This window comes from Gymnoscopelus braueri (genome assembly GCF_963280865.1).
Source record: "Gymnoscopelus braueri genome assembly, chromosome: 8".
Classification (NCBI taxonomy): Eukaryota; Metazoa; Chordata; class Actinopteri; order Myctophiformes; family Myctophidae; genus Gymnoscopelus; species Gymnoscopelus braueri.
The window spans coordinates 45,016,208-45,088,296 of record NC_137609.1 but is presented as its reverse complement, the minus strand read 5'-3'; the positions used below and the strand labels follow the sequence as shown (position 1 = coordinate 45,088,296).

At 41.7% G+C, this 72,089-nt stretch overlaps 3 protein-coding genes across 5 annotated transcripts in view; all 3 read left to right on the top strand.

The window, feature by feature from the left end:
- Positions 1 to 13,826: 13,826 nt before the first annotated feature.
- Positions 13,827 to 53,060, top strand: ppp3ca (protein phosphatase 3, catalytic subunit, alpha isozyme; the record flags this gene model as incomplete). 3 transcript variants are annotated; one of them, XM_080434709.1, is made up of 14 exons in its annotated part: positions 13,827 to 13,881; positions 24,169 to 24,369; positions 31,127 to 31,251; positions 32,919 to 33,030; positions 33,550 to 33,695; positions 34,256 to 34,395; positions 40,663 to 40,740; positions 41,967 to 42,061; positions 45,988 to 46,113; positions 47,643 to 47,723; positions 48,065 to 48,149; positions 49,357 to 49,454; positions 51,294 to 51,344; positions 52,882 to 53,060. In XM_080434709.1, the coding sequence occupies 14 exons, from the start codon at positions 13,827 to 13,829 to the stop codon at positions 53,058 to 53,060; spliced, it is 1,572 nt and encodes a 523-aa protein (XP_080290835.1). The 3 variants fall into 3 exon arrangements, with proteins under 3 accessions (XP_080290835.1, XP_080290837.1, XP_080290836.1); XM_080434711.1 differs by lacking the exons at positions 13,827 to 13,881; positions 51,294 to 51,344 and having other exon boundaries at positions 24,174 to 24,369; positions 48,074 to 48,149; XM_080434710.1 differs by lacking the exons at positions 13,827 to 13,881; positions 51,294 to 51,344 and having other exon boundaries at positions 24,174 to 24,369; positions 48,074 to 48,149; positions 49,357 to 49,484.
- A 7,725-nt stretch (positions 53,061 to 60,785) lies between these two features.
- Positions 60,786 to 69,822, top strand: dnajc18 (DnaJ (Hsp40) homolog, subfamily C, member 18). The gene is made up of 8 exons (XM_080436395.1): positions 60,786 to 61,178; positions 62,793 to 62,961; positions 63,078 to 63,223; positions 63,422 to 63,628; positions 64,069 to 64,181; positions 64,761 to 64,870; positions 66,317 to 66,489; positions 66,972 to 69,822. The coding sequence occupies exons 1-8, from the start codon at positions 61,043 to 61,045 to the stop codon at positions 67,094 to 67,096; spliced, it is 1,179 nt and encodes a 392-aa protein (XP_080292521.1). The 5' UTR covers positions 60,786 to 61,042; the 3' UTR covers positions 67,097 to 69,822.
- A 1,032-nt stretch (positions 69,823 to 70,854) lies between these two features.
- The window catches only part of LOC308090874 (cornifelin homolog B-like), a 4,588-nt gene continuing 3,353 nt past the window's right edge, over positions 70,855 to 72,089 (top strand). The window contains exon 1 of the mRNA XM_080436147.1: positions 70,855 to 70,976. The gene's annotated coding sequence lies outside the window, so the exon portion shown is untranslated. The remainder of the gene's footprint in view (positions 70,977 to 72,089) is intronic.

The window sequence follows — 72,089 nt, the reverse complement described above, 5'->3', positions numbered from 1 at the left end:
GAGTTAAATTAGCAACATTTTACATGGTAGATTACGATCCAGAGATCAAATGGCGTTCCATGGACTCATACATATCAAACTGGGGGTCATTGAAATTAAAAAGTGGAAAACATGAAGACATGGCTCGCTCACGCAACACTCAAACCCATGCTGCAAGCATTGTACACAGAATTGTTACCTAGGAAACTGCTCTCTCAACCATCACAGTACTATCCTCATCCAACCATATTGTTATCCTGGTGTGACATCATTCCACTGATGAAAGATTTGGGTAGAGATTTTTTGTGGGACTGATAAACATACCTGCTCATTTTATATAAAGGCCACGTTTGAACATGCATTCTATGTAATCAAGATTACTTGTAGAAGTACATTTCCATATTTATTTTAACTGTGTTCATACAGTATAATGATTTGGTAGGTGTGGTAATGAATCATTATCAACCTGATTCCTCCTCATTTGGTCATTGATCATAAAACTGGTCTGAATAAAGTAATGATAGGCTATCATGGTTTTAGAGGCAGATTTAGACCTGTAGAGGTATTCTTTCCTTCAGATTTCTAGTTGTATATAATAGCCTAATTGTGGGATGATTTTGGCCCTACAATGCCACGCCAACCACATTTTTGCTCCCTGCTCTGAGGACACGTAAACATTCCTTCTCTTTGACCTTCTGAAGTCCCCGAAGGTCTGAAGAGACCCCATCGTTCTCCTAAGCCACAACCACTAGGGGGTGACAGATTACATCATAATCTCCAACCGGACAGTCTCTCTGAAGGTTGAGGAAGGAGACATTGGGGTCAGATATTCACAAAGGAAGAAAAGTGAGAGACAGCGTGAGGAATTAAAAGAACGGGTGTGAGCAAAAGACAGACGTGCGTGGGAAAATAGGCAGGGCGGGGAACAGCTATAACGCTATGACTCAGGACACGTTGAGATGGGCTGGCCCTGGGGCTGCAGCCACACTCAGCCCTTTGTTATTCTCACTCTCACTAAGTGAGGGGCGAGTACTTTTCCCGAGCCGGGGCAGCAGGATTAGTGTTACATGACTCTCCAGCTGCACACATGACCGGTACTATTGGGGAGCCCCTGAAGACGGCCCAGAAGAAGTGGTGTTAGTGTTAGTGCTGGGATGAGAGAAAGTAAGGAGAGAGATGAGCATCCGGTTTCCCTCAGATACTGAGGAATGTTGCAAGGCCTGTAAATTCCCCAAAGGAACACCACAGGTCATTTTTTGCCAATATCTCTGTTACCCTAACAACCCTTAAGTAGAAAATGGAGACGGTGTAAGAAAGCTTTTGGGCCAGCAGCAGTATATTCTCTAGTAGTCTCTACTACAAACTAACCTTAACCCTCCCTAACTGTCTCTGTCACTAACCGTGCCCTGATTCCAACATTAACCTTAGCAAGACTAAGAGGCATCGTTGCTCCTTACGTGTCTTACATCCAACCTCAACAATGTAGTCTTGCTTAGTGCCTTATTCCTTTCTTTAATGAAAAGAAAAATGCGTAATAGTGGCACCATAGTGCCAGAATTGGGAGGGGAGGGTGAAAAATGAATAAAATAGGGTGGCACTATACTGTACATGAAATGACATGGGATCAACTAAATGTATAGGGTTCATCCTGTAATCTGCATATTATATATATATATATATATATATATATATATATAGGCCTATATATATACCGTGATATTAAAGGAAAAGGAAAAGGAAATTGACAATTCTCCAGAGTCAACCATCACAAAGCTCCCAGGCCAGATGGGCTCAAAGGAAGGGTCTTGAAAGAATGTGCCACCCAACTGGGACCCATCTTTACCCAATTATTCCAGATGCTCCTTAACACCAGTTCTGTCCTCCAGGCCTGGAAAATGGCAACCGTTGTCCCAGTGCTTTAAAACAGCACGCACACAATCGCTTAATGAATTTAGACCCATCGCCCTCACACCTCTATTAAGCAAATGCGTGGAGCATTTAATGAGCAAGGAACTCGCATCGCAAACAGCTAAGCTCATGGATCCCAAGCAGTTTGCCTACAGAGACAACCGAGGTGTGACACCACTCCCACTCTCACTCTTTTGGATAAAGTACAGTATATAGTCATCTGGAGTGACCATTGGTTCTCAAAGTGGGGTCCGGGGACCCCCAGGGTACCAGGGGGTTTCCAGCGAAATTAGTTGATATAGCAATACAATCATTTTAACCACTTTACCCACATTTTATACTTTGGCTATTCAAAAATAGCAGATCTGGAAAAATCCCTGGCACAAAATATCTTTGAGATACTTTACTTTATTTGTTTATTTAGACAGGACAGAGCATATTAATGAACGTCACATGAACGTAAATACACCGGATTTAGCAAAGATGCTAATTTTCATCCGCAGTCCTCACACAAAACAGAAAAACTGAAAAACAATAACATCAGAAAACAGACAAACGGTGAAATACAATTACATTACATCACATAGCCTAAAAAAAAAAAAATGAAGATGGGGGTTCCGCGGCCAAATACATTTCATTTTGGGGGTCCTTGACATGAAAAGGTTTGAGAACCACTGATCTAGACAAGCCCAACACATAATGTGTGCATACTTTTTATGGATTTATGGGGCAGGCGTCATAGCCTGCTATCATGATGGGTCAGGAGGACACATATAGCAGGTCACTCAGTTGAACATCTGGGAACAGCCATTGACAATAAACTCAACATTCGGACCAATGCAGACTACAATATAAAAAGGCACGGCAGCAGCTCTCTCCTCAGGAAACTAAGGAGATTTAATGCCAGTAAACACACCCTGACCATGGTATATATACTCTCACTGAGAGTGCTGTCACCTTTAACATTCTCTCCTGGAATGGGAACCTCTCAGTTATAGTTTTAGTCCAACCAGGCCAGCAAAATGACTGGAGACAAACACTCCAGAACCTACAGGTCCATAACCAAGAAGGCAACCCGCGTCTTAGATCGGTGGTTCTCAACCTGATTCTGGGAAAATGACCATTACTGCTTCAAAAGTAATCAACAAACTATACTATAAAAACTGGTCAAACATTATATTATTTGACACATTGTCAAATAATATAAGAAAGAGACAATTTTTTTTGAATCTACAAGCTCACAACACCTCACAACGCAAGGCGAGGCGTTGTGAGCTTGTAGATCTGCTATTTTCACAATATTTATCTGTGGAACCGAGTCAAACTAAATGTAATGCCTCCTACATTCCAAGTGCTTGTTAGGGTGAGGGGAGGGGGGGTCCCCAGTTCAAATATGATTATTTTGGGGGGTCGAGGCCTGAAAAGGTTGAGAACCACTGTCTTAGATGACCCCATGAACTCCCTTCATTCATAACCAGCTGTTGCTTGTCAACATATCACTAACCAGGAAAATGGGAACAAGATATTGTTTGTGCTCTCTGCTGTTGCCATTCTGAACAGGGACATCATAAAACATCCCCCAAGCCCATGAGCACTGCTGCTGCTGAACATTTATTTTATGTATCTTGTATTTAATCCATTTGAGCTGTTCTTTAACGTCTGTAGTGTTTTACACTGTGTTTGCAGTGAGATGAAGGCAAATGTCCATTGTATGCACTTTTTGGATGAGACAGACTGCACCTGCTGCTACAGTGGGCCTAAAATAGCCTACAATATACAGGTATATATTTGTATTCTTAAGTTACAACATTTTGTTAATTGCATTTGAATTTGTCAAACGAGGTGGGTGTGGCAGTTTGATCATAATAGGTTAATGCTGCTATGAAACATTGTGTTGAGTAAACTAGTCACCTCAACTTGTTATTTTATGAGATGATTGGAGACCAACTATCAATAGTAGATTCATTCTAATATGAAAACTGGATTAACTGGAGGAGCACTAAGGGTAAAAGTAGTGCGAGTTTAGTTTTAAAAGCTTTTTCAATGTGTTGGTAGTATTATCCTTCCACTTCCACTCCACACCTGCCTCATTTGTGTGATTAGAGCGCCACTTGCTGGTATTACTGTGAACCTTCCCCATGATGTTGCATTAGGGGAAGAGAATAACAATTTTATTTCAAAACAAGGCATGGCTGCTTTGATGAATGAAAATCCCTTACAAAATTAATTATTTAAAGGTCAATGTATAGTGAGGTCAGGGTTATGGAATAAACACTACCCATGCAAGGCAAGTTTATTTGCAAAGCTCATTTGCAGCTGACTGACTGAAAAATTACTTGAAATAAAACATGAAACCTGCGTTTAAAAATAAAGTATATAAGGAATAGGGAATAGGTAATAGGAAAGGAATAAAATAGCTACATTTAAAAAATGATTATTTTCCAATAATGACCACCTCACTACATTATCTTGCTTATTACATTACTTGTGAAAGAAATCAATACTTTGACTCAAATTAGATTATTTGTTTCTTGCCAGCTGAATGTGCTATTCACAAATAACAGACCAAAGAATGTCTAGCTTTACCAATCACAATTAAGTATTCAACTAAGCAAATCTATCATATAAATAAAATATAATTCATTTTGAAATATTTAGTAAATGTCAGTATAGGCCAAACCCTTTTTTTCTGTCAATATATATTTTTCAATATAATATATTGAAAAATGTTAGCTTTCAATTTGAGTCAAAATATTATTTTGAATCAATTTCATAAAAAGCTCCCCCGGCGAACTAAATGTTATAGTCCCTTAAGTAGCGAGGACGCTTTAGCACTTTAGCAGCACTAATTGGTCAGCTGCTGTATGAATCGATCCCTAGGGAAGTTACAGTTTTAGCTTGAACTGATAGGTCACATGCTATATACAGCAGCTGAGAATCAATCACAACATACAGTACAGCCCTATATCACTATCATTATGTGAGAACGCTCTTCATGGATTACAGCTCTGCATTCAACACCATACTACCATCTAGGCTAGTCAGTCAACTGCAGGACTTGGGTCTGCATGCAGCTCTTTGGGACTGGATCCTGGACTTCCTGAGAGTGGGTATTGACTATTGACTCTCAACACAGGAGCGCCACAGGGCTGTGTTAGTCCACCCCTCACCCCTGCACTCCCTCTCTATACCCACGACTGTGTGGCTTCACATCCTTCCACTATTGGGAAGTTTGCAGATGACACAGTGGTGGGGGGGGGGGGGGGCTGATCACCGTATATGATGAGGCAGCGTACAGAGAGGAAGTGACCAACCTGGAGCAGTGGTATGAAGGGAACCACCTCCTGCTGAATGTCTCCAAGACCAAGGAGGTCATTGTGGACTATTAGGCTGGGGAGGGACCCATGACCTCCTGTCACTATCAACGGCACGTACTTGGGGGGTGAACATACTGTAGCATGAGAAGCTGAAATGGGAGGAACACACACCTCTGGTGGTTGCAAAGGCACAACAGCGCCTATATGGACTCAGATATCCTCAAACCATCAGGGCCTTTTACCGAGGGACAATCAAGAGGCTGTTGACAAGCAGCTACACCAGTTGGTACGGGAGCTGCACTGAAAGGGACCATAAGGCTCTGAGAAGGGTGGTACGCACAGCTGCCCCTGAGGGTCATCAAAGACCCCACACACACCCCCATAACAGTCTGTTCAAACTGTTGCCATCAGGGAAGAGGTATCGGAGCCTCAAAGCCAGCACAAGCAGACTGAAGGAACAGTTTCCTCCCCCAGGCTATAAGACTGCTAAATAAGAAAAAACGATGAACATTTTCTGCAGGTATTAAGGCCTTATAGGCTATGCTGATCTGGGTTTTTAAAAAAAAGGTTTTAGAAATGGCTTTAGGGCTGTTAATAAGTTTAGTATTGTTATTTATATATTGTTTTTATTTTATTGTGTATTATGGAGCACTCCAACCTAAGTTTTTTCACAGTGCACATTCCTGCATCCCTTTCCGAACCCAGGGGAAATAAAGGCTGGGTATTTGATAAATGCACACATGCTTATAAAGGTAGGCCTAATGGGTATTCTGATATCAAATTAAAGCTGGGGAAGACACGTGGAATTCTTGACCATATGAATGGTCCCCCACATTTATTTAACAAGAAACTCTACAAACCATTGCTTCTTTGAAAGCCCCTGTTGGCCCATGATCCTTGGTCCTTAGTACTTTCAACCTTAAAAACTATTTAGTGCCAGTAATTGTGCCGTTTTCTTAATCCACAGAGTCAAGCCTCATTTTTACTGTCTGTACTATGATGGCGTTGCTCGCCAAAAATAGCCAGAGATTGAGTGTGAGCCTAGCAACTAGAGGCCCTGGTAGTAAATACCTGACAGCCGTCACTAGCTCAATTACGCAAATGTTAGGTTACAATTGGCAACTAATCACATAGGCCTACTCACTCTTGAAGGAGGAACATTGGCTGTAAACAAACATCCAATCACAATATGAGTAGGACATGTGGAAAGAGTGGTGTGTCATTCCTTCTCAAAATACCATATCCCTTGAACTACTTAGCACCAGCAAATTAATTATTTCTGATGTTCCACTTGAAAATCAATATAGGACTACCATATAGTGCATACTTGGGCAACTGGCGGCCCGGGGGCCACATGCGGCCCTCACCTTCACTTAAAGCGGCCCGCAGGTTAATACCAGAATACTGATATTGATTTCAGCTGTCACAATTCCAAACATGCGATCATGACCTGCTTTAATTACTTCAGTCTATATTATTAGTTTAATGGCTTTTTGTCCAATGTATTTGTATTTCAGTTCATAAAGTTAAGTATAACTAAATGCATTTGAAATTAAATAAAAAAAGGTTACTTTTCAAGATTCCAATTCCAAAATGCCAACAAAGAATTCAGGATTCAAATTCCAAAATAGCATTAATTTACAAAAAAAGTTAAACTATGGAGATAAGAGGTTTCTGCCCGACAGAAACAATATGCAATGTGGCCCCCTGGAGTGAGTGTGGAAATACAGTGGCCCTCTCCAATATCAAAGTTGCATCACCCCTGATCTAGTGGCAAGTCTTTACAGTATATTGAATTCTTTCAATATTTTTTACTTATCGTAAATAAACTGCCTCTCCAGAATCATTAGATCAAATAATTGAGGTTAATGAATGTTAACAGTACCCCTACATTCAAAAGGGATAGATGTAACTATAAAATAAACATAGGCCTACTAGAGAGATTTACTCACACTGTATGGTGAATAGTCACTGTCTGAGTCAAACTAATTATACTCAGAGCTAGGTGTGTCGAAACACCTGTTGTGCTGTGCACTGAGCTAATCGATGCACAGGATCCCCACCCGCATATTCAGAGAGAGACAAAGCCGCTGTCACCACAAGACTTGCATCTTTTTATTTCCATGTGGCTAACAGTACGGTTACAACTAAGGCATATGGCAAGTAGCGTTACTTGGAAATAAACAACTTCCAAGAACCTCGGCTGTTGTCTGTCATACCATTGAGCTTGTCACACATTGGTACATATGTAATGTAATGGTCTGCATTGCTCATAAATTACATTACATAGATAATATATAAAAAATGATCACCAGGTTGGCTCTTGTAGGATACGCTACCACCAGTATTTTATTTTCACAATTTTGGCTCCTTCGATGTAATGTATCACTGTAAAAATAAAATAAAAGGCTAAATACCAATACATTTTGGTGTTTTATCACTTAACACATTGGAAACATGTTGGGATTGCCCACAAAATATTGCAGCTGGTGCAGCTGGATGAGATCGGAAAACTCCTACGCTATGGGTGAAGAGTGAGGCAACTCCGGCCGCCAAGAGGACATTCCAGGTGACCACAGAGCTCTGCACAGAGTGGTGTGGACTGCTCAGCCCATCGTAGGAGGTGAGCTTCCCTCGTTCCAGGAAATACGATGAGAAACAAACTGTGTTACCAAGGCTGAGAGTATAACCAGGGACAGACATCATCCCAGTCACAGACTGTTCATACCACTGCTGCGCCCTCGACCTGGCAAGCGATACCGGATTATATCAAGAGCCGTAACAAGAGACTGTGGCAGAGTTTCTATCTAGCAACTATCAAGCTGTTGAACAAAGCCTAAAGCCTTGTACACACCAAGATGAAGCTACAAATAAAACGAAGCTAAAAGCACAGAGTAGAAGCAGCTTCTTGTCAATAATTGGGCGTGGCCAAGGTTATGAGGGCCACCTGTCACACAAGTCTCAGCTGTTGTGCCTGTTCTGGCTGTGACAAAACAGGCCGTTTGAACAGGAGTGCATTTTGAAATCTAAAATGTAAAATAGCAGCTGTAGATGAGAAATAAGTCTATATTTAGTTACTACTTGACCTATTTATGGATACAAATTAATAGAACGTTTATAACCTGAACGAGCCGTATGCAAGCCACTCCTTATTTTTAACTCTATGAAGCCACTACCATCGCTACCACTGCCTGCTTTCTGGGGAGACAGTCTGAGGAGATCTGTCTCACCGGTGACCACTGTGCTTCCCTGAGCCAGAAATGACAAAAGCTAACTTAATAATCTTAATAAAAAAGCAAAAACTAACTGCTTCACAAGAACAATGTTGATGTAATTAGGAGATTCTATAGGGAAAGATATTTTATATACACAAATTAACAAGTTAAAAGAAAAATGTTGCAGTATTTCCTGGTTTTTGAAAACGGTCTACCACCTCGACGTCTCCCCGCTCATCAGCTGCTGTCTCGGGGCAGAGGAGGAGTGTCGTTCCCTCCACGGAGCCGGTAGACAGACAGACAGATTGTTTATTTCATAGTTTGATGCTTCGCTACTGGAGCGACATTATTCTATATACACTGATTATTCAGTCAAAACAAAAAGTCAAGTCAGGTAGACACAGGACTTTTTTGCCCAGTTATTATTAAGTTCGCTATTGTCATTTCTGGCCTCGGGAAGCACAGTGGTCACCGGTGAGACAGTCTCCTCAGACGGTCTCACCAGACAGCAGGCAGTGGTAGCGATGGTAGTGGCTGCAGTGTGGATGCTAATCTATCAGGAGACTTCACAACAGCTGAGCTCCATGCGGCCATCAGCAAACCCAAGCAAGGCATGCCACCAGGCCATGATAATATCCATCCTGGGTTTGTGGCAACAAAGAACTGGCGTTGTGCTTGTCCTGTAACCTTCACACGCCTTGCGTGAACCGACAGGCAGATAAACTCCATCCCCAATTACCACACAGACAAAGACGTTCCAGTTGAGGATCTTTACTGTAGCAACTGGCAGTAGGGTAAAACTGACAAAGAAACATACACACAATCACAATGTGTACATATCACAAAATTGCAAGGTAAGCATAGCATGAGTATATCACAACACAAAACAATACAAAGGTTACACAAAGCTTCCAAATGTTCCATAAACATAAGCTAAGGTAATTACAATGTTGCAAAATACAATGTATCAGCACACATTCTTAATCAGCAGGTACAAACATTTGACCTATAAATGAATACAGTGTCTGTATTAAATCCACATGAACTTGTACAAATGTTAATTGTAAGAACATGCATAAAACATAAAGTCTTTTTAGCCCTTACCAACGATGCTTTCAAAGAACTGAACGTAAAAAGAAGAGAGAAGAAAGGACACATCCTTCTCTGGGCTAGGTACAGGCAAAACTGATCAGCTCTGCACTCTGTTAGACTAATCAGCAGTCTCTAATCAAACTTATTAGACGCACCTGTTGGACTGCTCTGATAATGATTACCATGTCATGGTGACATCATCAATTAGAACCTTACATGGCAGCCTGACTTTTACAAAACTTCAATGCATTTACACACACCAACACACAGGGGGTGCTAAACAACAAAAATGAAATACTGACTGACAAGGCAGCACAGTGCTGTTGTCATAGCCCTGCCAAAACCAAGAAAACCTGCGGAAGACTGTAAATCCTACAGACCCATCTCTCTGCTATGTGTCCCATTCAATATACTGTATATATGATCCATACCCGCATTGAGCCAATGGTGGACCCACAACTTCCACAGGAACAAGGCTGGTTTCCGTCGGGGCAGGTCAGCGGTGGGCCAGGTAACACTGCTCACACAAAACATCGAAGACACTGGACCTGACAGTCACTTATGACACCGTCTGGCACTGCGGACTCCACCTGAAGCTACTGAGGCAATCGGCATATGGTGAACTTTATAATGGAGATGCTGTCAAAACGCAGCTTCACCCTGCAGACCAGCGATGGCCAGTTCAACAGTCTCAGAAGACTGAGGAACGGTGTTCCGCAGGGTCTGTCCTCTCACCAATGCTGTTCAACATCTACATCTTCAACTTACTGGAGACAACATCCAGAAGATACGGTTACGCGGATGACCTGGCCATTATGATGCGACGACCAACATGGAAGGCGACGGAAGATGGCCTCAACCAGGACATGGGCACCTTCGCAGGTGGCGCTTGCAGCTCAGCATTGGTAACAACAGCCAAGTAAAAACGGAACCGGACGTGTTTGTCAACAAGCACCTGGAGTTCTAGCAAGCCCCAAAGTACCAGTGCACGCCTGGATAGGACACTGTCCTTCAAACAACACCTGGAAGAAGTGAAGGCCAAAGTGTCATCAAGGGTCCCACTTATGACTTATCCGACGTCTCACTGGTGTGTCCTGGGGTGCCTCCGTCAAGGTAAAATAAATCTCCACGCAGCCGTCTTTGTTGCAGGCTGCAGCCGAATACTTTGCCCCAGCCTGTTGTAGAAGCCCACATGCCGAAAAGGATGGTGCTGTCATTAACAACACTCACCAGCTCACCGGATCATAAGTGGTTGCCTGAAGTCCTCCTCTGTGTTCTACCTGCCAGTCCTAGTGAGAATTGCCCCGGCCAGCCTCCGACAAGAGACTGCTATCGTTGCTCTGGCAAGAAATGCTCCGCAATATGACTGGCATTTCCCTTCATGACAACACTAAAACAGCGCTGCCTCTAAACAGACTCAAGTCTTGCCGCCCATACAACAAGCCGGCACAAGAGGTGTTCGGTTGGTTCCCTATAAGGACCTGTCTACAAACACATGGCTGGCAGCATTCTGGAATCGGGAGTGGGAGGCTGGGCCCACACGTTGCCACCAGTACAAAGATCTGCCACGCTGGCAATGGACCCTGCTGAACTGCCTGCATACTGGGGCCGTCTGCTTCAAAACATCTACAGTGTGAAGAAGTGGGACCTGGCAGACAGCGCAGTATGCGAGTTTAGGGAGCTTGAGCAGGCTGCCGACCACATAATCACCACCTGTCCCCTTGTAGACCACCATCTGAGGACGTCCTGTTTCACTTGGGACCTGAGACGAGGGAGTGGCTGCACGACACTAAGCTGGACATCTGGTGATGATGATACACAAAAGAAAAATATAGGCTGTACACTGCAATGTAAAGCACTGCAGGATCAATAAAGGTATGTCTGTCTCTATCTCATTGTCTCTCTGTCTATTTGTCTCTGTCTCTATCTATCTTCTCGTCTGTCACAAGCGTCATGGAACCACTTGTTCCTGGTTTGAGGATGTTTTACATTTACAACCAGTACATCTACAAAATGTTTAAATTTCAAATATAAAGTGCTGACCCCACGGCCACGGATGTAACAAGTTAAAGCGCCCGAGTCTTTCGTATTTTCCATATTGTTCAATAAAAAGCATTTTAATCCTATCGGCAGCCATTTTCATTTATTTTATTTTTTTGTATAATGTATCAAAGTGCAATACACCTCCCAACCGATAGGGGCGCGTAGTTGAAAGCATAGAAAGTGAACAATACAGAAGATATGGGTACTTAGACTCGGGCGCTTTAACTTGCTACATCCGTGGCCGTGGGGTCAGCACTTAGTATTTGAAATCTGAACGTTTATTTAGATGTACCGGTTGTAAATGTAAAACATTCTCAAACCAGGAACAAGTGGTTCCATGACTTCCATGTTCTCTCTCTCTGGTGGTTCAAACCAGGAACAACCAGGAACAAGTGGTTCCATGACTTCCATGTTCTCTCTCTCTGTCATGATATGACAGTCATGTTTCAGGGCTATATCTACTACTGTATCTATCTATCTATCTATCTATCTATCTGTCTGTCTGTCTGTCTGTCTGTCTGTCTGTCTGTCTGTCTGTCTGTCTGTCTGTCTGTCTGTCTGTCTGTCTGTATATCTATCTATCTATCTATCTATCTATCTATCTATCTATCTATCTATCTATCTATCTATCTATCTATCTATCTATAGGCCTATCTATCTATAGATAGCTATAGATTGCTAGATAGATAGATATAGACTATATCTATCTATCTAGCCATCTATATCTATCTACCTTGTCACCACCAACTGACTTTGCAGGAACTGGCACTGGTAAGCTAGGCTACTATCATTCATAGCTACAACCAACTACAAGAGACGTTTGGGTGTGTAACCAAATCGTGTGTGTGTGTGTGTGTGTGTGTGTGTGTGTGTGTGTGTGTGTGTGTGTGTGTGTGTGTGTGTGTGTGTGTGTGTGTGTGTGTGTGTGTGTGTGTGCGCGCGCGCGCGCCTCCGAGCACACCTTGTGAAATGCAAGTAGCCTTCTCTCTCTCTCTCTCTCTCTCTCTCTCTCTCTCTCTCTCTCTCTCTCTCTCTCTCTCTCACTCACTCACTCACTCACTCGCACGCACACGTGCAGCGGACATGCACGCGCGTGTGTCGGATGATGAAAATGAAATGGATGAAATCACATTTGCATGATGCGTCTCTCTGGGCAGCAGCTATGCTGCATAATTCATGATTCGTCAGAATAGGCGAGGCCTATAGGACGTGTTTAACGATCTATTCTACATGCATCTCTGCTGGCATGGCAAAAAAAATGCCAAAACATGCCGTGTGTGTGCGTGCGCGCGCGTCCCGTGCATGCGTGGGGCAACCCCGTCTCAGCCTCCATCTGATGGTGGCATCAGGCAGTCCCGTGGAACATTTGCGTGGGAGTTCCCCTCATCGCCATGTCGGAATGGTACAGTCTCTCTATCTCTCTCTCCCCCCCCCCCCCTCTCTCTCTCTCTCCTCTCTCTCTCTCTCTCTCTCCCTCTGTCTCCCTCTCTCTCTCTCTCTCTCTCTCTCTCTCTCTCTCTCTCTCTCTCTCTCTCTCTCTCTCTCTCTCTCTCTCTCTCCCTCTGTCTCCCTCTCCCTCTCTCTCTCCCCCCTCTCTCTCCCTCCTCTCTTTCTCTCTCTCTCTCCCTCCCTCCCTCCCCTCCCTCACTATCTCTCTCTCCCTCCCATCGCTCTCCTCTCCCTCCTCTCTCTCTCTCTCTCCCTCCCCCTCTCTCTCCCTCCCCCTCTCTCTGCCCTCCCTCCGCCCTCTTTCTCTCTCTCTCTCCCTCCCTCCCCTCCCTCTCTATCTATCTCTCTCCCTCTCTCCCCCCCCCTCTCTCTCTCTCTCTCTCTCTCTCTCTCTCTCTCTCTCTCTCTCTCTCTCTCTCTCTCTCTCTCTCTCTCTCTCTCTCTCTCTCTCCCTCCCTCCATCTCTCTCACTCCATCTCTCTCTCTCTCCCTCCCTCAGTTCGTGCACCCTCCCCCACATAGCGGTCCAGAGCATCACGGTAGCAGCAGAGAGCAGCAGCATCCATCCTCTCTGATGACTGTGGGCAGCAGCGCCACACAAATCATCCTCCTCAGCAGCAGCAGCAGCAGCAGCACTAGGCAGCAGCAGATCATACACTTAAGGACGCATCATCCTGGTGATGCCACATCACCAACCTGATCGTCCTCTCGTAACCGAAGCGAAGACTCACCATCGACGATAACAAATTAAAAAATAAAATAAAAACAGCGTTTCTAGCAGAAAGAAACGCGTTGTTTCCCCTCGACGCGGCAACAACAGCCCATGAAGATGTCTAACACTGACATCGATTTAAACGCCACCGATCGGATGGTGAAATGTAAGTTAAACTGTACGTTTTCGCCTTCGTTATGGGTTTTTTGGGGGTGGGGGTGGGGGGGGGGCATGCGTAACAACATCGGCGTTAACTGTGTCAGCTTCGTTGTTTTTTTTTGTTGCTTTAATCTGGCCTTTATTTTGCACACCGCGGATTATAAGATGTGGGCCATCATCATCATCAAGTTGTTGGTCATCTTGTCTGTTATAGCTGGGCTTTTTTACTGGCTCGCTTTGATGTTGACAAACAGTGAAGGCTAGTGTTTTCCTCTGCTGCGCAGTCTGCGTGGACGACAGGAATTGGGGCTTCATTGTGTTCCGTGTATTTTCGGGAAATAAGACTAGTATTCCATCCTGATCCTATAGCGTTTTTGCCATCTCGATGTGTGTGTCAGGCGCCGGGCAGCATAACGGCATATATAGGCTACTGACGTTGAGGCAGTGATGCAGCAGGATTTCACAGGCTCTTGACAGGGCCATGGGGAGAGGAAGGGGCATGAAATTGACATTTGATGAGGTGCATTTTTAGTAGTCCAATGGTTTGGGGTGAGCCATCTTTTCGAGTTCTAAATATGCACGATTTATAAAGCTGCATATTGAAAAAGTAGAGCAGTTCATGCTGTCACAGCTAAGGGAGAAGATGGTAACTTGCATCAATGCAGGATGCAGGAGGTTGAGTTGCTCCACAAATCATGCCTAAACCTAGCCTATACTGTAATAGCCCTGCTGAGTTTTCCCATATGCACTGTATAGGCTCGGCCTACACACACCATTTTCTTAGTTGTGCGATCAAGGACAGTTGAAGAGAATAATACTTAGCGTGAACAATGTGGTCTTTAAGCCAGGACATAATGCTATAACAGAGTAAGCTCCTTGGGTTTTCTGGGCACCATGACAACATCACAGTGGAACCCCGATATTCATTAAACTATGCAATCTATCATCGTGGAGGGCCCCTGTCAACCAAGGGCCCTCGGAATTTCCCTTGCTTTTCATTCCCATTTGGCACCCCTGCTTACTGTAGGGTGATGAAATGCTTGCATGAGCTTTTAGCTTACATTTTAATGAGCTCAGGTTTAGAAAATTCATACCATAGCCTACAGGTAGCCTGCAGCAGGAAGGGCTTCACAATAATAATAATAATAATAAAAGAGCGAAGCAGACATTGATGCTGATCACTGCAGGGGCCAATAATGGAGCTCTGTGGGACATATCATGGCCACTGTCTATCCTGGTCCAACTTATGATTTTGTATTTTATTCTATTTTATTGAGAATGTAGTCGACTTTTAGAGAAATTAATTATTAAGAGAGCCAAATTCTCCTGATAAAAGTTAATATTTTCCAAAGAACATAATTGTATTATTTGCTGTGGGAACAATTTGTATAGTCAATATTGTATTGAGAGTATATTCATTGAATTCACAAGCAACATTATAAGGATCAGAATAACTTTTTAATTGTTTTTATTTATTTTGTAACATAGGGAGGTAAACTGCTTCCTTAAGTGCCACTGGTTGTGGTTGTGGTGTAGCTGTCAACATGTTAACCTCACCGGGGTGGGGGCTTCAAGTAATTCATACTGTGTCACATGGCACTTGAGGAAAATAACTCTCCAACTGTAAAGCGTGTCATCATGAGACCCATCATGAGATATTATTGAGTGACTCGATTGTGTGAGTATAGTCTCTCCCATAGTCTCTTCTGCAGCCATATTGGAAAGAAATTGGACCCCTCTTCCTTATACTTCCTTCACAGGTGTTACCAATGATACTAATGAAGGCTCCGTTGCATTTAGCGTAGCACAGTGGTTCTCAAACTCCTTCATTTCAAGGACCCCCATAACTCTGAGAGTGTACAAATGGAACCAAATGGAAGGGTCCATTTGGTTCCATTTATACACTCTCAGAGTTACACACCCAAGGAACCATGAGGGTCCCTGGACCACACTTTGAGACCCACTGGTGTAGCAGAGTGTTTCCAGTTAGTCAACATGCACAATATCAGCACCCTGACTCTGTTTGACCAGAATGGAACAGAGCCTTCATTAGTATCATTGGTAACACATGTGAAGGAAGAGGCACACTTTCTTTCCTATAGGCTGCTGTGCATAGAGCCCATTGTCTTCTTGGACACGTGTGTAAGAGGCTTGTCTGTGAGATTGAGGGGTTCTTAAGCTTAATTTTCTGCCCATTGGCCACGTTTTTATTTTATTTTTTATCAGTAGTTCATTTTCTCACTCTTTTCCCCTTGAATTACCATAAACTTCCTCACCTGTTAGGGTGGTTATTCCACCATGCACATACTAGAATATTTTGCTGATGCAGTTTTTTCCAGAGGGACTGAGCAGGTTCTTCTTGCTCAAGGGCACTTCAACACGATTGGCTGTTGCCTTGTGCAAAGACTGTCTGAAACTGTGATTCATCTCTGATCTCTTGGTCACAAGACGTTCTCTCTATAATCTGTAGTCCATGCCACCCACCCACAGTTCCTTCTCAGGAACATTAAGGTAACATGTAGTGTGACTACATGTTGTCGTGGCAGCTGTGATGCTTGCATGTTGTGCTGACGCTGTCATTTTTCTAGAAATCTTGCTTCAAATAAAGTGTGAAAATGCAAGACTTTGGAAATACTTTATAAATGCTTGGCTGGTTCTTTTCAAATTAAACATTTCTTTGCACTTTCTAATTAATGCATTGTTTTTTTCTATTATAATTAGCAGCCGAGATGACTAAAGGTCAGTGTCATTAGAAAGGAAGATGTTTCTTACTTGCATTTGGGAGATGGGGGTGACCGGGATTTTATTAACTAGTATTTAACTGTTAGGTGCTAATAAAACAACGTAATTGAGACCACAACAACACTATATCCAGCCTGTCTTTCTAATTCCTTTAAATTTGTTTTACATTTGAGTAATTCTCGTTCAATTCACAATTCAGTTTAGTTTCAGCTAGTTTCCAGAATGGGTTTGCTCATTTCAATTTAGTTTTTATTGTTTAAAAATGTTTACCTTTAGTTTAGTTTGTATTAGTTTTGAGTATTAGTTTAAGTTTTTATTATAATACGGGGATGTTTGTCAAGATGTAAGAAGTTCAGAATAGGTATAACAATATGAAGGAAATTGACCAATTGTCTTGTAGACATTGCAGTCTCAATAATATTGTATTATGCACCAATGCCTCCTTCTAATTTCTCCTAATGTCTAGTTTTTATTTTTAATTCATTTTATTTTTTCTCACACCTAGTTCTAGGTGTTAGTTTAGTTTTAGTTAACTATATTAAACGCTTGAACCCTAGCGTCCCTATTCCGGGACAAACATTCCGATCCACAAGCTCACAACGCATCATGTTGCGAGAACTTGCGACGTGTTTGGCGAGCATGTGGATTGGCTATTTTCAGCAGCATTTTAAAGGGAAAAGGGATGGGGCCAAGTATAGACTCCTTGGGGACTCCATTCAATGAAGTATATAGGGTTTAAGTGGTTAAGCTCATTTCAAGTGTTAGACCATGTGTGTACAATGCATTGGCAGTGTGAATTTAAATATAGATAGCAAGTGGCTCTTCAGATACGAGGGCTACTAGTTGAATGACCACGAATACACCAGTTTATCAAAACTCTCCGCCCACTAGTACTGCTTGTTTTCGTCCTTGCAGTCTACCTAGTGACTTGTATAGAGTCGTGGTTCTCAAACGTTTTAATTTCAAGTACCCCCTAGTTTGGTATGCATTAGGCCCTGGGCCTGGATCCCCATAACTCTCTCTGAGTTACAAACTTGTAAAGATCCATTTTGGTTGGACGTCAGGGTCCAGTAGAACCAGTTGTGTAAGTCCTTACTGTAAGTCTAGCTGCCACCTAAGTAAAACACAATTTAAATGTACACATCACTACATTAAAATGGGTTGCACTAGTTCTTCTGTATATAGTAGAGTTCTTATGCCGTCTGTTGAAACAATTATTTCTATTACAGTTCTGTTAAAGCCTGTAATGCTGCAGCAATTGCTTGGTGGTGATTGGACACAGCTATACAGCATTTTGTTAATAACCATTTACACATTAATAAAGCTTTACTTGTCGAAACATTCCGTAAGATTGAGTGGTGCAACCCGATTTAGTATATCTTAAGTTTGAAACTTACTAGTAGTATTTACTAAGATCTTTAGTATGGCCTGTACACACAAACATAGTAATTTATATTACATTTATTTATGAATAGCTGGTGCAACCCCTGATGAAAATAATGAACTACTACTTCTACCATCTACTAGGTGAATGCAATTAACTGCTATTATTCTGGGTCCTCAATTATGTGTTTAGAACAAAGGTGCTAAAACATAATGTTCTAACAATATCACTATAGAATATAGAATATTCTAATTTAACCAATTTAAACGTTTAGAAATAGGATTCTTTTTTGAGGGCTATGTGTTTGTGCCACCATAGATAAATCGTAACAAAAACCCAATATCTCTTCTTTGTTTCCAAGGGCCTTTTATGGACCACAATGTCTCTCGCTGCCAGCATGCCTAACCATCCATTTTTAGAAAGAGATGAATGTGAGAATATCACAATCCATCGTAAAAAAAAATATACAATATAATCTGACTAATATAAACTGTTTAAAAAAGACCTGCATAACGCAATACTTTCTTCAGCATGGAGTAGGAGGGCTTTTGAAAGCTTCATTCAGTCAATGACAGTCAACGGAGGGCAGAATTGATTACACCCCACCAGCAGGTTGGGGTTTCCCACCCCTGCATGAGTATGATGTACAGTAAGAGCAAAATGTCTGCCATGTGAATATGATTATGTGTGCACCATTACTGCTAAAGAAAGGGAGTGATGGAAGTGGTAGATTATGTGGCTTCTGGATCTGCATCTGTCTACACTTCTGCATCAGTATCTGCATGTGCGTGTGCGTGTGCGTGTGCATGTGCGTGTGCGTGTGCGTGTGCGTGTGCGTGTGCGTGTGCATGTGCATGTGCATGTGCATCTACATCTACATCTGCACCTGCATTTGCGTCTACATCTGCATCAGCAGCACCTACAACTACATACATCTGCAGATTCTAATCTGCACGTGCACGTGCACCTAGATCTGCACATGCACTTGCACCTGCACCTACACTACATCTGCACCTGCACTTACGTCTGCATCTGCACTTACACTTGCATTTTGCATCCATCTATTCTGCATTCTGCATCTGCTGAGCCTTCCATGTAAATTGCAGCATTCCATGCTGGCTGCACTACAGTATTCAGCTGCCTCTGCTGTTGCCCGGCAACATACAGCATACAGTAGTTCCACTTTGCTCGGGTGCCCAGTAGAAGTGAGCTGTCAATTTGTACTACTACTCTCTCTCTCTCTCTCTCTCTCTCTCTCTCTCTCTCTCTCTCACGCACACGAACACGCACGCACGCACGCGCTCATACACACACACACACACACACACACACACACACACACACACCCACCCACACACACACACACACACACACACACACACACACACACACACACACACACACACACACACGCACACACGCACACACGCTTACATCATACTCAGGGGTGGGGAAACCCCAACCTGATGGGGTGGAATCAATTCTGCATTGAAGAATGAAGCAGAGATATTAAAGCATTTGTCCAATATATCGTGCTATTTGTAATTGTAGGTAAATCTATTGTAAAAGCATCTTCCCTAATGAAAAGGTCTTATGTACAGTAGGCTCCCACTGTGTAGCTAGGAGGATATGTACTGTATCTAAAGCAGCAAGCGTGCTACGTCCATCTATTTTACAATGCAATGATCACAGAATGATACCACAGAAAGACACACACACACACACACCTTATTATGTTGCTGTTCATGGCATTAACCCATTTAGACCAGGAAAGAATCCGTGTCATCTTTAGATTTCTTTGGCTATTCAAAACAATAGCAGATCTACAAGCTCATGAGCTTGTAGATCTGCAATTTCTTTTAGAAAAGTCGTGAAAATGTGTATAAAAAAAGTATATATTTTTAAAGCGAACATTTGTAAAATATTTTGTTCCAGGGACCTCCAGAAGCAAAGATTTGAGTTACAAATGTTCGCTTTAAAAAATAAATATAGGTACATTCAAAGATTTGCGCACATTTTCACGATTTTTTTTTTTTTTGCAGATCTGCAAGCTCATAGCGCGGCACTCGGTGCCGCGCTATGAGCTTGTAGATCTGCTAATTTTTTAATAGCCCAAAGAAATCTTAAAATGACACGAGATGCCTCCCCAGATTGAACGTGTTAAAGGTAGGGTAAGTGATTTGCGTTGGTTAAAATAAGTGTTAAATAGCTCTATATTCTGATAGTACTCATTGCTATAGAGTGTTTGTTCAGTATTAGGACTCTCCTTGTCTCTCCACCTCTTTAATAAACAGAAAATGCATTTTCGTTTCAGTTTCAGTTTCATTTCCAATTTTATCCAATCAGGATAGAGAACTCAATCAGGATATAGATTAAACAAGTGAAATTGGAAGTGATGACACTAAGAAATGAGCAGGCAAAATTAGAACTGGAACACTATAAAAATGAAGCATAAAAATGGGTACTTTCTCCTGATTGGCTGAGATAATGACACCTACCGAAAAATGTATTTTCTGTTTATTAAAGAGATGGAGAGACAGGGAGACTCCTGTTACTGAACAAACACTCTATAGCAATGATTACTATCAGAATATAGTATTTTAACCTTTTAACAAAATACTTTTTGTTTTAACCAAAAAATATCACTTACCCTACCTTTAAGATCAGAAAACATTTTGTCTAGCTTTTTTCTTTTTCCTTATGGCTGGCTGGCTGCATGCTCGCAGAGTAGTCTGAACATTAAATGTGATCTTGTTGTGTACGCATCAACGAGCAATGAACTTCCCAGCTGAAGTTCCCAGCTGGCACACTCAAATGTGAAAAAAAAAAGAAGTGTTGAGCCATGTAGCCTGCATGGTTATGATTTTGAATAAAGGCTGCAGTATTTGCTACACACCAATAAACAGAGTAGGCATATCATGGGGGGGGGGGGAGAGGCACATTGAGCAGGGGCCAGTTCAGATAAACGTATTTATAATGCAGGGTTAATGAATAATATAACCCACATATGGAAGAGGTTTGCCGTGTGGATGTGTTTCTGTTTCTCTGAGCCATGTATAGCCATGGTTCATTTGACAATACAGGCAATCTTGAGTTAGAAGAACCCATTCAGAACCTGTAATGCTTAAGTTGTAACAAAACCACTACAACAGGGTTTCACAATCAGCGGGCACGGTCCAAAAAAGTGGGTCATGAGATATTCTTACAAGACCGCGGCGCCTGACAAAGAACAACTACTGCAGAGGAATTGTGTGTTATTTGATATAATGGGTCCTGATATCATGATCGGTGCAAAAGTTGCATTGCCAGTATCAAGCTAGAGGTGAAAACTAAAACTACATCTAAAACATTTATTTTAGACAGAGCTCAGCACCGGAAAAGTTAACCGCTTAACCCATTCATTCTGGGAACGCATCTGAACGCATTATTTTACACTTTGGCTAATCTTTGAATATATATACTTTTACAGCGAACATTTTTAACTCAAATCTTTGCTTCTGGCGGTCCCTGGAACAACAAAATGAGAAATACATATCTAAAAATGTTTTCTAAATCCTAACAGCATGTTGCTATACCAACCTTTTCATGTCAAGGACCACCCAAAATGTATTTGGCCGCGGACCCCTAGAAGCAAATATTGGAGTTAAAAATGTTAAATATATGTAAAAAAATATATACTGTGTTCAAAGATTTGCACACATATTCACGATTTTTCAAAAAAAAATGCAGATCTACAAGCTCATAGCGCGGCAGCTTGTATATCTGCTAATTTTGAATAGCAAAAGTATAAAATAATGGTTATAACTACAATCTAAAATGACACAGATGCGTTCCCGGTCTTAATGGGTTAAACCCTCTAGACTTAGTAAACAGGACCTGAGTTGTCTCTGTACTTGGACCGCTTTTTTCTGTCTGAAAAAGATGTAGGCCTTAAGAAAAAGGGAGAAACATATCAACATATGTATATTTTTGCAAAATAAAGCCCCTATACTGATCTTATTTTGATCTTAACTGTATGGCAACTGTCTTCTATGTCAGAAAAACATTGTGAGGCGGTTATATTCCACACTTACGTCTATTGTTGATTTCCAGAAATTAATAAATAATTATATACTCTGGAATTATCCATAATTAAAGCAGGTCTAATTTTATTTTTCAGACAGATGAGAGTCACATAAACTGTAGTGAGAAATACTTGTGTAAGACCAAGGCAGTGTAAGAGAGTTGTATGAGAGAGTACATGAGAGTTGTATGAGAGAAAGGGACCACTGTACTGTAACTGACTTCATGCCATATCGAGGAAATAACAATAGCATAAAACAATGACATAAAACACATGTTTATATTTATTAAAGGATCACCATTAGAGACACATGAATGAGCCACTCGTCTTCCTGGATTCCTGAACATAGCGAATACAATACAAATGTACAACTAAAAATACAAATTAAATAAAAAAGAAATCAATACAAATATAATAAAAATCAATACAAAAAGACAAATTAACATTATAAAATCAAATCCAACAGTCCAGTCAAATTAAACAAATACACAAATAACAGTTACATATTTGAGTTACTTGGCAAGATATCTCTTGATGTGTTTTTTTTAAGTAATTTTGTTATGGATTGTAGATAAGATGTTTTTGGGCAGAGCATTCCAGAGTTCTATTGACCTATATATACCAGTGAGTTTTAGAAAATTAGTTTTTGGTGCTGTTTTTGTTCTTATGTTACCAGAAGCTGCTCCTCTAGTGTTGTGACCATATTCAGAAGTCATTTATAACTGGTGAGCCAAGCTAGATGGCTTATTGGTGCTAATAATGTTCCGCAGTAGCATTAGAAGACTCACCGATCATTTCTGTTCATAAGCCATGATGCCAGATGTTCATGCATATAGCTAATACTTGTCCTGTATGAACATCCTAGTGCCAGACGAGCCGCTTTATTCTGAGCAACCTGTAACTTTTTCAAATCAGATTTTGTAGCTGACGACCAGATTACAGGGCAGTATTCTAAATTAGAGAGAACCAAAGAATGAATATAACTGATTTCATTATAGAGGGAGTGATGAAAGCAGAACACGTCCTAGTCATACAGATTCCTCTTCCCATTTTGATGACAATATTGTTTATAGACCAAGATAAAGAGCTATCATATATTATGTATACATTTGAATACGGGTAGCATCCTCACTTCAGATGTGCATCAATGTTTCTCTATCAGTGGATCTAGACCAAAAAGTGGGCCCTGAGAACATTTTGAAGTGAGGCATGAATGATGTATAATTAATATGTCATGACATCATCGTGCCAAATGTTATAACATTTACAGCAGGACCACTCTTGCATGTGTCTGGGGGATTCTCTGCATTTAATTAAGCTATAGGTCATCACCAACCATATGTATGGCGTTACACCGAGGAATAAGTGACTCTGCTGAGTAGGTACAAAGGTGTCGGGGGAGTGCAACGGTAGCATCTTTTCTGCTGCTGTCAACCCAAACCCGACCCAGCTGCCGTTGGCAAGATGACAGCGTCAGAGATGTGCAATTGTTTGAGAGTTTGGACGTGGGGAAAGTGTTCATGGTCCATATAGCTAATTGCATAAATCGGAAGATGCTGTTTTCTCTAAAGCAGTGGTTCCCAAACTCGGGGTCGGAACCCCCGACGGAGTCCCCAAATTATTTTGTGGGGGGGGGGGGGGGGGGGCAGATGATTAGTTTAATGTGGAACATTGTTTTCTTACTCAACAGTAAATAAACCAATATACAGTATACGTGTACAGTATACAGGGTATCTGCACATTTCTGAAGTTACAATTTAATGACTTTTAAGACCTTTTTAATTCCAAATTGGCCAAATTGTCAAATGTTACATAATGAAGAGGCAAACGTCTCTGCGAGGCGTTGTGAGCTTGTAGGTCGGCTATTTTCACAATATTTATCTGTGAAACCGAGTCAAACAAAATGGATGCCTAGTATTGCCTACAATTCCAAGTGCTTGTCAGGGTGGAGGGTCCCCAGTTCAAATACGATTATTTTGGGGGGGGTCACGGCCTGAAAAGTTTGGGAACCCTTGCTCTAAAGCTTGCCAATCCACAACTATTACAGCTATACCTTCATGTCCCGTATTTAAATGTACTCTCTTGTCTTTGTGCTTTCTCTTCAGCCGTTCCCTTCCCCTTAAGCCATCGCCTCACAATGAAGGAGGTGTTCGACAGCGAAGGGAAACCCCGCGTGGACATGCTCAAGGCCCACCTCACCAAGGAGGGCCGCGTGGACGAGGCCGTAGCGCTTCGCATCATCAACGAGGGGGCGGCCATCCTCCGCCAGGAGAAAACCATGCTGGACATTGAGGCGCCGGTCACAGGTATGGTAGCCTCTGGAACCCATGCCTTTTCTTCTTTCTTTTTTTGCTTCAAAAGAAAAAAAGCCTGGGGTAACGTTGCAGGATACTGTGGCCTAGGAGTGGGAGGGAACCTTGTATTTTCCTAACCAATCGGAGTGCAGAGGGGCGTCGCTCCAAATTTGGTGACGTCAGTGTTCTGTGCACAGGCCGGGGGGGGGGGGGGTAGGGGAGGGGAGGCGGGCAAATAGATTGGTGAAGCAATAGGGAGCGGCGTTGTCTCCCAGTGCTAGGTTTGGATCCGCCCCTCTATGCCTTGGAAAGCCTATGGTTCCTCCAGCCTACAGGTATAGGTGGCTCTGTTTGTGTGTGGTCTCATACCCCTGTGTTCCAGACATGTCGGAGAGTTGGAATCTTTGACTTCCTACGTAGAGCAATGCAATGGAAAAGGTCATTTCCATTTTTAGATGTGCTGGTCCCGTATGAGCCTGAAGCGCAGCCGTAGATCCTCAGATAGGCCTCTCTTATCGCAGGGGGTCATCAATATGTCCGTACACGGACACAAGTTTTCCGTGGCAAAGACTTGTCAGTGGCAAATGTTCGATTTTGTTATCGACAACATAACATTATAATGTTCTTATTTTGATCACGAGACCCAATTACTGAATGTCAGTCTCCAGGTTTTCTACAGAATATGTAGCCTATGACACTGATTTACAATGACGGCACATTAGTAGGCACATTAGGAGTCCGCTAGTACAGACTTTTCAAGGACCCCCATAACTCAGAGAGTGTACCAATGTAACCAAATGGACCCATACGGGTCCATTTGGTTCCATTGGTACACTCTCAGAGTTACAGACCACCCCCAAGGAACCCCCGAAGGTCCCTTGACCACTGTACTATACAGTATATTAGGGCTAGATCTTTACATGTTTCTGGTAATATTATTGTCCGCTCACTTGTATGTCCATGGCAATAATAGAATTTTGACAAAAATGTCCACCACAAGCCAGCATGGTGATGACCCCGCCTCTCTGGGTTGTTCCTAAAACTCGCCTCATCACCTAGGACATTGGTTCTCAAAGTGGGGTCCGGGGACCCCTCAGGGGTCCTTGAGGGAGTTCCAGGGGGTCCCCAGCTAAATGATAGATAGTTAGGAACCAAATGGACCCTTATGGGTCTGTAACTCTGACAGTATACAAGTGGAACCAAATTAACATTGGTTTTACAATATAAATTGGGGTCCCAGAGATAGAAATGTGATTAAATGGGGGTCCATAGCCTAATTCATGTCAAACTGGGGGTCCTTGAAATTAAAACGGTTGAGAATCATTGCTAGAGCCGTAAAAATGTTCTCTCATGGGGGTCCCTGGCATATATTTTCAAATGGGGGTCCTTGGCATGAAAAAGTTTGCGAACCACTGACCTAGGATGATGGGGCTTTCCTGGCACCCATACAGACTCTGATACACGTCGATCAGTCCACCGGTGGCGGACATTCGCTGTTCACACACACAGACATCCAGAGACATCTCTGACAGTATGAACATGGCCCTAGAACAGTGGTTCCTAACCTTTTATCCTGGCTGGCGTTCGCTTACATCTGACAAAAGCTGAGACCCCCCCCCCCCCTCTCCACACGTGTATCTCAGGCATGTTTAACCCATTAAGACCTGAGGCCGATTCTACAAATGCCTTCTAAATCAGTAGTTCTCACACTTTCAAGATTTTCCAAAATAGAATCAGAAATAACAGATCTACAAGCTCCGCTGAGAGCTTGTATATCTGCTATTTTTGAATAGCCCAACGTAATAAATCTAAAATGACACCGATGCTTTCCCGGTCTTAATGGGTTAAAATTTTACAATATGATTGCTGTACTGTACAATAATGTTACATCATGTGGGTGTTAACCATGTTAGTTATGCAAGGCAACAGATACTGTATGTGGAGTCGGATCGATGTCACGTTGAGAACACGCGGCTAGAGACAGCGGACGAGAGCGAAGGACTTGTTTCGAAACGGTCAGGAAAATCTGTTTCGATTTCGTGCAACACGTTTAAAAACATTGTATTTACCTCAAAACCGACAGGACCTCCACACTGTCAGTGGGATGTTCGGGTGGGACACCCCGGACCCCACATTGGGAACACTGGCCTAGAAGCATGTTCCATTTAGTATATGTGGTACAATTATGAGTGACACGAGTCTCTGTTCCTACCGTGGGGAGCTGAGCCTGTTTAGCCGGTGTGCTACATTCCTGCTCTGTATTTCTGCAGAGACAATTAGTCCTACATGGAGGTTATAGTGATTCTTTCAGGGACACAAGGAAACAGTGTGTGTGTGTGCGTGTGTGCGTGTGTGTGCGTGTGTGTGTGTGCGTGTGCGTGCGTGTGTGTGCGTGTGTGCGTGTGTGTGTGTGTGTGCGTGTGTGCGTGTGTGTGCGTCAGTGGTGGAAAAACGTACTCAAATTATTTACTTAAGTAAAAGTACCAATACTGCAAAATAGAAGTAAAAGTCCCAATACTTATTCAAAATAAGTATTGGCATAAAAATGTACTTAAAGTACCGAAAGTAAAAGTACTAAAATATTTGAAAATAGCAGATCTACAAGCTCACAACGTGTTGCGATGCGATGCGACGCGTTGTGTGCTTGTAGATCGTCTATTTTCAAATAGCCTAGGTATAAAATAGGGCTAAAGTGGTTAATGTATGTTTTATAAATATAATAATTTATATCTGAAAAGTAACTAGTAACTAAAGTTTTCAAATAATTGTAGTGGAGTAAAAGTACAATATTTGCCTGGAAAAAAAGTGTGCAAGTATTGGAAATTGGAAATACTCAGGTAAAGTTCAAATACCTCAAAATGTTACTTAAGTACAGTACTTAAGTAAATGTACTTAGTTACTTTATACCACTGGCGTGCGACGCGCGTGTGTGCGTGTGTGCATGTATGCGTTTGTGTGCGTTTGAGTGTTCTTATAGCAGGGAGCCATCACTTTCAGAGTTGTGCCTTTGTTATGTCATCATGAAACAGGAGTAGGCCTACTATATAGCAGGACTGCAGAAATTCATATCCCTGTTCACGAGAGCCTTACGAAAGCACTGGCGTGTTTCATTGGGTGCTATTTTAGATACTACTTAATGGATGGTAGTGTGGCTCAGGAGGTAGAGTGGCTTCCCAGTTCGATCCCGCCCCCCCCCCCCCCCCCCCCAAGAGTTAGTGCCGAAGTGTCCTTGAGCAAAGACACTGATCCCCTAATTGCTCCCGATGAGCAGTTTGGTGCCTTGCATGGTTTCCACCGCCATCGGTGTGTGTGAATGTGTGTGTGAATGGGTGAATGAAATGCACATTGTAAAGAGGATTGGATAAAAGGCGCTATAAAAATGCACCATTTACTTAATGCAAAAACTGCAGGCCTTCAGTTGAATTTAAACACATCTTGGTTGTCCATGGGGTCAGCGGCGCACTAAGTTAAGCCACTATAAACCCTATCACCAGGACAGCACCACAACCAAAAATGGATCTCCGGGTAGATAACCCTGACAGCGTGGCATTGGAGCAGTTTTATTCATTAACATTACTTGTGGAAGAACAGGACACTTATTAACACAATATTGTTATTGACCATTAGAAATGTATGTTCTGGACACTTTGTTTCATATTGTGAAAACGTCCGTATAGACATTCTATCTGAAAATGGCCCGTTTTCTTACAAACATTCAAACATTGTGATCTGGTCTAGAGCGATTCAGACGGCATTGTCATTCACCACAGGAGACGACCCGGGATCCTCTTGTCGACTGGCGTTAGGAAAATGGAGGCTTTATGTATTAAGTATGAAATATGGATGACAAGCTCAGTATCGCGTATGGGCTTTGGTGAGCGTGGGGACTGTGGAGGTGGGTTTCATCCTCTCTAGCTCTAGGTTTGAACGTCTGCAGCAGTGTGTGTGCGTGTGCGTGTGCGTGTGCGTGTGTTTGTGTGTGTGTGTGTGTGTGTGTGTGTGTGTGTGTGTGCGTGTGTGTGTGTGTGCGTGTGTGTGCGCGTGTGCGTGTGCGTGTGCGTGCACGTGTGCGTGCCCACAAATTCATGCGCCGTTTAGTTATGAATCTCTACTTGCATAGGTATGTTGTGTGTGCGCGCGCATGTGTTCGATTGCTTTAGTCACACAAGCAGAGTCTCCCACTCACATTGCTCTAAGCTTTGAGTGGGCGAAGGCCACAGCGCAGCTGATAGGGGAGACAGAAAAGAGAGGAGATGGGAGAGTGGAAATGAGAAGTGGAAGAGAAGGAGAAAGAAGGTAATGAAAAATTGAAGGCATGCAAGGAGATGGAGCCTTGCACTCCAGGGCCGTTGTGTTGAATCTTCAACATCTGCAGGGGACACGTGCTCCCAGATTCTTGTTGTTTGGTACTCGTAAGACAAAAAGACAAAAATCGCCCATTATCTGACAGCGTCTCGTATCTTGTGTGGTTGCAGGCGCGCAGCGTTGGTTGTCGTCCCTTGGTTTGCTGGACCAAACTTCTAATGGAGATTAGAACTCTTATTTAAAAAAAAATATCCCACGATTTTTTCACCCGGTGCCAATTTACTAAGTGATTCTGGGCACTACACTCCCCCCACCAGCCTAGGGAGCCCAGAGCCGAGCTCATGCCTCCTTCAATGCATGAGAGCCAACTGACCTTCTTGTCATCTGACAGGGGGGAGTTTCCCCGGTTGGACGTAGCGCGTGGAAGGAACACGTTATTCCAACCAGTTCCCTTCCCCTCCATCAGGCGCCCCGGCTGACCAGGGGGAGGCAGTATAGAGACCAGGATTACTTCATGTTTTTGTGAGGGTATTAACTACCCTAGAGACACTGGTAGAACATGCAAACTCATGATTAGATATTTTTCTCTCTGTTTGTGCAAATTGAAAATGTTCCCTCTCTGAACCCAGGACCTTCTAGCTGTGAGGCGACAACGCTACCGACTGCGCCCCGTGCCCCGTAGATGGGGACTCTTGTTCTTATTGTTTTGGTCAGGGGACATAAGCGTTATCCTAATAGTTAGTTATAGTCATCCTGTAGCCTTTCATATTACATTTTAGATGACTGCTGGTTTTTTAGACCTCTCCTGACACATCTTCAGAGCAGTGGTTTTCAAACTTAATGTGCCCAACGCATACCAATGGGCAAGTAAGAATCTCAAGGCACACCTCCATTCATAGCAAAAATAGTAGATCTACAAGCTCAAAACACATGCCATGCACAACACAGGCACGCAAAGTTGAAAGTGTTTAGGTTTTTATGATATAGAATTTGCCTGTATTAGAAATCCCAAGGCACATGGGGGCGGCCATAGCTGAGTGGTTAGTGAGCCTGCCTAGGGCGCCAGAGGCCCTGGTTGCCCCATGTACGATTCCAGGCCAAGCCAGCATATGTGTCGATGAAATGAAATTTGTCCCTGAGCAAGACTCTTAACCCCTAATTGCTCACAGGCCCTCATTGGAAACAAGCCCGCAAGGACTTTCATGAACGTCCTGTTAAAAGGAATTATCCTTATCCTTACAGCTGGACTTTTGTTTGAGAATCGCTGATTTACTTAACCCATTTAGACCTGAGGCCGATTCTAAAAACGCCTTCTAAATCCTGAATTTTCAGAAAAACTTCAAAAATTACAACAAATGTATGTTGCTATATACTGTACATAGCAACAAGAACCGCAAAAGGGGTTCCCATCTTGAAAGGTATAGAAATAGGGGTTCCCGCCCTAAATGGGAATGTCTTAGTGTCATTCGACACTTTTCGTACGATATCTTAGCAACACTTGTCTTTACAAGTATAGAACAGCCTGTACTCAAAGGCGGAAGTACCTCCCCAAGGAAATGACGTTGATGCTTTGCCGATCTGTTTACATCCTCTCTGTGCATGAAACCCATGTTGTGATTGGTTGAAAAAATAAATCTTCTGGGGGGAAGCACATACAACGGAAGACACGCTCTGGCAACCCGCTCGTTGCCAGGCTTTTCTCCTCAGAGATGAGAAAAGACAGAGGCTATAGCAGAGCCCAGGAATTCAGAGCAACACCCAGGCACACGCCACTGCATCCCACAGAGGGGGAGATCGAGAAAACACCTTTCGGGCAAAAGGATGCCAGCCGTGTAACGATAACGCATTGAGCCCTACAGGAGACATTTTGGTTATTTATTTATCCCTAAAACACAGATCACCATGGCAACAAGAGTTTGCAACGCCCCTCATCTTCTCTCGTTTCCCTCTCTCACGTTATCGTTCTATCTGTGTGTGTCTGTTTCTGCGTGCCTGTTGATTGGTCGAACTACAGCATCTATTGACCAATTGATCTATTTGTTTATCAATCTGTGTCTGATTTGATAGAATCACACCTCAGTGTGTGTCCTTCTCAGTCTGTGCGTGTGTGTGTGCATGCGTGTGTGTTTGTGTGTGTGTGTGTGTGTGTGTGTGTGTGTGTGTGTGTGTGTGTGTGTGTGTGTGTGTGTGTGTGTGTGTGTGTGTGTGTGTGTGTGTGTCACACACACACACACACACACGACCCAGATATACATTTCTTATACAGTATAGTTCGTTATATACAGTATGTACTGCTTGCACTGATATCTTCTATCTTAACCAACCAAACAACCAACCAACCTAAAAAGACACATGCATGCATTCTTGTGTGTACACACACACACATACACACAAATACACGCGAAAAGACAGAGCATAGAAATGGGTTGACGGTGTCATCCATGTGGGCGTTGTTGTGTTTCAGTGTGTGGAGACATCCACGGGCAGTTCTTTGACCTCATGAAGCTGTTTGAAGTGGGGGGATCTCCAGCCACGACACGGTACCTGTTCCTCGGGGACTATGTGGACCGCGGCTACTTCAGTATTGAGGTACGTTAATGAGCGCCTCGCCATATCTGACACTTTTTTCATTCAAGAGTTTGGGAAGTTACAGTTCAGTTCGATGAAGAGAACGATGACTTGATGAATTGAAGGTCCAGGATTAACAACAGCAAAACTATATCAAAAATCCATTTATAAACTCCAATACAGCTCTCAGAGTATAATCCAAGTGTCTTGTATCTAATCTGTATCCTCAGCACTTCTAAAACACCTAATTTTCACTGAAGATGTATTATTTTAAACACTTGTCTTGTGCACAAATGACGCACATGCCTGGGCAAGCGTGTGCGTTTGAACTTAAGCCACCAGTTAAGTGGATTAAGTTCAGGGGTTGACCGGGAACGCATCTGTGTAATGTTTTGATTTCTTTGGTTATTCAAAAATAGCAGTTATACAAGCTTATTACACGGCTTGGTTGAATGCTCGATTCTGATTGGTCAGTCATTATCCAGAAATAATGACCGATGAGCTCTATAACGGACCGCTGTGTAATCAGAGACTCAGAGCACCTGCTCGTACCAACCTGCGCTGCTTGGTTTTATGCTTTATCCAACATGACAGCCATGTAAACAAACAACCAATGTCCTTTACAACTAAACGTTGCTCTCAAGAATGTTTTTGAAAACATTTGAAGTGAGAAATAGACGATGCAATAACCGGAAAGTGATTCTATTTGATCCACTACACTTCCTTGTTTATCGTGGCACAACAACGGGGGAATACCAAAACGCTCGCCCAAAAACACAGTCGCCCCGGGGCAAATCTGGCGGTATTACAGGAAAATCGGCGGTATATACAATGGGGGGCGAGTGTGTTTTGGGGCGAGTTTTCCGGTTACCTTGTGGAATACTGTCATTTGTTTTCCGAGGCGAACTTGTCCGCCCAGCCCAATACTTATGGAATACTTTCATTGCTGTAAGCAAGGAAATACTTCGTTTTGTTGTTACTTTTGGGTACATTTATTTATGTATTTATTAAGTAGCCATGTAATAAGCGGGATAATGCATGGGGAGGTGGTCATTATTGAAATTTAAAGCCCTTCAGGGTGGTTATGCACCTCGGCTCCGCCTCGGTGCATAATCACCCTGTCGGGCTTCAAATTTCAATAATGACCACCTCCCCATGCATTATCCCTTGCTCATAGCGCGGCACCGAAAGCCGCACTATGAGCTTGTATATCTGCTATTTTTGATCAAATCTGTGAATATATATATTATTTTAAAGCGAACATTTGTAACTCAAATCTTTGTTTCTGGGGGTCCCTGGAACAAAACATTTTGAGATGGGGGTCTGCGGCCAAATACATATCTAATAATGTTTTAATAGTATGTTAGCTAGTATGCTAGCTCAGTGGTGCTCCAACTTTTCCATGTCAAGGACCCCGAAAATTATATGTATTTGGCCGTGGACCCCCATCTCAAATATGTTGTTCCAGGGACCCCCAGAAGCACAGATCGGAGTAAAAAATGTTCACGATTAGCAAAGAAATCTTAAAATGACACAGATGCGTTCCCGGTCTTAATGGGTTTAACTCTCGTTGAACCTCACGTGCGTGCCCAGGTGCGCTCCCATGTGGACCCAGAGATCCACATGATTAGATATTTTTCTCTCTGTTTGTGCAAATTGAAAATGTTCCCTCTCTGCTTTCTTGACAGTGTGTTTTATACCTCTGGTCGCTGAAAATCCTCTATCCAAAGACACTATTTTTACTGCGAGGAAATCACGAATGTAGACATTTGACAGAATATTTCACCTTCAAACAAGAATGTGAGTACCTCTCACTTTTTATTATTGTGTCTTTCTGCCTTATTAATGTCTGTCTCACTAATGTTTAATTGTCACGTTTTATTCGGTATTAACAGAAGGAAAAAGGAATTAATATGACAAAAACAAAAAGGGGGACAAATATTGTTGTTCATGGGAACTGGGGCGTTGATAATACTAACCCTCACACATAACGTGCGCGCACACACACACACACACACACACACACACACACACACACACACACACACACACACACACACACACACACACACACACACACACACACAGATATTTGTGTGGGACAAGAAACCAAGACGAGTGAGTGAGACTCGGATGCGTTTAAATATTTAAAGGAACATACTGTCATGTTTCCCGTGCCATTGAATAAGGAAGGACGGTATAAAAGGCTTTCTAGCTGTCTTCGTTTTCTCCCCTGTTTCATTCCATAACTGAGTGTGAGCAATTGCTGACGAAACATATACATATATTACCCTTTATTTTCTATATTTACCCTTTCAGGTAAAATCAAGTACTCAGAGCAGGTGTATGACTCATGTATGGATGCATTCGACTGCCTTCCCTTGGCCGCTCTCATGAACCAACAGTTTCTGTGCGTCCATGGCGGGCTGTCGCCCGAAATACACACCTTAGATGACATTAAGAAGGTAAAGCAACGCCTAAACATTAACATGACTATTAACTATGTAACTTAACTGTGTGTGCATGTCTGTATGTGTGTACAATAGGTGTACATGCATGTGAGACGACCTATAGAGTCAATGTGTGTGTGTGTGTGTGTGTGTGTGTGTGTGTGTGTGTGTGTGTGTGTGTGTGTGTGTGTGTGTGTGTGTGTGTGTGTGCGTGCGTGCGTGCGTGTGTGTGTGCGCGCACACGCGTGTGTGTGTATGTATGTGTGCGTGCGTGTTTGTGTGCGTGTGTGTGTGTGTGTGTGTGTGTGTGTGCGTGTGTGTGTGTGTACCTCTGAGAATCTCTTCTCATTGTAATCTAACCAAATGGACCCTTACAGTTCTGTAACTCTGAGAGTTATCGGGATCCGTGAAATTTAAATGTTTGAAAACCACTGCAATAAAGCATTTGTGTGTGTGCGCGTGCGTGCATGCGTGCGTGTGTGTGTGCGTGTGTGTGTGCGTGTGTGTGTGTGTGCGTGTGTGTGTGTGTGTGTGTGTGTGTGTGTGTGTGTGTGTGTGTGTGTGTGTGTATGTAGTTGGACCGGTTCAAGGAGCCACCAGCGTTCGGGCCCATGTGTGACCTGCTATGGGCTGACCCTCTGGAGGACTACGGCAATGAGAAAACCCAGGAGTACTTCAGTCACAACTCGGTCCGGGGCTGTTCCTACTTCTACAGGTGAGACGAAGACGATCATTCATTTCCTCATCCCAGCAGGCTGATCACGCCGTTTAGTTTGGAAGTGCAGACATTCTGACAAAGTCAACCACAATGCACACACAGGGTCATGTAATCGTGTTGCCATGTGTCTACCTAAGTCACCTGCAACTTATTAGTCCGGCCAGCAAGGGGAGACTGGCGACATTGGCCAGAAAAATGTGGCACTGCCTGGGGGGGTTGACTTCGCTGACACTACTCTAGAACCTGAACATGCTGATCACTGTGTCTACTATTCATTCATTCATTCGTTCATTCATTCATTCATTCATTCATTCATTCATTCATTCATTCATTCATTCATTCATTCATTCATTCATTCATCCATTCATTTATTGATTGATTCATTTATTTATTTATTTATTCATTCATTCATTCATTCATCATTTTATCCAGGTGCTCGGGGTATGGCAGTGTCCCTGTTTTTCTTCCAGCGCAGACCTTTGAGCATTAATAAATAATTAAAACACTTTTTAAAGTTTGATGGGTTTGTGGATAGCAGTGAGGAAGTGGAGAAACTGAGGATTGTTGCTGGGGAGGATGCACTGGGCTGTATCCTCAAGTAACATACTGTATCAATTAAAATAGCATACATACTGTATGTGCATAGCATAGCATAACAAAAGATGACAGCATAGCATAATTTAACATAACATCATCGCACAATATAGCATATAGTGTAGCATGATATCAGTATCATCATTCCCTGAGGGGAAATTTGATTTATTCACTTAACAATATCCACATAAAGCATCTAGAAAAATGCAAGGCTATGCAAGGCTAGGTTATGGTGGGCCAGCAATGAATGAATTTATTGCACACAATATGTTGATTTGCGGGAGTGTTGAAAATCTGTACGAGTAGTAGCAGATTGGACAAAATATGTAGGAGTAATATTTAAAAACATTTTTTTGTAAAAATCGGCCTCCTGGTGGCGCTATAACGGGACAATGTGAAAAGGGTGCAAAGTTTCACAGCAATCGGATGCTGCGTTTATGATTTGAGGCATTCTGTTCAAAACAAGGCACTCCTGCAAACTTTGAAAGCCAATCTTAGCCAATCAGGATGGAATATGAAAGACAGATCTGTCTTGATCATAGGACTATAGAGATAATGTGTACCGATTTGTTAGATTTTTGATCTGTAGGAGTAATATCAAAAAATATGTTTTGCAAAAATCTGCCTCCTAGTGGTGTTATAAAATGTTTTTGTTGGCCTTTAGGGAGTTTGCGTGCAAAATTTCACACAGATCGGTCCAATTATAGGTAGAAACGTGAATCGGCGTGTTATAGCACCACCATGAAGCCAATCTGAAGGATTTAGGATGACATTTCTTCCTCGGCCTAGTGTGAATGTGCGTGCAAAGTTTCACGCACATTCATGATTTGAGGCATTTTGTTCAAAACGGACCACTCCTGCAAACTTTGCGAGCCACTCTTCATCAGAATGAAATCGGACAGATCCGTCCTGATCACATGACTAAAGAGATATTGTGTACCGATTTGCGTGATGTTTGGACAAAATCTGTAGGAGTAATATTCAATATAAAACAATGTGTTGGGCCTTCTGGTGGCGCTATAACAGGCCGATGTGTAACGGGCCTCTGCTCTGGCCTCCAGTGAGTGTGTTTGTGCACAGTTTCGCGTCGATCTGGCCAACGGTGCCAGAGATTAGCTGTCCACAGACGGACACACACACGGACTGACGGACAGGCAGGACAACATGTCATAGTCTCGGCCACGCCTTCAAAGATTCGTTTTTTTTGTATTTCTAAGTGATTCAAGTGAAGAAAACAAATCGACAAATTCAGACAGGGCATCGGTGCAGGGGTTGGGGTTTGGCGGCTCAGGCTGTATGAATACCAACCATGTGACCACGTTGCCTTTGGTTTGATTCCTGAATAGGTACGTGCAGTACATGCCATCGCCTCCTCTCCGCACTGCCCTTCCTGAATAAATCTCTGAATAAATCAATGAAATGCCGTAAAATCTTTAAAGAGAGCCTGGGGTTACTTTGCATCTGGCTCGTGAGCTGTCAACACCACTCTCTGCCCTGTATCTTCTGTCTGTACTATCCAATAGAGCACAAAGGCCTTTAACCGCTGAAACCCTGAGTTGGCTCTGTACTTGGACCGCTTTCCCCCCAAAAAAATAGCTGATCTACAAGGAGTGGATCGGCTATTTTTGGTTAATGTCCCAACCCCTCAGAATATGGATGCTGGGATAAAAAAAAGAGCGAAACTCAAGGCAGCAGGTCATTGCAGAACTTAACCTATTTAGACCTGAGGCCGGTTCTAAAAATGTCTTCTAGATCCTGACCTAAAGTTTATGAAAAACGTAAAACATTTATTCAAAAATGACAACAAATGAATGTTGTGGGAATGTTGTGGGTTCCTGTCCTGAAAGGTATAGTTACAAATAGGGGTTCCCGCCCCAAAATGGGTTGTTAAAGATGGAAAACAAAATAGATGGCAAACCATGGCTGTCAAGCAGGGCTCCTGATTAATTATGTGGACTACCGGATTTGGACATTTACCAACCCAGGCACAGCTCCTGTCAGGTTGGAACTGGCACGCAGGAAGCAGTGATACGAGAATTCGTCGATTCTCATCTCACTGCTTCCTGCACGCCAGCTCCATCCTGACAGGGTTTATTGGCTCGCCTCGTGTTGAAGGAGGTAGCTCTGAGGGCAACTGTGAGCTGTGGGAAGAGTTGCTCTTCCACAGTGGTGCAGCGGTGATTTTATCTTTGGGTGGTACGTACGCTATTTCAATGACGTCACGCGCACACACGGATGAGTGTAGGCATGCTGGGAGACATTTTCTGGTAGGGGGGCTGCCAACTAAAGTACGATGTTATGTCATTATTATCACCTGCACTACAGGATTTAGCTCATTCTTTACTTAACCCATTAAGGCCACATCCACACGGATACGATTTTAGGTGAAACCGCATAAGTTTTTAATCGTTTGCACGTTTTGGCCACACGGAGCCGGCGTTTTAGGTCTGCAATACGCTTATTTTTGAAAACGGGTCCCAGAGTGAATTAATCTGAAAACGCCACCCTTGCGTCTCCGTGTGTACAACCACAAATACGGCAATACGCATCTTTCCTGAACCGATGACGCTATAGCTCCACCTCTCGCTTAAACCCGCCCCCCCCCCCGTGACCCCCCACCCCCCCCCCCCCGTGCCCCCACCCCCCGAAGACGCCACCCTTGCGTCTCCGTGTGTACAACCAAATACGCATCTTTCCTGAAACGATGAGCTATAGCTCCACCTCTCGCTTAACCCGCATGCGCTGAGCACCCCCCCCCCCCCCTGCATGCGTCCCCCCCGACCGACCCCCCCCCCCCCCGACCCTGCATGCGCCGCCGCCCGCCCCCCCCCCCCCCCCAACAACAAACACCCCGACCCAGTCAGCGTTGCGTTCGTTTTTAACGCGATGGGGCTTTTACAGCACTGCTCCTACACTACCACCTTCAGCAACAAGTGGACATGGAGTAAATGTACTTAGTTACTTTCCGCTTAGTTACTTTCACGTGCATATAAATGAGCCATGCGGTCTTATAAGAATGAAAACAAACGCCTTGCTGTTATGGATTACATGACGGTCGTCTGTTACGACGATCATGGATGAACTTCAACCTGGTGTTTGCACTTTCTCCATTTATAACCCGTTCATCTACATAAACGTTCATATTTCTAATATGAAGTGCTGACCCCATGGCCACGGATGTTACAATTATGTATGGGCCCGCATAAGTACACCTATCTTCCGTATTGTTCAATAAAAATCATTTTAATCCGATTGGTGGCCATTGACTTCGAATTTTCTCCATTGACTTTCATTTACGCGACCCTACCGGTTGGGAGGAGTATTGCACTCTAATACATTATAACTCTATGAGAAAATGGCTGCCGATCGGATTAAAATGCTTTTTATTGAACAATACGGAAGATACGGGTACTTATACCCACTCGAAGTGAATTTTAACATCCATGGCCATGAGTTAAGCACTTTATATTTGAAATCTGAACGTTTATGTAGATGTAAGGGTTGTAAATAGAGAAAGTACAAACACCAGGTTGAATTCAGCCAGGACGCTAGTGACGACGGTCGCAACCTAGCTGATGCATCTCGACAGTGGTGGAAAAAGTACTCAAATGTTTTACTTGAGTAAAAGTATCAATACTGCAATATAGAAATACTCTCTTACAGGTAAAAGTCCGGAATTCAAAATGTACTTGAGTAAAAGTACAAAAGTATTGGCATAAAAATGTACTTAAAGTACCAAAAGTAAAAGTACTAATTATGCAGAATGTCCCATTTCAAGTTTTACATTTATTTTGAAAATAGCCGATCTACAAGGTGTCGCGATGTGACGCATTGTGACGCATTGTGAGCTTGTACAACGGTTATTTTCAAATGGCCGAAATGTATGAAGGGCTGAAGTGGTTATTAATGTATGCTTTGTAATAATAATGAAAATAGCCTATACAAAGTAACTAGTAACTAAAGTTTTCAAATAGTTGTAGTGGAGTAAAAGTATAATATTTGCCTCTGAGATGTAGTGGAGTAGAAGCAAAAGTGCTGAAAATTGGAAATACTCCAGTAAAGTAAAAGTACCTCAAAATTGTACTTAAGTACAGTACTTAAGTAAATGTATTTAGTTACTTTACACCACTGCATCTCGACCAGTGGGTCAAATTCATTTGGGTGGAAGAAGTACTCGGATATTTTACTTAAGTAAAAGTAGCAATACTACAATATAAAAATACTCTGTTACAAGTAAAAGGCCTGTGCTCAAAATGTTATCAATCAAAGTAAAAGTACAAAAGTATTGGCATCAAAATATACTTAAAGTACTGAAATGTTTGAAAATAGCTGATCTACAAGCTCACAATGCGTCGCGATGCGCGTTGTGAGCTTGTAGATCGGCTATTTTTAAATAGTCTATGTAAAATAGGGCAAATAAATAAATATAAATGTTTTATAATGTCATGATTATATCTGCAAAGTCACTAGTATTAACTAAAGTGTTCAAATAATTGTACTGGAGTAAAAGTACAATATTTTCCTCTGAGATGTAGTGGAGTAGAAGTAAAAGTATTGGAATTTGGAAATACTCGAGTAAAGTGAAAAATACCTCAATTGTACTTAAGTACAGTACTTGAGTAAATGTACTTAGTAACTTTCCTCCACAGCACCACCCACAGGCCAGGCATATATACTACAGCGTTTTCAGTTTGTGGCGTTTTCAGTGGTTTCGTGTGGACACACACATTTCTTGAGACGATTCCGTGTGTACGGTAAACTTTTTGAAAACGACTCTGTGACATTTTTTAAAACGTCTCCGTGTGGATATGGCCTAAGACCTGAGGCCGATTCTACGAATGTCTTCTAAATCCCAACAGTAGGCCTATTCTAAAAATATATATCAGTGGTGCTCAATCTTTTTCATGTCAAGGACCCCCAAAATTATATTTATTTGGCCGCCGACCCCCATCTCAAAATATTTTGTTCCAGGGACCCCCCAGAAGCAAAGATTTTAGTTAAAAATATATAATTCAAAGATTTGCTCACCTTTTCATAATTTTTCAAAAATAGCAGATCTACAAGCTCGTAGCGCGGCACTCGGTTCCGCGCTACGAGCTTGTAGATCTGCTATTTTTGAATAGCCAAAGTGTAAAATAATGCTTTTTAGCTCAAATCAAAAAGTGACACAGACGCGTTCCAGGTCTTAATGGGTTAAAAGTAAAAGTAAAAGTATCAAAACGGCAATGTAGAAATACTCTGTTACAAGTCACATTGATTGCAGATTCAATTGTTGCGTTCCAGTTGCAATTTTGTCTGCTCACTTCTTTGTGTCATCACTTCCAATTTCAGTTGTGTATCCTATATCCTGTGTGAGTTCTCTCTCCTGATTGGATAAAATTGGTATCCTCACTGGAAATCGTATTTTCTGTTTACAGGGAGACCCCTGTTACTGAACAAACACTCTATAGCAATTATTACAGAATATAGAGAACACTTATTTTAAAATATCACTTACTGCATCTTTAATGGAATGTATGGAATTGTGTAAAATATAGGTTCCAGTCAGTGTGTACTCAAGTGCACTACACTAATTATAGTGTTTTGTCAGTTTTTAGGATATAGTGTAATTAAATATTCACTGTAATGGTGACAGCGTCCTAAAACCTTGTTAAATGTTCTGCCTTGCAGTTATCCAGCTGTATGTGAGTTCCTACAGAGCAACAACTTGCTATCAGTCATCAGAGCACACGAAGCACAAGATGCTGGGTACGTAACACAATGCATGTACAGTACTTGGGGAATACGCACGCACGCGCACACACGCACACGCGCACACACACGGATGTGTGTAGGCATGCTGGGAGACATTTTCTGGTAGGGGGGGGGGGGGCTGCCAACTAAAGTACGATGTTATGTCATTATTATCATTTCATACAGTATTATACTTCCAGGTAAAGAAATCTCATAAAAGCCAGATGCAGAATAAACTAATACACTAACAACCAAAACACTATAGTTGAACGGTGGCACAAGCACAGCAACAACGTGTTGCCCATGTTTATCTGGACAACTGAAACTACACAGCAGCAGTGTTACAAAAGATAGAAAATTATCACTACTTTGCACATGCTAGATGTGTCAACCTCTACTGGCTCATTAGGTATTGAGTACGGCTTTCACCAACTAGTCGACTAGTCGACTAGTCGACTAGTAAAACCCCTAGTCGACCTAGTTGGTACTAGTCGAATAGTTGATTAAATAAAAAAATTGCATTGTTTTAATGCCATATTACTATTATTATTATCCTCCTGCCTTTATTTTTATCAAAAGGGGGTCAAAAGTATGCCCAGTGATAGCCTATTATTGGGCAATAACCCCCTTTTGAGGATCCTTGGAGACGCTGCTGTGCTGCTGTGCCAGAAGCGCTTCCCTTAAAACGGCATAAAAATAAAGGCAGGAGGATAATAATAATAGTAATGGCATTAAAACAACGGCAACAAAAAATATATATATATAAAAAGATTTAATAGGTAATTTCGATTGGTCGACTAGTCGACTACCTCTGGGTCAAATTAGTCGACCAGTAAAAATCTCTAGTCGTGAAAGCCCTAGTTTTGAGTTGTAAACGAAAGAAATACTTGTTTGTGAATCCAAAAAAAACAAAGTCAGTAATTCCAGGAGTGATGATATGTTTTTGGCGTTGAAGTTTAAACTGGTAAACTATATCATCAGTTTTATATCATTGCAGTTTGAAGATAGAGCGGATACAGAAACGCTCAGTGTATGTGCATGTGTATGTGTACGTGGCAATTACCGGATACAGTAGGCGGGCTGGGATGAGCAATAAACAGTAGCTAGCAGTAATGCGAGTGCGTTACTGCTAGCTACTGTTTAGTGCGCGAATGCATAACAACATTAACAAAGTAAAAATCCAGCTTTATAGATGTACTGTTCATCTCTTCTGCTTTTATCTCTTCCGGTTCACTTTGTAGTTATCGGATGTACCGCAAGAGTCAGACCACTGGGTTCCCCTCCCTCATTACGATTTTCTCAGCACCAAACTACCTGGATGTTTACAACAATAAAGGTGAGGCAACCTCATCATCCATATTTTACAGTTTACTGTTTAGCAGAAAGCTTGTATCCAGAGTGATTTACAAAATGCAAGATCATAGTAAATGGCATGAATCCTTGTCTACAAATTACATTGTAAATGGTCACATAATGATGACAATAGAAATAGTAATATTAATAACAATAATAAAGTGCTAGATAGTAACCAGGATACCAGGTGAACGTCAAACCTAGCATCTCTCTAAAGCATCTAAATAATAATATTAGCTTTTGATGCATGTCTTAAATAACTATCTGTACGCCAAAGGTACCTGACCAAGACAGCAAAACTGTTCCTGGACATCAAACAAATACAAATAACAAAATAAGAAAAAGAGGCATCAACAATGGGTTTTCTCAGTGGGGTGCTAGACCCGAAATCCAGAATACGTTGTGAGCTTGTAGATCTGCTATTTTCAAACATTTTAGTACTTTTACTTTTGGTACTTTAAGTACATTTTGATGCCAATACTTCTGTACTTTAACTCAAGTACATTTAGAATTCTGGACTTTTACTTGTAACAGAGTATTTTTATATTGCACTATTGGTACTTTTACTTAAGTAAAGAATTTGAGTACTTTTTCCACCACTGCACTTAACAAGGTATAGAATAGCCTTGGCGCGTTAACGTATCCATATAGCTTGTGCAGGTGGAATGAAATGCTCACCAGTGTGAGCTCCAGTTTGATAGTGTTTTGAAATGTGTGTCTCGGTTGCCATGGGCTGTGTTGGAGACGGGGAGCGTGGGAGGGACTGTCGGCCCCACTGACTATCTCCATGTGGCTTTATCTGCCTTGATGTAAGAGTGTCAGCAATGCTGGGCCTCAGCTGGCTCTCTGCGGGGCCCTCTAGTGGCTCGCTGTGTCATAGGCCCTCCTACTGTCTTGCATCACTCACATAACTACAAACAACTCCTATATGACCCATGTTCACACTGCAGGCCATTTTGTTCTTACATCATACTAGGCAGTGGTGTAAAGTAACTAAGTACTTTAAATCAAGTACTGTACTTAAGTACAATTTTGAGGTATTTTGACTTTATTGGAATGATAGTTTCCAATACTTTTACTTCTACTCCACTACATCTCAGAGGCAAATATTGTACTTTTACTCCACTACAATTATTTGAAAACTTTAGTTACTAGTTACTTTACAGATATAAATTATTAGATTATAAAACATGCATTAACCACTTTAGCCCTATTTTATACATACGTAAAAATAGCCGATCTACAAGCTCACAACGCGTCGCATCGCGACACGTTGTGAGCTTGTATATCTGCTATTTTCAAACATTTTAGTACTTATACTTTTGCTACTTTAAGTATATTTTGATACCAATACTCTTGTACTTTTACTCAAGTAACATTCTGAACACAGGCCTTTTACTTGTAACAGAGTATTTTTATATTGTGGTATTGCTACTTTTACTTAAGTAAAATATCTGAGTACTTTTTCCACCACTGATACTAGGTTTTATTGGATGTATTCATGCAGCAATAGAAAATGACTATGCAAGTCACAACAAAAATAAAAATAGTTATACATCTCAAACTCCTTCGTGCTACTGGTAACTAGAGTTTTCACAAATGCTATTTTAACCCATTAAGACCTAGAACTGTGTCATTTTTAGATTTGAGCTAAAAAGCATTATTTTACACTTTGGGCTATTAAAAAATAGCAGATATACAAGCTCGTAGCGCGGCACCGAGTGCCGCGCTACGAGCTTGTAGATCTGCTATTTTAGAAAAATTTTGAAAATGTGTGCAAATCTTTGAATATATATATTTTTAAAGCTAACATTTTTAACTCAAATCTTTGGTTAATTGACATGGTGTCTATCCTTTCTTTGTTAGGAGGCTATTGATGGCCATGAGGCGATTCCTTTGATCGTATTCTTACTTCTGTCTTTGTACACGTCGTTTCCTCATTTTAAAATGTTGTGTCTGAGCTGTTTTCTTGTTGTTTGTTTTTATGTTTATTTTTTGTATGTGTATTAAAATTAATAAACATATTTTGCAAAAAATAACGACAAATAATAATAATAATGCTATATATATGTAGCAACAAGAGGCGTTCCCGGCTTGAAAGGTATAAACAATGTATCAGGTTTAACAGGTCTAAATAGAGAAATGCTTTCACTGTTTGGGGTATTGCAAGAGTTTTGGGAATGAGGTTATGTTTCAGGAAATGCATCCGAGCGATTGAGAAAAACTGTAAACTAAGGTAGATGACCAACGTCCGTGGTTTGGAAATATAGTAGTTTGTCTGGCCAAGATCTTCAATGTCTAAAATAAATATGAACCTCAGGTAATTCTTCCCCAAATGGTTCAACAATATTAAATAGTGATACCGAATGAGATGTTAACCACTTACTACTGTTTGAAAAGGAGCCCATCTACAGGCTCACAGCGTGTGGCATCAGGACATGTTGTGAGCTTGTAGATAATGCTGTTGACATTTGACATGTTTGTTCCTAGGTGGTTTGAGATGTAATTCAAGTCTGATTTCCATATGTGTCTCAGTCTGGACACTAGGGATACACACATATAGAATATACTATATCTCATGACTCTGAGGAAGGTCGAAAGACCGAAACGTCAGTCATTCTTGTTACTTGCACTGCATAAATAAAAGGCTTAAATAGTCTGTGCTGCTCCAGCGTTCTTCCCTTATGCATCTATTGTTTCTACCCTTGTGACGCACCGGACTGGCCGTTTAAGGCTGAGGCGCAACAGTAGAATCCCTTTGTTTTATAGAATATACTGCATTGCCACTACTGTTGTAGTTCTGTTGCTGTGTTCATTAACATGTACTGACCCGCCCAAGAGAAAGACAAAAAATAAATACAAAAATCTCAAACTCTTGACCTCAAAACAGGCATGAACCCATCAGGTGTACAGTGTGCCCAGTACATGCCTAGAATTAACTATTAATCTTTAATTAATAGTATTAATTAAAGATTAACCTGTGACTCCACCTAGGGCTGTCACGATTACAAATTTAGGTTGACGATTAATTGTCACTCATGTAATTGCTATGATTGATTGATTGATGCACTTTATTTAGTTATACATGAGAAGAACAGTACATGGAAGTACAAATTCACAATACAAGGTCTACTAAAGTGGAAGGCTCATAAAGCACTAAGCTTGTATAAGAGATCCCCACGCACACAAATCATGATGACATGTAAGAGACAGACACGATCGACGATTTAAATGTGTGTTTGGCATTGATCATTTGAACATGTGAATAAAAACTTAATTTCTGTTTGCCTTTTAGGCTTCGTAATCAAAAATTGCACACCTGGGGCAGATGTGACAAATAACTAACATATACAAAGAAATTACTGACATATTTTTGGAAAATGTTTGAAAATGTGAGTGTGTGTGTGTGTGTGTGTGTGTGTGTGTGTGTGTGTGTGTGTGTGTGTGTGTGTGTGTGTGTGTGTGTGTGTGTGTGTGTGTGTGTGTGTCAGTGGTGGAAAAAGTACTCAAATGTTTTACTTAAGTAAAAGTATCAATACTGCAATGTAGAAGTACTCTGTTACACGTAAACGTCCGGAATTCAAAATTTACTTGAGTAAAAGAAAAAAAGTATTGGTATCCAAATGTACTTAAAGTACCAAAAGTCAAAGTACTAAAATGTTTGAAAATAGCAGATCTACAAGCTCACAACGCGTCGCGATGTGACGCGCAAAAATTGCACACCTGGGGCAGATGTAACAAATAACTAACATATACAAAGAAATTACTGACATATTTTTGGAAAATGTTTGAAAATGTATGAACATTTTTCAACATGGATACGATTATGAGGATTATGCAAGATAATTGCGATTAGGCGACTATGTAATAATTGTGACAGGCCTAACTCCACTCCTGTTTACCCCACAGCTGCAGTACTGAAGTATGAGAACAACGTGATGAACATCCGACAGTTCAACTGCTCACCACACCCCTACTGGCTGCCTAACTTCATGGACGTCTTCACCTGGTCTCTGCCTTTCGTTGGAGAGAAAGGTACATCTAATTATAAATATAGAGATCAAATATTAAGGTGTAATGCAGTGGTTCTCAAAAAAAAAAAATTCCAAGGAACCGCAAAGGGTCCTTTTTGGTTCGATTTATACACTCTCAGAGTTACAGACCTCTTAAGGTTCCATTTGGAATCCCCTCAAGATTTTCTTTTAGGTTCAATGGTTTCCCATACTTGCCTTAACTCATTCACTGCCAGATTTAATTCTGGCTGTGTTTGCCCACTGCCAGCAATTTCCGTTTTTTTTTAAACTTTCAACAGGTCACAAAAAATGTATATTCATTATGATCGCATGTCCAATCGTTTGTAAACACACGCACTATCCGTGCACGTCGCCCAGACAACAAACATTCCAATCGGCTGGGCTGCTTCTCATACAGCTCCATGTGAACACGCCATTTCTCGTCAAAGATGCCACGGTTCTCTTACTTTTTCAGCTGGCCGCAGAAAATGTACATCCCTTATGATAGCGTGTCCGACTGTAAAACACACAGGGTACGTGTGTGTGCGTCGCCCAGAGAAAAATAATATTCCATCCGTGACATTTCCTTCTCCCGCAGCAGCAGTTTCAAAACAGCTTGCGCCTCGCGGAACACGGCGGCGAGAAAAAAAGGTAACTCGAGAAAGAGCCGTTTCAATGAAAGAGTTAAACAGGAAGCGGACGGAAACGGAAATCTTGGATTGACGTTATTTCCGTATTCCGGGTGAGTTACGGTGAAAATGGTCACTGCGGGTCATAAAGAACAGTGCGATCCTTTATAAAATAAAATAAAATACGTTTATTACGTCCGTGGTAGAATTGGTAATTCATCCGTGGCAGTAGGGGTGTGCCGATACACTAATTTCACCAAACGATACGATACGATATTTGGCTCACAACTTCGATACGATTTCGATACGATACGATACGCACTTTTTTATTATGAAAAATATATGGGGGAGAAAAAAAGCAAATGCAAACAAATAATTCTCTTTTTGCATTATTCAGACATGCGAACTTGTAGCTTTTCAGCTACAATAGCCGTTTTGAATCCAAATAGGGCAATAGTGTGACACCTGACCCGAAAGAAAACCAACACGTTGTCACCCTTTTCACCCCGGGGCTGTTTTTGCATGCCTGATTATTATTATTGTTATTATTGTTTTTTCTCAAAACGATACATATCGTCACGAAAACGTATCGCGATATATCGCGGGACGATATATCGGCACACCCCTACGTGGCAGTGAATGAGTTGAAATCAATGTCAACTGTTGGTTGAGGTCTTACAGTAAAAGAGCGTTGGACCTGTGTCTTCATAACACTGTCTCCCTCTCAGCTTTACTACAGGCTATCTCTATGTTTGAATAAACAGGGGAGTGCATGGCCCAACATAAACATCCCCTATGTCTATGGTTGGCCATCATGTTTTCTCATATTTACCTTTTATAGTATGGTTTGGAATTATGAACAAATACAACTAGTTGTCAGTTATCCTTCAGTGATCTTTCCATGCCTTCTTCCATTATGCAGTCACAGAGATGCTGGTGAATGTGCTCAGTATCTGCTCAGACGACGAACTCATGCATGAAGAAGAGGAAGAGATTTTTGATGGTAAGACATACATAACACTGCTTTAAAAAAGTGTAGCCTATTATTAGTATTAGTATTATTACTATTATAATAATTACAATTATTATTATCATTCATAATCATACTAGTTATTATTATTATTAGTATTAATAATAATAATAATAATAATAATAATAAGGGTAATAATAATAATAATAATAATACTACATGGTGCAGTGCTCTTTTGGTATAGCCTATATCTGTAGTGCAAATAGTTTTGATCATTACATCATGCAACTTAGCAGCAAATCTTATCTTAATGTCATGGCGGTACATGCTTCAAATTTTCAAGTTGAGATTGTAATCAATTAATGTCATTTCAGCCAATGCAGCTCAGGCACGCAAGGAGGTGATTAGGAACAAGATCCGTGCCATTGGGAAGATGGCCACGATGTTCAAGGTTCTCAGGTGTGTGTGTGTGTGTGTGTGTGTGTGTGTGTGTGTGTGTGTGTGTGTGTGTGTGTGTGTGTGTGTGTGTGTGTGTGTGTGTGTGTGTGTGTGTGTGTGTGTGTGTGTGTGTGTGTGTGTGTGTGTGTGTGTGTGTGTCCGCCCATGTCTCTCCCTCTGTGCACATATATATGAATTAGTGAGTGCTCTGGGACATTGTTCAGCTTTAGATTCCCTTCCCCAGTGCCAGCAAATAGTGTTCATACTGTATATCTGCATAGACATTGTGTTTACATAACCATATTCATTCAAAGATGTACCAATCTGTGTGTGTGTGTGTGTGTGTGTGTGTGTGTGTGTGTGTGTGTGTGTGTGTGTGTGTGTGTGTGTGTGTGTGTGTGTGTGTGTGTGTGTGTGTGTGTGTGTGTGTGTGTGTGTGTCAGTGGTGGAAAAAGTACTCAAATGTTTTACTTAAGTAAAAGTATCAATACTGCAATGTAGAAGTACAAGTTACACGTAAACGTCCGGAATTCAAAATTTACTTGAGTAAAAGAAAAAAAGTATTGGTATCCAAATGTACTTAAAGTACCAAAAGTCAAAGTACTAAAATGTTTGAAAATAGCAGATCTACAAGCTCACAACGCGTCGCGATGTGACGCGTTGTGAGCTTGTAGATCAGCTATTTTTAAATAGCCTAGGTATAAAATAGGGCTAAAGTGGTTAATGCATGTTTTATAACGTGATAATTTATATCTGCAAAGTAACTAGTAACTAAAGTTTTCAAATAATTGTAGTAAAAGTAAAAGTAAAAGTACAATATTTGCCTCTGAGATGTAGTGGAGTAGAAGTAAAAGTATAGACAATTGGAAATACTCCAGTAAAGTAAAAGTACCTCAAAATTGTACTGTGAAGTACAGTACTTGAGTAAATGTACTTAGTTACTTTACACCACTGGGGTGTGTGCGTGCATGTGTGTGCGCGTGTGTGTGTGTGTGTGTGTGTGTGTGTGTGTGTGTGTGTGTGTGTGTGTGTGTGTGTGTGTGTGTGTGTGTATCTGTGTGTGTGTGTGTGTGTGTATCTGTGTGTGTGTGTGTGTGTGTGTGTATCTGTGTGTGTGTGTGTGTGTATCTGTCCGTTGCGGGCAGAGGTCAGGGCACAGCGCGGTGTCACGGCCGAGCGGTGGGTTCAGAGGACTTTACTGACCTGTGTATCCCTGTGTCTCCTGCAGAGAGGAGAGCGAGAACGTGTTGACGCTGAAGGGCCTGACGCCGACTGGCATGCTGCCCAGTGGGGTGCTCTCTGGAGGCAAACAGACACTGCAGAGCGGTGAGAACAAAGCCCAGCATGGGCCTTATTGTCTCTCCCTCTTCATGCCTTTCCTTTTTTATGTATTTTCTCTTTTCGTTTGCCTCCCCCCCTCCCCCCATCTCAACACACTGTTCTTTTCCCTCATTGATCCAATTTTTCTGTCTGTCTGTCTGTCTGTCTGTCTTGTCTGTCTACCTGTCTCTCTGTCTTAAACACAGAAAAACACAAAGCACCACAGCAAGCTACTGAAGGTGTAGTTTTTCTTTTCCATTTTTTCGTTAGGTTAAGTACGTTTTTCTATAATTCTACTAAGACTCTTAAGGCTGCTACACACCAAGCCAACGTCGGGCATTGGGTCGTTGGGCCATCGATAAGCATCTGTCACCAAAAATAGCTTGTAGTATGGTCGGTGTGTACACAGGTAGTGAGGCGTCCCTCATCTTGGGGGGGGGGGGGGGTTCCAATGATTATCTCGCTCTTCTCTCTCCCTCTCTCTCACACATTCACTGTCTAAACTAGGTCTTAAGGGGCACGGTGGCGCAGTCGGTAGCGTTGACGCCTCACAGCTAGAAGGTCCTGTGTTTGATTCCCGCCAGCGATGCTGTGGGCGCTGGGGGCGTGTTTTCTCCTCTGCGTCATCAGTGCCCATACCCATGTCCCCTAGGGTATACCCTCACAAAAACATGATGGAGGGGAAAGGAACTGGTTGGAATAACGTGTTCCTTCCACGCGCTACGTCCTACCGGGGCAACACCCTCCTGTCGGGTGATAAGAAAGCTCGTTAGCTCTCATGCATTGAAGGAGGCATGAGCTCGGCTCTGAGCTCTCCCTAGGTTGGCAGAGGGAGTGTAGTGCCCAGGATTACTTAGACAATTGGCACTGGGTGAGAAAAATGGGGTTACAAAATCGTGGGATAAAAATAAATAAATAAATAAACTAGGTCTTATGGGCTGAACAAGCCAATCAGAGAGCTCCCCCCTCTCTATCTTCAACTAGTCCCACGGTAGATTCAACATTTGCATTAGGTGAGCAACCCACGCAGATGCCTGGCTACCACTGATGGGCACAACACATCACATTAGACGTGTGATTTTCGGGCACAGACACTAATCGACGAGCCAACATGGGCTTAGTGTGACAGTCTTAAGATCACTGGTGTAAAACAAGGTCAGAACAAAAGCAATGGACCGTTCATCGTCCAATCAAAGCCTCTGCTGAAGTTGGCTACGATGTAAACAATTTGCATGGTCTAAGTGTTCTAAAGAACCCTGGGCTCTGTCAAGGATGATACCTTATCCAAAGCTTGCTCTGTGGGTTAATATTTTTTCTTCTTTCTTTTTATAACTTAAAAGAGATCAGGTCTTAGAAAATCTGTTGCTGTCTCAATGTTTCATGTGTTTCTTTTGTTTTATTTCCTTATATCCCCTCTCTGTTTTCAAATATCCAAATCCACTGACTGAATTGCAAGTTAGACAAACAAGTACAACAACAACAAGTACATATAAAATGTGTTCACATCAAAAGAAGAGCAGAAGAGAAGACAAGTCCCCATTATGATACCACCCAGCTGCTGTCATTGAAGATATTTTCGCGGGCTTTATGGATCTCTAGGCTCTCCTGCCCTGCTCTCTCTCTCCGTCATCCACCTTTAGCAGCCATTCTGAGACCTGCGTGAATTGTCCAACGCATGTTCCACTGATTCCTCCTGGCTGTGATGCCAGTGCATATGCATATACATCTCTCATTAGCTTGATGCTAGACCTGCCTTCCGCCCATGGGCTGCTGAAATGCAGCTGCATTCTGCATGGCTTTGTCACAAGTAACCTGCTCCCCTCCTCTCCCCTCCTCCCCTTCCAGCCACCGTTGAAGCCATTGAAGCGATCGACACGGAAGCCGAGGACGGAGAAGGTAAATCCATGTACAAGTCCAGGAACGGGCCAGCAGTGCGTCCATCACATAATCTCTGCCTATTCCGTCCGGAATGTGCATGACTTCCTCCCTCTCAACTCTGCACTCTCTGTCTCTCTACATTGGCCTGTCTAAATAAAAAAGACACCCCCCCCCCCCAGCCCCCCAACAAGGCATCAGGTGTTCCTGCAAGTGAAGCATTGAACCTGCAAAATTGTTCGTCAGCTATATTAAAATAGTTTTACAGAGGTGTGTTTAAAATAGATATGGAAGGCACTGTCATGATAAAGAGAATACAAATTAGATAACTGGAATTTAGATTCAACAGAGCAATTCCTCATGGTGCTAATAATGAAGCAATGTATGACCATGTTATTTAATACTAAGCCTTTATTTTGTGTACATCAGGCCCTTTTAAAGGGAAGTAAACTCTACAGCAGTAGCTGTCAACAGCTTTTCTTTTCCCTTTCCAATACCCCAAACCTGTCAAACATAATAGTTCATATACAAAGCTCCTTTGTCGAAATAGTTCCTAGACCATGACCCTGTGCAAAACGCTGCTCTAAGCATCTGGACATCATAATATATTCACCAACATCGCAAAGTCAAGTGCTTCTTAGAGATGCATGATGGTTTGGGCTCGGCTGGTAAGCTTCATCTGGATCACCATTGCATTGCAAGACAGGCAGTCAAAATGAATGCATCTTGAAGGCTGTTTCATGTGTTCATATCATGATAGGTCTCAAATAATTATTGGCCAGTGTTATCAGATCTTGCAGCGGTAGATGAAGCACCATAAACAAGAAGTACATTTTAAAAGATGGTGCCGTAAATTGGACACTTCTGCCTTGGATAGCTGGGTGGTGTGAGTGCTGAATACATGGTTGAAAATGCTTCAGTTGGATACAAAATAACGAAGTGTTTTTTTTTTCCTTCTGCTTTTTTTAACCACTGTTTAATGGAGTTGAATAGTTTAAATTGTGTTTTATGTTTAGCCAGTAGCATTAACGTTTACCCTAACCTCTAAACACAGAATTGTTTACCTCACTTGCTTTGCAAGCCAACAACATGCAAATGTCTCAGCAGTGGGTCCTTCCTTACCACTGAAAATAATATGAAAATGAATCCATCCCTGTAACGTCAGATTCCCACAGGACATGAAATCTTATTAGGAATGCAGTAATGTAGAGGAGAGTTTCTGCCATGTACACTCGCACGTACAGTAGAAGGAGCTTGGTGTATCTAAACAGAATAAATAGAACTAAAAATAACAAAGATAAGTGCAAACAAATCATTTGGATAAGTCAGTGTCAAGTGCATTAAGAGAATAATTATGTAGATTGCTCCACTGATTGCCACTAGTTGCATTGAGATGCTACATAGAATTGAATCAATTACATTTACACCCTTACAGATGAGAGAGCCAGTGGAGCCCAGACTGTTAACAGGGTGAGTTATGTGGAGAATTGTGTCATAATACAATGCAAGAGACTGATCCTGTCTATTGTTTCTCTTCCCTCCTGTTCCTTGTCTTCAGCCATTCGAGGGTTCTCTCCTCAGCACAAGATCAACAGCTTTGCGGAGGCTAAGGGCTTGGATCGCATCAACGAGCGCATGCCGCCACGCAGGGAAGGGGTGAACCACGTGGGTCTCTCCATGGGGAAGATGAATATGGCAGAAGCCAACGGCACGGACGACAACAGCAACGCCCAGTGATGCGTTGTCGCAGCCCCCAAATAGCGTGCTGCTGTCAATTTGCTTTCAGCACGTCATAGCCAAATCGCGATATCAGGCCTCAGAACATATAGAAGAAACCAAAACAGGCCCCACGCAGACAGAACATGACATCTAATGACAGCCAATCGAAAAATGGAGGAAAGTATGAAAATTTGACGATACATCACTGCACACACGTGGGAACGGGGGGGGGGAGGGGGGGGGGGGGGTGGTGGCTTGGGTTAAGAGCTTAGGGCAGGGATAAAGAGAAGCCAAGCGGGCTGCAGGTAAACCTGTTTGGCTTCATGGTGTGCGGTGCAAAGATGTGTCCGCCTGTCATTCCCTTTGTCAATTCAACTACAAGACTGAACCGGCAGTGAGGGCTGCATAGTTTGATCACTATTGAACATCTGCTCTTTTTTCATTACAAGACCTGACAGAAGACATACTAATTGCAGTATCCACGCCAACACAAATCATTTTGACAATTTTATTGAGTTTCACTCATTAATTCACATTATACAGGGAAAAGAACATGTTTTTTGCTGGTACAGTATTATCGAATACGAATAAAAAGAACACTTCATTTGTAAGAAAAGGGCATTTGAAAAGCAGAATATGTACCTTTTTACGACTTGCTATTCCGTTTTACCAGAGGACTTTAATTTATTGATTTCTCTTGTGGTAAAGATGCCATTAGTCTGCTGGGCGAAACCGGAGTGGGTGCTCACGCATGCTCAGCCAAAACCACCGCAGTGTGAGATCAAAAATCCACCTTTGGTTGCATCTCAAAACATTCCCCTACTGCTCCTCTCCTCCCTTCCGCCACTACCTATGTCTACAATCAAGGAGGAAAGTGGTGGGTAATCCACTCACTTTTTGCATTTTTTCGTCTTTGAGATAGACCGCAGGAAAGCTAAGAGGGAACGAGTGTGGGGAAGGCACCGAAAGAAGGCTGTGCCTTGATTCAATTCTTGACCAGCAGGGGGGGGGGTGCACGTGGTTCCACAGGAAAGCATCTGTGTCACCCACGTGCGCCCATAGACATCAGTTTCCATATTATGAGGTTAGGAGGTAGCAAAGGAAACAAGTGATTTTTTTCCCTAGGTTTTGGATGCACCCCCCACTTCACACCCCCACCTGATTGTTTCTCACCTGTTTGTAGATGAAGAATGCGCATAGCTCAAAAACTGCTGTTGCAGGTAAATATTAATATATATATGAATATATGTTCGGTAGTTCAAAAAACGCATTCATCCCTGTTGACTTTTTTTGCACATTTTGTTGTGCAATGGAAATATGTTGAGATGCATTTGAGTGGGATTGTATGCCTAAGATTTACGCTTATTTAAGTACTTAAGGGCTTAAGTATTTAAGTACTCTTATCAAAGTGAGGAGGAAATTCTACAAGTTTATGAAGGTATAAAATCTGATTTAAAATGTGCCCCACCCCTTTAGGTCATTTGAGATAAATTGCATCAATGGTGAAAAACGAACAAACAAAAACTCAATCTCAATTTATTATCGTGATATGATAAACTTTAGCTCATCGTACTTCTGGGTATCAAAGTGAGGAGGAAATTCTACAAGTTTATGAAGGTATAAAATCTGATTTAAAATGTACCCCACCCCTTTAGGTCATTTGAGATAAATTGCATCAATGGTGAAAAACTAACAAACAAAAACTCAATCTCAATTTATTATCGTGATATCATAAACTTTAGCTCATCGTACTTCTGGGTTTTTAATTAAAAGTATTCCACTCTGAACTATTCAAATTCGGCTTTTGTTGAATGTGATGAATATGAATTAATGTCCCTTTAATAACTCGATTAGGGGTTTTAGCATTTAGGGTGGCTGTGTATGGTAAGTATGTTCCGTGTAGGTATGACAGATCATTAATATTGATTTTATTGTTCTCGAGGGGACACCAGTGTCCAGTGCACTTTTCCTAATTCTGTTTTACTTTGGAAGTCAAAATAGCACAGACTGGAAAATTTGGTACCGTTACTGTTTTCATATCAAGCATCAGGAGGGTGATTTCATGTTTTTGGTGTCTTTAGCCCCGCTGGTGGCGCGGCGTCTTGCACACAAGACATCTCAAAATCTAAAGGACGGGTTGCCATGAAAATTGCTTTCATGATCCCCGGATCCTCATGACCTTTCTATGTAGCGCCACCCTCAGGTCAAAATGTCAACTTGGCACAAAATATTTATCATTATATATTTGGCAGATTGCAGGATGAACCCTACAGTTTTTGGTGACACTGTGGCCTTTCCTCTAGCACCCACCTTAGGCCAGCATTTCTGTTTTAAAGGCACTTTTTTTTTAAAGAAAAAACTCCCGCACACTGTCTTCAAATGTAATTCAAGCGTTTTAATGGGAATAACAACGCTTCGGTCTGTTAGACCTTCATCAGGTTATCTTTTTGATAACCTGATGAAGATAAAGAGTGTGTGGGAGTTTTTTCTTTCAGTACGTTGGGGCCCTCGTTTGGTCTGCTCCTACGCACCTACGTCTCATTTGTAGGTGTGCAAAAGACTTGCTTTTTAAAGGCAATTCTTTTGAATTATGGGACTTTTATTTTATTTCAATCCAAAGCTTATGCTCTTTCAAATATCACCCCAAAAAAAAGAAAATGTGGCACTACTAAATCTTCAAAATGTTCCATTCATCCATCCATATTCAGAGTCAGGTTGCAGAGGTAGCAGTTCCAGCACATAATGCCAGATTTTCCATTCCCTGGCCACATTAGCCAGCTCTTACCGGGGGATATTGAGGTGTTCCCAGGCCAGCGTGGAGATATAATCCTCCCATGGGCACCCAGGAGGCATCCATTCCTTACAAGATGCCTGAACCACCTTAAAGGAGCTCTACTCTTGAGACTATCATGAAAAGTTTTCTCCATGCCAGCCACCCTCCTGAGAAAACCCATTTCTGCCACTTGTATCCACAAGGGGTTTTTAGACTCTTATTCTTGTTTTGCCCCAGATTCTCAAAGAAATGATACGTCAGCACCCACACTTATAAGAGAATGTCATAATATAACTGACCCGTCTATTTTAAAATGTTACTTTCTGATGGAGAGTCCAACCCACGTCTTAAAAGATCTAATGAAGGTAAACACAGCACGATGTAAGGGATTAGAACAACATGTCAAAGATATAAAGTTGGAACCAGAAATACACTTGCTCAGAGGCAGGAAAATTATTTCCAATCTCTCATTAAAATTGTCCAGAGGTCACATTTGCAATAGGTACCACTCAGGCGTTTTAGCTCAAATGACAAACTATCACGTGAATTTCTAGAATTTCCTCTCATACAGGAATACATTTTTTCTACTTTATATTCAATCACAGAGATATATTAATTACAAGGATGGACAATGACAGGAACCGTTTTTAACACAGCATCTATGGTATGGAACGCATCGTTGCATGCAATTAAGTTCCTAATTGTTCTGTGAGATTACAGTTGTGATGTGTTTCAAAATAGTAAACTTGAATTATTTTCCTCTAAATTATATTTGTAAAGTTACACTTGTTTTGGTTTTGATACATATTTCTATGACCTCATTTAATAGTTTTTGTCCATTTCATTATATTTATTTTATTTATCACCACCATCTTTATTTTTTATATTGTTTTGTTGTATGGCACAAATGTCCATTTAGGGTCTGAAGCCTTGTGTTTTTTCTTCTGTTTTATTGATGTACAGAAGTTGTTCGGTTGTGTGAATGAACATAATCTCAGTGATGAAAAGCAACATTCAGGCTGCCAAAGCATGATCGCATGGTTTTCAAATGTAAGAAGAAACCAGACACAGTGAAAATCATGTGTCTCACTTACTTTTAGGATGAAATATTATATTCTGATTCTATTTATTGCTGATATTCTTACTATTCCTGAAATTTAGCTTATGATTTTTTTCCCCCTTCATTCAACTGTTTTCTGGTTCTTGTATTGTCTGCATATATAAAACATACATACATATACACACACACCCACCCACCCACCCACACACCCACCCACACACACACACACACACACACACACATGCACGAACGCACACACGCACTCACTCACTCACTCACTCATGCACACACACACACACACACACACACACACACACACACACACACACACACACACACACACACACACACACATATATCATGGATTCTATCTTGCAACATTTTTTCATATATCATGGATTTTATCTTGCAATTTTTTTTCCTGATCCCTGAAAATATGTTTTGTCATTTGACTTCCTAAGATGATATACACATTGTAAGCATGCCCTATGGGACAAATCACGTTTTTTTACTCTTGAATAAAATATGCATGAACAAAAATGGTGCTGCAAAGTTACTCACTTACTGGAAACATTCAGACTATTTGTATACTTAAGTGTCATAATTTGTATGTGTAGACCCACATCATTCTTACCATTAAAGGATTATATGTTGCTTTAATCTTTATCAGATTATTAAAGGCCTTTTGGATTGACAAAGAAATAGAAGTTGTATTCTCTTCACTCAAACATAGTGTACTGGAGAGTAAAGTATGGTATATTAGTTTAAGGATAATCAGTGGTTGAAATGTCACACTTTTACTCTTTCATTGAATATATTACCTAGAGAGAGAGAGAGTGAGTGAGTGAGTGAGTGAGTGAGTGAGTGAGTGAGTGAGTGAGTGAGTGAGTGAGTGTGTGTGTGTGTGTGTGTGGTGTGTGTGGTGTGTGTGTGTGTGTGTGTGTGTGTGTGTGTGTGCGTGCGTGCGTGCGTGCGTGCGTGTGTGTGAAAATATGTCAATCAAAAAAGATACATTGGCTTTGAGTGCCTCTGTCAGCCCAGGGAACTTGCAATTTTCCAGTCCTGAATCTGGGGCCTACATTCACACAGGGTCTTAAAGGAGTAGTTCAACCAAAAAATGACTTGTTTTCTATCAATTACACACCCCATGAAGCATTGAATTCATGGAGATTTGTTTTGTTTTTGTCGCATTCCTAAGCCAATCATTTGATTACGGGTGGAAAGATACTAATGTCTCAGGAGACTTAAAAGAGACGACTTAGGAACGCGACAAAAACTGAAACATCTCCATGAATTCAATGCTTCATGGGGTGTGCAATTGATAGTAAATAAGTACTTTTTTGGGTGAACAACTCCTTTAATCCTTATGTTCTGATCCAATGGATCAGATCCAGTGTGTCCCAGATCTCGAGGGAAACTCGAAGGATGATGATGAGTGCCTTGTGGTTTCTGTTTGGCGCGACTTCCATACCAAGTGGTGGAGTTTGTTATTAGGCTTTCAATTGTCCCTCGGCAGAAGTCCCTGATGACGTGAGGCCTCAGGCCCATATAGGCACAGTTGTGCTTTTGTGATGACCGCGGTTGTGTGGCCACCCCATTTCATGTTGTTCTGTAAGAAGCCTAGTGTGCTTACCCTCTCTTTTGTAGTCCACGATGACCTCCTTGGTCTTAGAGACATTCAGGGAGAAGTGGTTTGTGGTGAGTGGTGATGTCCAGTGGTGGAAAAAGTACTCAAATGTTTTACTTGAGTAAAAGTATCAATACGGCAATGTAGAAGTACTCGTAAAAGTCCCGAATTTAAATTTTACTTGAGTAAAACTGCAAAAGTATTGGTATCAAAATGTACTTGAAGTACCAAAAGTAAAAGTACTAAAATATTTGAAAATAGACGATCTACAAGCTCACAACGCGTCGCGATGCGACGCGTTGTGAGCTTGTAGATCTCCTATTTTCAAATAGCCGAGGTATAAAATAGGGCTAAAGTGGTTAATGTATGTTTTATAATGTAATCATTTATCTGCAAAGTAACTAGTAACTAAAGTTTTCAAATAATTGTAGTGGAGTAAAAGTACAATATTTGCCTCTGAGATGTAGTGGAGTAGAAGTAAAAGTACTGAAAATTGGAAATACTCCAGTAAAGTAAAAAATACCTCAAAATTGTACTTAATTACAGTACTTGAGTACATACTTAGTTACTTTACACCACTGGTGATGTCACTATTCCAGGGTGGTCCTCCCTCCCTTGTCTTCCCTGTACGCAGTGTCATCGTCGCTGGAGAGCACAACATTTTAATAGGCCTATAATATATTAGGAAACAAAAATCATGACACACCTGGCCTGCCATGTGTCACATGAATGATTTCCTGCCATGACACATGAATGATTTCCTGCCATGTGTCACATGACTGATTTCCCACCCAGGAAATGGACTGACAGGACTCAGGAGGAATGGAGGTAGACAGGATTCCTCTGCAACACAATGCATCTGTTTGTTCTACTTCTCATTGTGAGGACTGGGGGACCAGAAGGGCTCTTTGGGGAGATTTGATGATGCAAACAAAGGAGGCTCTAATCTACAGTAGGGCGGCTATTATGGCCACTTAAACCACTGGCTCTCATAAAGTGGGGTCGGGTCACCCCAAGGGGTCCTTGAGGGGGGTTCCTGAGGAACAGTTTGAAGGACCCAATTCAAACACTAAAATGGCATTTTGCACTGTCCCAATGATTACCCAATGTTGAATTATTTAACAGTATGTTCATAATAAGTTATATGCTGATTGCTGATGTTCCATTATAATGTATTTGTTTAACCACTGAACCCCAGCATCTGTATTGTGGGGACACGCGTTGCGTTGTGAGCTTGTCGATCTGCTATTTTCAGCAAAAGCTTTACCCATAACAACAGAAAATAGAAAATACACTAGAATTGAGCCTTGAGGGACTCCGGTTACCCATATGGGGTTTCAGTCATTGGTTCTCAAAGTGCGGTCCAGGGACCCCCAGGGGTCCTTGAGGGAGTTCCAATAATAGATAGTTAGGAACCAAATGGACCCTTATGGGTCTGTAACTCTGACAGTATACAAATGGAACCAAATGGACCCTTATGGGTCTGTAACTCTGACAGTAAATGGAACTAAAAGGACCCTGACGGGTCCATTTGGTTCCATTTGCATACCGTTACTTACATAAACATTGGTTTTACAATATAAATTGGGGTCCCAGAGATAGAAATGCCATTAAATGGGGGTCCGTAGCCCTAATGCATGTCAAACTGGGGGTCCTTGAAATGAAAATGGTTGAGAATCACTGCTAAAGCCGTTCTCTCATGGGGGTCCCTGGCATATATTTTCAAATGGGGGTCCGCGGGCTATATAAGTGTCAATTTGGGGGTCCTTGACATGAAAAAGTTTGAGAACCACTGGTTTAACCCTTGCATTGTGTTAGAAACCTGCTGACACTTTTGGTGTTAGCGGGTCAAATTTGACCCGTGATTTAACTCAGCCCAAAATACTCAAATAATTATAATTTTCATACACCCCCCCCCACCTCATAGCTGACTTGTTATGCATTCATATCCATATCCATGTAAACACTTCTTAAATATTCATTTGGGTTAGGATTAGGGTTTCATCTTTCAATATAGCCAATTATAGAAATGTTAAAATTCACTCATTACATTTCCTATAATGAAGACAATGGATAATGATGTTATCTATAATAGACTAATATTAAAACACACTTCCAAAAATAAACAATTTTTTTTTGTTTCTCTCTCTCTCTCAAACATGTAAACATTGAACAATTGGGTTGAGTTTTATTTTGAAGTCCTTCTACCGGAAAGACTTTTTTTTTATTTTTTCGCTGACCTACGTCGGTGATGCAAGCTTTAGCGTCCGTCAACGACAGCCCGTTAGCTAGCTTATGGCTAGCCTCTCTCATGCTAACGCTAGCTACACCGCGTCTGGTCGCAATGCTACATTTCCCTGTGGTTCCGTGTCATTAAATAACTAGCTTTGAATTAATTCATGTCACTGACAGCCTAAACGGGCCAGACGGCTGTCTTGTGCAGAGAGAGAGACAGGGAGACGGACCACTAAAGCAGCCAGCCGGCCGGACAGGACAGGGACCCCCTAAGGGACGGGCCTCTCTCTGGACCATCACAACGAATGGACAGAATGGATAAAGAAGAGTCCGACCGGCTCATAGAGAAGGCCAAGCTGTGTTTGCGGTCCGGACGGAAAGAGAAGGCTCTGCAGCTGCTGTATGAAGCCCAGAACATCTTCCCCAGCACCAGGGCCAGAGGTACAGGACCACCGGGTTGCCATGTCCGCTTGTTATCAGCGACTTCTTTGTTGGGCTTGTTTTTTTCTGTGAAGTCGCTTGTAAATATCGGTGGTTGCGGTTTGTTGGGGCTTGTTTCTAACGTGTAGTAGGTGCCTATTTGGGCTTGTTTCCTAAATGTTGTTTAAACCAGTGGTTCTCAGACATTTTCAAGGCAAGGACCCCCAGATTAATATGTATTTGTAATTTTGTCCACAGAGCACAGATCCCCCCCACCTGAAAACATTCTATGCCAGGCAGGGACCCCCATACACGATTTGTGATATGTTTCTAAGATGTGCCAAAATTACCAAGATTATTTTTCCCCCATCTTTTTTTAAATAGCAGGAGCTTGTAGATCGGCTATTTTCAAATAGCCTTAGCCTAGCCTAGCTTATTTTGGGCTTGTTTTCATAGACCTAGTTGCTTATTTCTCCCACAAAACCTGGCAACACTGGTTAAATCCAGCACACACACATACATACATTGTGCAATGGCAGCAGCAGTGTGGCTAACGCTGGTTAGCTATAAGAACGAGCTGTTGACCTAAAAGCCATTTTAGTCAGATAACAAACTCCAGTTTAGTTTACTATTCATCGCATTATGTTGACAGCCTGATGTAGTGACATGGTGGTGGGTGTGTTTTGGTCTCCAGACCAGACAGCTGACACTGCCCTCTCTTCGATTACCACTGACTCATTGAAATTCTATATAGCCCATTATGCTCATTGACCCATGACATTACCGTCCATATGTCTCACCTGTTTCGACTGGTAGAGAGATCAATTCAACTGAAACCTAGCCCTGTGTTTCATGGATCACCAACTGGGCCTGGGCCAACTTGGCAGGGGATGGGTCAACACATTTATAACATGGTATTAATAAGATCAAGATATAATACAATTCTTTAATTGGTCTTAATTATTGAATGTATCGGTAGCTTGTTTTGGTGTGGAGACGTTTTAAGCATCAAAGCCTGCATGCTTTAAGAAGAATCATAAGAAGAATCAAACATTTGATGTAGAGAAACACACATGGCACTGGAATGGGCAAAGGGTGGGCAGTGGGCACTGACTGGGCAGTGTTTCAATCAAGTTATAAAAAGATGTCCAGTAGATGGCACTGTTTTTATCCTTTGTTTCACAACAAACTCGAAAGCAAACGCACACTTTGTTTCATTATTATTATTATTTATTTATGTGGCCCCACCTCTGCTGGGTCGTTATAATCTTTAGTGCACTTCTTCACATTAGGATAGGATGACGATGGACTAGGAATAATCTAGTTAGGGGTACTTTGTGTATATTGCGTCACAATGTCATATTGGAAATGTTGAAATTGTGTCCTGAACACAGTTAATAAGTAACCACAAATCTTTCCTAACCCTGTTTTGGTCTGTTGGTGAATTCAATTCATCTTAACCTTTTTTTTCTCTTCAAAGATTCAGAGTGCTAACCTATAACAAGAAAATATTAATCCTGATGGTCCTCTCTAAAAAAGAAAGACACTCTCATTTATATGGAATGCTACACTAGCTACTGTATGTAATCACAATTTAATTAACAGCTGATGTGAACTCTCTTGTTTTTCCTAAAGTGCTGATTGATGCCATATTGAGGAATGGAAGCTCTGCTGCCCCAGAAGCAAACCATGTACCTCCACCATCAGGCTGGCGAGATGAAGACATGCCAGACAATGATAAGGCTAGAGGAAGTGGTGAAGACAAGAAGAGTTACACAGAGGATCAGCGTCAGGGAGTATTGAGGTGCACAGCGTAAACATGTTGCCGTCATTTATAATCAACTTGACGTGCTGTGCAATGAAATGATGTTCCAGTTGGAACTTTGTATTGTGACACGCATTTGTGCTGTGATCTTGCAGGATAAAGAACTGCAGAAACTTCTATGAGATCCTTGGCGTTTCCAAGGATGCCTGTGACGAAGATCTGAAGAAGGCATACAGGAAGTTGGCGCTGAAGTTCCACCCCGACAAGAACTGTGCGCCGGGAGCGACGGATGCATTCAAAGGTACAGGTTCTAGGGCTCCACAAACCATGTCATGTTTGTTTTCATTGAGACACAACGGTAACACCTGATGGTGATGTTGAGGGCAAGAGATGAAGTGGCGTTTTATTTTTAGCCCCGCTAGCGACAAGGTCTCTAAAACATTCAAATATTCCAACTGAAGAAAACCAGGGCATAACGCTTCCCCTGTTCTTTCTCCAGCGATAGGCAACGCGTATGCAGTGCTGAGTAACCCCGAGAAGCGACAGCAATATGACCAGTACGGGGAGCAGAGTCCGGCCTCGTCAAGCGCGCCATCCAACCAACCTGGCGCCCATCCACGCTACCGGAACTTCCACAGGGACTTTGAGGCGGACATTTCCCCCGAGGAGCTGTTCAACATCTTCTTTGGAGGAAGGTTTCCCACGGGTAAGTGGATTTGGACGTGTGTGCGTGTCATTTGATTGGACGGGCTTAGTGGGCGAGCGAAGACAGTGCTTGATGCAAGTATCAGTCTTAAAGGGGAATTTCGTCCCACGTTATTCTTACGATGATATCCTAGGAAGAGTGGTACGGTACAGAAACTCCATAACTCCATAACGGATCCGCCACAGTTAAAGACACACGCTTATGGTTCTTGCTTTAACCGGAAGTGTCGTGAAAGCTCGGCTTACGGTCGAGCGTGTTCAAGAACAACAAGTTGCATCGTGTTCTCTCACTGTAAACATCAGATCTCTGCAGAAAAAACAAACCACTCGTCCTAGAATATCATAAAGTCATAATAAAGGTAAGAATAACGTGGGGCGAAATTCCCCTTTAACGGCCACAAACACACATGCCATGAAGATGTGTGATGTCTCTGTCCTCAGGTAACATCCACGTCTACACCAACAGAGGAGCGTCCTACGCTCAGTATTATCAGCCCCGCCGTCGACGCGCTTACGAAAGACGCGAGGAAGGGGTAGAGGAAACCCCGAGTCAGGTCAGTCAGTGGCTCCTGCTGCTAAATAATAGATTTTAAAATGGATTCAGGAGCACTTTATTCAGAGAGGCTATTTAGACTTTGTTTGCTTTAAAAGAACAGAGTCTTGTACTTCTGCCTCTGTCCATCAATACCCTCACTTAACCTCGCTAGCATCAAATTCCGACGAAGCCTTCTGACGTTGGGGTTGCATCTGTATATGTTCACTATTGCCGTAGTTTTAGTTGTGGTGTAGACTCTGCCACCCACTTGACTTGCATCCCTGCTTGGCACTCGGCATCAAGGGTTGGATTAGGGGTAAGACAATATGCAGGGGTCCAGGGGGGCTCTTGACCTATCAGCCACACGCCCAAGGCTTCTTACTTACTTTAAATGATTATCTCTTGGGGCATACCACATATGCTGGTAATCCAGGTTGACAGCGTGTCGCGAGTTCGACTCCCGATCCCGACGACCTTTGCTGTCTCTCTCCCCATTTCCTGTCAGCCCACTATCCTATCAATTAAGGCAGAAAAAGCCCAATAAAATATCTTTAAAAAACAAAACAAAATATTATCTCGTGATTTTCATCTTCCACAGAACACCTTCACGGCAGTCCTGCAGCTCCTTCCCGTGCTCGTTTTGATCTTCATATCAGTATTCACTCAGATGATGGCCACCAACCCTCCCTACAGTCTCTTCTACAAACCGTGAGTCCCTCACACAATTACAATTCAGGCATTTAGCACATGCTCCTATGCAGAGCGACTTACAAAGTGCAAGGTCAGGGTAAGTGCCACAAACCTGCGGTAAACAAGGGCAAGAGTTGTGCATAGCAAAGTTATTATAATTTAGACATTTTGTGACATACACAAGAGGAGGAAGGAAGCATTTCTTCCAGGAGTATCTTTGGACATGAAACTATGCTTCCAGTGTATCCTGCTGTTTAATTTATCCAATCTGGCCACTTTATAAAAGAAATGTCCTCTATGGCAGACAGAGCTGGGTGGAATCATTGTGCCTTCTCTCCTTGTGAAAATATGTGAAGAGAATTTAATGTAAAGCTGCCATGTCCATTATGTTGAAACATAAAGCGTAGACTCACTGCGGCAGTGTTCTGTGAGGTACGAGATCCTTAATACTTTCTTATATTAAGGATTTGGGGTTTGCCTGACAAGAGGATATGGTGGCTGTAGGTTCACGGATACAGAGTTAAGTTAAGTTCAGATTATGTGGTTTACCTCAACTTGTTTTCACCTTTTGTGTGTGTGTGTGTGTGTGTGTGTGTGTGTGTGTGTGTGTGTGTGTGTGTGTGTGTCTCAAGTGAAATTAGAGTTGTTTTAATAATTATTTATTATTTCCTTCGAGGGGAAAGTTGCTAACGCTGTGTTTATTTTTATGTAGAATGTGACATACACGAGTTTCAGTGCAATGATTTAAAGTGCAAGGTCAGGGTAAGTGCCACAAACCTGCGGTAAACAAGGGCAAGAGTTGTGCATAGCAAAGTTATTATAATTTAGACATTTTCATCAGTTTTAGTTTAGTTTTTCAGTTCGATTCATTTATAGAAGCTGAAAAGGGTAGGATGAAAGAATGCATGACATCAGATATGATGCAGAACGTGTTATCAGGGGTTGACAGTAGGTCTCAAAAGCACTTGTCCATCAAGCAAGTACAGTACAGGTCATGTTCTACTTGATAATGTTCACTTGCCCGAGAAATATGAATGGTGTTTCTATCAAGTCACATCAGCAGCAGCACAGGCGTGTGCTTCGTCACGTAGCCATGCCCATGTTGCGTCACAAAAGTAATGTAACGACTAACAAAAGATGACGTGAGTCGTGTCGTTATTTTTGGCAAGCGCCCTGCAATGAAGTGTAAACTGTCCTTAAAGATCGCTTCTTTGGCAGGTTTATTTCTTTTGCCTGTGACACACAGCTATAAGCTAACGGCTGGGCTATAGAAAACCTGAAAATAGAAAATAGTCCATCTGTGCTGATAATCTCAGATTTTCTTTATTTACTGCAATCAGACTTCTGAACACGTACAAAATATGAATGATGATTTCAAAGGAAAAGTACTTGAATTGCAATGTGATGGACTACCATGCTGTAGAGACCTTGCAGTCTGTTGTCATTAACCCGGTCTATGTTCAGGGCCATGGGGCTAGTGGTGTCGAGGGAGACGCAGAACATGGGGGTTCCGTACTACGTGGATAAAGCTTTCCAGAAGGAGTATCGCGGAGGAGAGCTGGATGATCTGGAGAAGACCATTGAAAGCGACTATATAGAACATCTGCAAAGCAGCTGCTGGAAGGAAAAACAACAGAGTGAGTGAACATCTTGACTCAAGAGGACCTTATTTGGCCTGATACAGGACATTTGGTTGCAGCTTAGAATAAATAATTTTAGATTTTTTACTGGAAGTCAGAGGAGAGGCAAATAACTTCATATTTAGACGTCAATTTGACGCCACGCCATTATTAGACCCTGACTTGTTTTTATATTCATATTTGTTTGTCAGTTTTGTTTTATTTACATTGTAAAGAGACAAGAAACTGAAGAAAGAAATGGGGAAGGACACACAACACTGCTGAAATCTATCCAGGAACATAGCGATTGATTATGTGGTCGACACACGTACATTTTAGTAACTAAACCACATCTCGTCCTCACTAAGTCCTAACAGAATGGAAGTGCTAAACACCATGTGGCTGGCAGTGGCCACTTGATCACCATCACTTACATACGTTTTAGTACATATAGTTCTAAGCTTTCTCCTCTTTCCCGTCTTCCTATCCTACTTCTTCAGAGTCCGACTTGGCGAACCTCGGAACGCTGTACCGAGACGAGAGGTTGAAGCAAAAGGCGGAGTCGATGAGGTTGGACAACTGTGAAAAGCTCCAGCGCTTTATTGGGCGACAGAAAGGCGAATGAATGAAGAGCAATCGGAGAGGAGGAAGGAAGCATTTCTTCCAGGAGTATCTTTGGACATGAAACTATGCTTCCAGTGTATCCTGCTGTTTAATTTATCCAATCTGGCCACTTTATAAAAGAAATGTCCTATATGGCAGACAGAGCTGGGTGGAATCAATGTGCCTTCTCTCCTTGTGAAAATATGTGAAGAGAATTTAATGTAAAGCTGCCATGTCCATTATGTTGAAACATAAAGCGTAGACTCACTGCGGCAGTGTTCTGTGAGGTACGAGATCCTTAATACTTTCTTAAATTAAGGATTTGGGGTTTGCCTGACAAGAGGATATGGTGGCTGTAGGTTCCCGGATACAGAGTTAAGTTAAGTTCAGATTATGTGGTTTACCTCAACTTGTTTCCACCTTTTGTGTGTGTGTGTGTGTGTGTGTCTCAAGTGAAATTAGAGTTTATTTAATAATTATTTATTATTTCCTTCGAGGGGAAAGTTGCTAACGCTGTGTTTATTTTTATGTAGAATGTGACATACACGAGTTTCAGTGCAATGATTTAAATGTTACTGCAGTCTTTCAACGCAGCTTCTGTACTGTGAAATGAGGACCTTTTTAATTGTAAAAAGGATCCCTTGGTTAATAAGCCTTATATGCCTTAATACATTATAATTGCCCTCTATAACTAAAATCCTAAATGAAAAACACTGTAAATATTTTTTTCTTTTAGAAATGGTTGATCTTTCACTCAATAGGGACAACTCTAGTCACAAGTTGATGATTTTGTTTGTCCATGTGTGAACATGCCCTATGGAATGCATGTCGATGTGCTAATATATATTTTTTATATTGCTTTGATGCTCATAGTAACCTTAGGAAGTATTAATTCGTTTTTTAGTTGGCACATGCATTCCATACATTCCATAGGGCTGGACCGCACATGGACATAGGACATCATCAACGTGCGACGAGAGCGGCCCTCTAAAATATTTAAGCTGTTTTTAATTTCAATTTTTTGTTATATAGGGCAATTATAATGTATTAAGGCATATAAAGCTTTATTAGCCAGGCATCCTTTAAAGAAAGGTTAGTAGCAAAAGGAGAGGAGGGTGTAGTGCGCTAGGCAACTGTCCTTCATTATTGCAATGTGAAAGACAATGGATTTGGAAATGTCAGGATATTTTTCTTATCTAATATGCTAGTTTAAACAGGCTTTCACATGCCAAATTATTACGTTCAGAAAATGCTTTTTTCTCTCTCAATGTTGCTCTCTCTCCTTGCCTCTGCATGAGTGTTGTACAACTTTTGCATAGGTTTCTGCAGTTATATTTTTATGCCACGCAATGTCCCCAGTCTTCCACCTGCAGGTGTATGCTTCAGTTACTGGGGATCTACACAGTTTGCAGTTCGAGACAATGGAAGCAAAAGTACAGTATTGGCTAGCAATGGGGCTAAAAAACATTTTCCCTCAAAAATGTAATGCACGTTAGTTTTTCCTACACACAGCATAGTAAACATTATGCTGTATACTGTTGAAGATTTTCTTTGTTTCGGGAAATGGTTTTCAGCCTCAATTTTATAGAAGTTTTATAAAGCCCACTCATTTGATTCACAATATTTTATAGAACCGGCACTTCATTATTCTGACGGGGGAAGTCACAGAATTCACTTACATCTGTCCAATGATCTCTTAATTAGTTCAACATTTGTGAAAATTAACAGCTTTTTTACTCTAAAGCCAACACCTAGAGAACCATTACAATCAATTGTGATGAGGTTTTCCAGAGATGTTGAATTAGACCACCTTTACAAACATGTAGATTGTCTTTTACCACCGAAAACACCTACCATGACCGGCGACCATCCCTACCCCAGACTACACAGCAAAATCCTGTAAAACACATTAGACTACATACCAAAATGTAAAAATAGACGCTTGCAGGTTGAACACACAGGATTTTGTTGTGTATATAGTATTTTCTGTGCACTATGACTTTGCCAAATTGCCTTAGCTGTCGTCATTCTGTTGAATGTTCAGGTTCATGTCATGCTTGTTTGACTTATCTTAGTATATAACCTCTACTGTTTTTAGTTGGTCGTTGCTCAAGCTCATTGGTAGAGCTGGTCTCATATCAGTTCCACACACTCTGTCCCTGTTGCATGCATCCTACTTGGAGGCCCCCAGACATTTATGTATTTATTTATTTTGGCAACCACATATTCACGTCCAGACATTTAACATTGTAAATGCTCATTAATCAGTGTATATCTATACTCATCAAATGTACAGATTTGTGCATTATTTTCAAGACCACTATATCTTATGAACATGCCCAGACTGAATCTCCAAATTCATAAACTCTTCCTGTACACACCAAAAAAGAAGAAAGGAGAAAAAAATAGAATAGAAGTAGATTTAAAATTACAGCAAAGAAAGTCATGCTGCACAGTGTCCATTGATTTATAGCTTAGATTATCCATTAATTGAACTCTTAAGATTTACTTCTCAAATGAAAGATTGCTTTAGTGGTGGATACTCATGTTTTAGTCTGGTCACAACCTGCTAATAATGGTTTATGTGCAACTGGCACATATTATGTTCAGTCTGGTTAGCGATGGGAAAATACTTGTACCTAATTGAAGCATTAGGTACATTTCTACTGTCTTATTGACTTGATGTCCAGTTCATTTGTACTGAACACATTTTGAAGTTGGTTTATTAAATAGTTCTTCAACAACTTGTCCTGCTGTATAAGGTGTGTTTTCCTCTGATCAACAGATTCCCATCCCCCCAAAGTAGAATCAGGAAGATCTGCTATAACAAATATTTTTGATGACCTTAACATACCTGTGGCTATTATGTTTTTTTCACCTGTGGCTATTATGTTTTATTTTGCATCAGATGTTCAAAAGTCTAAAACGTTCACTCAATGCAGCAGCTTACACATCGCAACCAATTCTGGAGTTTATTCCCTATTCAAGATTAATAACTTGAATTTACATAGCGCCTTTCAAAAACCCAAGGACACTTTACATTAACAAAAAATAAACAAAACTATTTGCCAAAAGCCTGAGGGAACAAGTGCCTCTTCACTTAGATTAATTTCAGATCTTACTTTTCACTCTAAACACATTAGGGTCTATTCAGTCTGGTCTCAAGGTAAAATGCAAGCCTTTAACCACTTAAATCGTCAATACTTGGTAAACTTGACATTTGGTACTTTGTTCCCTCTTTTTCCCCTCTACACTAAACCACTTCGCCGAAAATTGCCCATCTACAAGCTCACAACGTGGCACACACCGCATTGTGAGCCTGTAGTTGTAGGTCTGCTATTTTTGGCAAATGTTCCCCCCAGAATAAGGATGCTAGGGTTGAACTTCATTACTTTATTTTATTATTGCAAAATAAAAAGGTGCATTGGTGGTGGTCACAGGGAAACCTCCCAATCCCACCATTGATTGGCTGTATTGTTTTGACTGCTGCCTCTAAAAAGGCTTCAAGACATGGACTATTTACTTCACAATGTTGCCTGTTACATTCTTTTTTAGGTATATGCATTGACGTTGAACTTGGCCCAAAGTATCCTTGGCAGGGTTTCCCTAATTTCAATTTGAGGCTGTGTTAATGGGCAGTAATTAGGCTATTTAACTCAAAACACCCATAAATTACCACGACGTGACACTTATAATGCTTAGAATGTTTCCAGCGTGACTGACTCATGTCTTTTTCCGGTTGCTGTACTTTTGTGTCCCACATAGGCGACCAATCATAACCCCTGACTGACAGGTTTGGCTAGTTCAAGGCTTTCACAATAGGAAAATGACATGTTGCCACTTTCAGTCACTGAGGTACCAGACATCTGTCACAGACACCCAAAGCTCCCTCTCACAGGCAGGTAAGATTATCGTTTTATAGTAGGATTATGAATTGGTACGCTGTTACAGGCTAGAAGGATTACTAATCTGTGGTGCCTATGTAATCATTTCTGTACATACCGTACCTTGCCTAACTGATGAGGACTTATCAAACATCATGACTGTGTTGTAGAAAGCTATAGGGCTACTGAACATTTTATGAAGCACAATGTATAATTATTTTACATTCCATTAATGTCCCATGATGGCTGCAACTGTCGTATTTGTCATGTGTAGGTCTTTATGCTTAGTGGCATGTATGTGGCCTGTATGTTTCAGATAAACACTTGAGTAGGGGTCAAGTTAGTATCAATATTAACTGCACAGATCACAGCTTGATGCCGATTTCTCAGTGTGGCCCTTACAGAGACTGGATTTGATATAGGGCATATATTGCTGTTCCGCTGAATCACAACTGCATTGGTTTCATGGGATTTTTTTTGTGTATTCTGGTCCAAATGCTGTTTCAAAAGCCATGGGGAATATTGAGTAAGAATGAGGAATGGCAGAATACCTGCACGCTCTTTTCAAGGCATGGGTATTAAGTTACCATACTACAGTACGATAAACAGGTGTGCCATTTGTGTACTTACTGTCTATCCAAATAAATATCCTAATATATCCTGTAGAAGCCATTTCACTAGTATTATGATTGTAGTTATTATTTGGGCATTATTAGTTTTGATAGATTATTTAGATGATTTGTGGGCACCAAGAGCACGCCTCTCCAGGCCTAACTAATTGATTGACAGAAAGGGCATATGTAGGCCTGGGTGATTGGGAGAGGGCATGCACCTGGGGGTGGACAGGCGTTTTTTTTTATCAGCAGCACAGCAAAGTGCCATAGTCGTAGCCACACGTGAGAGAACAATGCCATGCCATGGAACAATCTGTTTGTATGCACATTTTTGGGATAAGTAAACCTGCAAGCTAAAACTTCAAGTTACTGTGTGGACAATGTGTTCTTTATGCCTGCGTACAACCATAAGTCTGGGTGCATCAGTGGGTTTCGTTGATTTGTTTGGAGCCGACGAAATTGCCATTACATATCCCAATACATTACTTATGACAATGTTTCGTCGCAGACCATGATA

Excerpts from the sequence above, each read along its gene's own strand:
- dnajc18 (XM_080436395.1), top strand. The coding sequence starts at position 61,043 with ATGGACAGAATGGATAAAGAAGAGTCCGACCGGCTCATAGAGAAGGCC. Across the intron at positions 63,629-64,068 it reads TGGAGGAAGGTTTCCCACGG|GTAACATCCACGTCTACACC; the intron begins GTAAGTGGATTT and ends CTCTGTCCTCAG. Across the intron at positions 64,871-66,316 it reads TACAGTCTCTTCTACAAACC|GGCCATGGGGCTAGTGGTGT; the intron begins GTGAGTCCCTCA and ends GTCTATGTTCAG.